Genomic DNA, 72,089 nt, shown 5'->3' with positions numbered 1-72,089 from the left:
ATAGGTCTTCAGTGAGGAAAATCTGAAAACTGCAGGAACGTGTAACAAAGAGTTGGTAAATCACTCTCAATCCCAACACAGAGGAATCGTTATGGTAAAAAGTGTTGAGCATTTCCTTTAGTGATTTTATAGCTATTATGTATAATATTTTAGTGTTTTTTTAAACAAATTTCAGACTATATGGGGTTTTGTACACTATTACTTTCTCTCCCTAATATTATTGTGTGACCATTTTTTCATACCATTATATTTACTGACCAGCTGCCCTCAAGTTGACTCTGACTCATGTCCACCCATATGTGTCAGAGTAAAACTTTGCTCCGTAGGGTTTTTAGCAGCTGATTTTTCAGAAGTAGATTGCCAGGCCTTTCTTCCAAAGCTTCTCTGGATGGGCTTGAACCTCCAACTTTTATATTAGCAGCAAAACACATTAACTGTTTCTACCACCTGGAGAGCCCTTCCATGCTATTGCTGTACTAAATTTAATTAAGCATTTCATTATTAAATATTTGAATTATTTATTATTTTTTCTATCAAAATTTTTCTTTCATTAATATCCTTATCCATTCTGTTTATAACACCGATCCTTTCCTCTCTTCAGATAACTGGAAGTAGGATCAAAGTTTATGGGGTCAAAAGGCATGGGCAATTTTAATTATGTTGATAAATCCTGGGACAAATCATCTCCAGAACGTTTGTTCTGAATTTTACTTCCATCAGGGAGTGGACCGTCGCTCTGTAAGCCCTCATTACTGTATGTACTCGTCACCCCAGCAGGACAGGGAGAATGCTGTCTTCTGGTGTTTGGTCTTGAATTCGCATTAACTTCGTTAGTAGTGATTTCATAATCACAATTTTTTTTAATGTTTTTGGTCAATTATTTTCTCATCCTGTGATTATTCATTCACCTCCTTGCCCATTTTCGGTGAGGGTTTTACTGTTTATTTTACTGAATTTCAAGGCACTTTTTAACACTAAATATTTGAGCCCATTTTCAGTCATAGTTTGCAAACATTTTTTCAAGTTAGTATTATTCTTTAGATTTTATTTTATGGTACAGAGTTGGTATTATCTTTCTTCCTTTTTATTGAAAAATAAAACACAAAGCAAAATCTTTTGATACTTAAACCTTATGTGGGAAATGATATAAAGTTTTAGCACCCTGTACACTGACTTCTCACCTCACTCCTCAGAGGTAAATGTTATTAAAGAATAAATTCTGGCTTGTATACTTCCAGGAGTTTCCCATATAAGTATTTTCTAAAGTATATATCACTTTTTTTGTTATCCTTTAGTTTTTAGCATTATTAATGTTACTAGAAAGGAGTACACCCTACTCCTTCCCTCCCCCCTTAAAGTGTGTATGTCATCCCATTAATACTGAGTAGGAGTTTCTTCATGGTCACTGACCTTTTATTATTTAAAAATTTCTCATAGATTCTGGCCTACTGGCAATAATTCAGTTGTGTTCAAAGTGACTAGTTGGAAAGGCTACTTTCATTTGAATATAGAAGCTTGACTTTGTTTAAAAAACACAATAGAATGCATATAAAATTATTTTGATAATAACTAAATCAGTGCAACTGTATTCCAAAAATATGTGTCTCTCTGCATAAACCCTTTCCTTTTAGATATAAAAATTTAGGAAAATGAAAATTGGCATGAACTGTTGATTAAATATAGATCAGGGGTTCTTAACTTGGGGTCCATGGCCCCTAACGAGTTATCTTCAACTGCATCAGAATCGTTTAGGTAACTTTTTAGAAAGAGAGGTGATAGGGTGCAGTAGGTCTTGGTGGGACCCTATAATTTATCACTTTTGCTTATAAATGTTTGTATTAAGATCAGCATTGACAGAACTTGACCCATTCTTGAGTTTTTTTTTTTTTAATTTCCAGTTTTCATGAATTTCATTGTTTTATTTAACCATGTATATCAGAAGTATATGATATGAGGCCAAGGTTTAACTTGATGTATATTCCACATGTTTACCCATATTTTCCCATTGTTTACTTTGAAACACTATTTTTTCAATTTTCTGTACTATAGTAAAAATGGTATTTCTACAATAGAGTTGAAAAATGACATATAAACCCAGCAAGAACTGGTTCTCTGTACCTTAATGTAGCATGTTCTTCCTCCAGTCCTCAGTACAGGCCATTTCCTCTCCCTAAAATAATTTTTGTCTTCCATCTTTCTTCTACCTAAATAACACCAATTCATCTTTCAATATCAGCTTAAGTACTAAATTCCTCTGAAAGCCTTTTCTGACAGTTGTAATTTGTACTATGATACAAGTTCACTGTACTTATGTCAATTAATTATGCAACTGTGTTCTTGCTTTTTCTCTCTCCCTTATCTCATTCATTTATCTATCTTTTCCTTGTTTTACCTTAATACTTGTGGGGAGTTTTGAGGGCCTCTTCATAGTACACCTATCCTTTCTTCTGCAGTTCAGAGCTGAGACATGCAGGAGGAAGGAAGTTGATGCAAAATATCAACAATTTTATGACATACATCTGGGAGAATAAAGCTTTACATGTTTCTTTCGTAGACAAATGCAAGCCTCTCCACGAGGTGCTGGCCTCTAATGGCGTGAATGTGGGAAGATCAGAATGTGTGGCTTGTTCAGACAGGGAGATTGACTGGTGCGAGGGGCAGTGTTCCAACTGAAGATAAGAAACATCTCTCCTATTCAGTGGAACGAGGGTTAGGATGAGCAGCTAAGGATGTTAATCTAAATGAAGTCCCTATACTTGAAGTAATAAGAAGAGAAGAATAATTTTACCCCTCCCCCAACATCTCCCCTTTTCCTTCCCTTAAAATTATTATTTCTTCTTTCTCATAGATACCATGATCTGGACAAAGTAGAACTGCCCCATAGGGTTTCCAAAGCTGTAGTCTTTATGGATGCAAACTGCCTGCTCAATTTTCTGGTTTCTGCAGAGATTAATCATTCCAAAGGAATCAGGGGGAAATCTCAGATGTCAAAAAGAAAAATTGATCAATGAATCAATTAAAGTTAACAGGATGTATTGAGTGAGGAACTGTTTCCAACAGGGTGCAACCAAACTGAAAATAATGACAGGCTTGAGTTTATGCTATTACAATGCCCTTTAAAAGCTTAGATAAGTGTCTTGCTCTTTGCTTTGATTGTTTAATAACATCTAATTTTCCTTTTGTTTTGTGGAAGTTGTTCACTGAATGCTAAACTGACTTGTCTTGGTTGGATGAATGTTGCCAGCTCCTACTGATAATATGGCTAACTGGCTAACTCATGCTGATATGAAAAACTTGTCTAGTTTCAGTTCTTCAAATAGTTCTCGTTTCTTGTAATGGCCTTGGGACTAATTTTTGTTTAGATCTTGACCCATGGGAGCTATTTAAACTCTTGTCTCTATAAAAATTTTTAACACAGACCAATATCAAACGTCTTTTCTCTTCAGTAAAATACTTGTGACTTCTTATGTCAAATGAGTTGTTGTTAGGTGCTGTCCAGTTGATTCAGATTCATAACAACCCTATATACCACAGAATGAAACACTGGCCGGTCCTGTGTCATGGTCATTATCATTGTTATGCTTGACCGCACTGGTGCAGCCACTGTGTCAATCCATCTCTTTGAGGGTCTTCCTCTTTTTCACAGACCCTCCACTTTACCAAGCATGATGTCCTTCTCCAGGGACTGGTCCCTCCTGATAACATGTCCAAAGTATGTGAGATGAAGTCTGGTGATCCTCACTTCTAAGGAGCATTCTGGCAGCACTTCTTCCAAGACAGATTTGTTCTTTCTTTTGGCAGTCCCTGGTATATTCAATATTTTGCACCAACACAACTCAGTGGCATCAACTCTTCTTCATTCTTCCTTATTCATTGTCCAGCTTTCACATGCATATGAGGCAATTGAAAACACCATGGCTTGAGTCAGGCCCACCTTAGTCCTTAAAGTGCCATCTTTGCTTTTTAACACTTTAAAGGGGATCCTCTTCAGCAGATTTGCCCAATGCAATGCATCATTTGATTTCCTGGCAGCTGCTTCCATGGTTGTTGATTGTGGATCCAAGTGAAATGAAATACTTGATGACTTCAATCTTTTCTCCATTTATCCTCATGTGGCTGATTTGTTCTTTATGTTGAGCTGGATTCCATGCTGAAGGCTATAGTCTTTGATCTTCATCAGTAAGTGCTTCAAGTCCTCTTCATTTTCAGCAAGCAAAGTTGTGTCACCTGCATAATATGGGTTGTTAATGAGTCTTCTTCCAATCCTGATGTCTTGTTCTTCTTCGTATAATCTAGCTTCTCAGATTATTTGCTCAGCATCGTGATTGAATAAATATTGTGAAAGGATACAACCCTGACACACACCTTTCCCGACTTTAAACCCCATTGTATTCTCTCGCTCTGTTTGAACTACTGCCTCTTGATCTATGCATAGGTTCCTCATGAGTACAATTGAGTGTTCTGGAATTCCCATTCTTTACAATATTATCCATAATTTGTTATGGTCCACACAGTCAAATGCCTTTGCATGGTCAATAAAACACAGGTAAACATCTTCCTGGTATTCTCTACTTTCAGCCAGTATTCATCTAGCATCAGCAATGATATCCCTTGTTCCACGTGTTCTTCTGAATCTGGCTTCAATTTCTGGCAGTTCCCTGTCAGTGTACTGCTGCAATCACTTTTGAATGATCTTCAGAAAAATTTTACTTTCATGTCATATTAATGATATTTCCCAATAATTTCTACATTTCCTTGGATCACCTTTCTTGGGAATAAGCATAAATATGATCTCTTCCAGTCGGTTGGCCAAGTAGCTCTCTTCCAAGTATCTTGTCATATCAAGTGAGCACTTCCAGTGCTTTATCCCTTTATTGAAACATCTCAGTTGGTAGTCCATCAATTCCTGAAGGTTCGTTTTTCACCAGTGTCTTCAGAGCAGCTTGGACTTCTTCCTTCAGTACCATCAGTTCTTGATCATATGCTACCTCTTTAAATGACTTAATGTCTGCCAATTCTTTTTAGTACAGTGACTCTGTGTATTCCTTCCATCTTCTTTTGATGCTTCCTGCATCTTCCAGTATTTTGCACATTGATTACTTCACTATTGGAGCTCAGGGCTTGAATTTTTTCTTCAGTTCTTTCAGCTTGAGAAATGCCAAGTGTGTTCTTCCCTTTTGGTTTCCTAATTCCAACTCTTTGGACATGTCATTATAATACTTAACTTCTGCTAGAGCTGCCTTTTGAAATCTTCTGTTCAGCTCTTTTAAGTCATCGTTTCTCCCATTTGATTTAACTACTTGACATTCAAGAGTAAGTTTCAGATTCTCTTCTGACATCCCTTTTTGTCTTTTCTTCCATTCTTGTCTTTCCAATGATCTTTTGCTTTCTTCATGTATGATGTCCTTGATGTCATCCCACATGTCTGGTCTTCAGTCTTTAGTGTTCAAAGGTTCAAATCTATTCTTGAAATGGTCTCTAAATTCAGGTAGGATATACTCAAGGTCATACTTTTACTCTAGTGGACTGATTCTAGTTTCTTCAGCTTCAACTTGAACTTTCATATGAGAAATTGATGATCTGTTCCACAAGTGGCCGTTGACATTGTTCTGACTGATGATATTGAGCTTTCCATAGTCTCGTTCCACAAAGGTAGTCTATTTGGTTCCTGTGTATTCCATCTGGTGAGATCGACATGTATAGTCGCTGTTCATGTTGTTGAAAAAAGGTATTTGCAAAAAAGCCGTTGGTCTTGCAAAATTCTATCACGTGATCTCCAGCTTTGTTTTTATCAGCAAGGCCATATTTTCCAACTACTGATTGTTCTTCAAATATATGCCAGATATAAAAGTCTTAAATTCAAACTTCTCATCTTTAGTCATTCCACAAAATAATTAAGCCATTTTTTTGTGCAGTATTGATCGTTTTTCAGTTTTTCTATAAAACAGCTTGCAAATTAGCTTTAAGCTTTCTTTAGAGATAGTCCACATCTATGATGCTTTTTCACGCAAGGAAAATTAAATTTTTCATTTATTGATACTGAGAAGCAGAAATCAGGGAAAAAGATAAGATTTCACTTTTAATTTTGCCTGAACATTGCTAGTTCAGTAAAACATAAAACATAACTCTCAGTAGACACTGTTGTTGCACCTGCTGCCCCCAATTCCCACCTAATTACATATTGTTATTTTTTATTAATATTCAATCTTAATGTTCTGAGATTTACCTAGTCTTACTGTTCATATGGAAACCCTGGTGGCATAGTGGTTAAGTGCTATGGCTGCTAATCAAAGGGTTGGCAGTTCGAATCCACCAGGCGCTCCTTGGAAACTCTATGGGGTAGTTCTACTCTGTCCTACAGAGTCGCTATGACTCAGAATCGACTCGACGGCACTGGGTTTGGTTTGGTTTTTTGGGTTTCCTGTTCGTATAGCTCATATTCCTCTTCTATAAAATGGAGATAATTAAACTTATCCCATAGTTCTGATGTAAAATTTCAATGAAATAAAATATATAAAACATTATAGCTCCTGACAAATTCTAAATGTTTAATAAATGACATTTTAGGAAAAGTAATTCCTTAATCACTTTGATACTCTTTTGGTATGGTTGCAATGAAAATACTCTGATGAACAAAATTTCCAAAACCAAAGACATAATCCCAAGATATAATAAATTTATTAATGGCAAGCTACTCAGCACCTCACAATTTATGTCAGATGTGGGCACTTTCATAATGGTAGAATTTTTTTAAATCTCAGATTTTGCTTCCAAATATGTGAAAATTACACTGTAAAAATACGTAATGGATTAATATATTTCACAGTTATCTCACCCTATATACATAATATCAAAATATACCCTTTACATTAAAAGATGAGAGATTTAACTTTTACCAATATAATTAATCTCTCTCTCTGTGCATCTATTTGCATCCTGTTCCTGTTCCCATTCTATTTATTACTCCAGTTACCTCTCGGGCTAGGCTCTTTTTCTTTCTCATTTTCCATTCAACCTTACTATTTCTGAATACCACATTTGTCATTCCACCTCCCTTTTCTTATTCCTCAGCTAGTTCCAGAAATCTAAATCAGCTACTCCTTTCTCCATCACCCCTCTACAAAAAAATATAGGTAAAGCAGTGAAGTCAAAACATTCTTGCTTGGCAAGTTACATAGATTTTCTTTAGTCTCCTTTCAACTACTTATATACGCTGTCCTCAAACAGCTGGCAGATGGTACCCACTTTTTTTGAAAATTCTGCCTCATATTAATTCCAAGGAGTACTTTCCAGATTGTGTTGAACTCCATTGACCCGTGCCCTACCTACTCAAGTTTCATTTCTGTACACACTGGTATAGCCCTATGAGTTGAAATAGTGAGGCACCAGGATATCAGAGATAAATGTTCAGGCAAGGGGATTTTTTTCAGTAAAGTTATACAGGGTCGTTATGAGTTGGAGTTGACTTGATGGCAGTGGGGCTCAACGGGGATACAAGCCATATATAAATATGGAATAGGAAGGATGTCTTAACATCCTGAAATTTAGCACAGGCACTCTTTGGAAGAGTTTCATGCTTCCTTGCAGTGAATAGAACAATTTACTTATGACCTTTCAACAACTTTCTGGAACCTTTCTAGGCTATCTGACATTCTTTATCCTTTCCTATATACTTACCCACAGTACCTAGACCAAAGTGCATTAATCACCAAGAGTTTTACTTGAAGTCGAATATCCTATTTCATCCTGTGTGTTTGTTCCACAAATTCTCACTAAAGTTAATTTATGTGTGAAAAGTGTACTTTTTCTTCTCTATTTCATGTTTTTTCTATCAAATCAGAGGTCTTAGATTAAAATTACTGAGATTATTTAGTGCATTTAATGGCAGAAAATTCAGATATTTTATTCTGTAGAGAGATCATTTTTGTTGAATTTTGCATTTGCTGTCTTCATTTATAACTTTTTTCTTTATCTTCATGCTAAATGCAGAATTCTATATCATATATTTATCTCACAGCCAAAATATCTTTCTCTCTAAAGAACAGTTTGATCACTCCTTCACGGATCTGCTTTGTCTTCACTCCATAGACAACTGGATTCAAGGTGGGAGGCAGCAATAGATAGAGGCCGGCAATAAAGATGTGGATATGGTGAGGTATGGTGCCTCCCCCAAAGCGGTGAGAGAAGAAGTTAAAGAAAGCTGGAACATAGGTAATGACAATAGCACATATGTGTGATGTACAGGTGCTGAAGGCTTTGTGGCGAGCATCTGCAGATGACAGATTCAGTACAGCACGAATGATCATGATGTAAGACAGAGAGATACAGAACATGTCAAATCCCCCAATCAATATGGCAGCTATGAGACCCTAGATAGCATTAATCTTAACATTGCCACAGGGTAATTTGGCCACAGACATATGGTCACAGTAAGTGTGATGGATAAGGTTGCCCTTGCAGTAGGGAAGACACTTGATCAGAAGAGTGAATGGGATCATGAGCAACACACTTCACATGAAGGTGGCAAGCCCAACCTTGATAGTTATAGTGTGGGTGAGGATGGTGGAATAGCGTAGAGGGTAGCAAATGGCCACATAGCGGTCCAGAGCCATGAGCATAAGCACCCCAGACTCCATGCCTGTCAGCATATGTATGAAAAACATCTGTACAAGGCAAGCATTAAAGTCAGTCTCTTTGAGACTGAACCAAAAGATGCATAACATATTGGGGACAAAGGAAGTGCACCCACTAACATCTGTAAAGGACAACAGGGCTAGAAAGTAATACATGGGCCGATGCAGGGGCTCCTCATGGCTGATGAGGTAGATGAGCCCACAGTTTCCCACTACAGCAATGATGTACATGAAGCAGAATGGCAGGGAGATCCAGATGTGTGCAGCTTCCAGCCCAGGAATTCCATTGAGAATGAAGTACTTTGGTGTCATACTGGAGGTTTTGGCTCCATGCATGGTGATCAACTGGAGGGCACACTACTCTCTGCACTGTTTTATAGAAGAAGAGAGCAACTTTGTTATTTTCAGCCAGAGACAAAAGATGAACAAGTATTTTGCACAATATAAATAATGGATTTAAGAACAAAATTCATCTCTTTGTATCCAGACTAATATTCTTTGATTCTACTGAGTGTCCTGATCCTGTTACCGAATCAAGAGAATAAAAAAACCAATTACCATGCAGCCAATTCCAACTCACGCTGGCCCCACATGTTACAGATTAGAATTGCTTCATAGTGTTTTCCTGACTGTGGTCTTTATGAAAGCAGGTTTTCCAGCGTTTCTTCAGTGGCACTGCTGGGTGGGTTTGAACCCTCAACCCCCTGGGTCAGCAGATGAGCACAAGCTGTTTGTGCCACCGAAGGATCTAACAGAATGAAAGCATAGTAACAAAGCCTTAGCCTGGCTTGATTTTATACTGTGAACTCTGTCTACACGTATGTCTAAAAAAAGAACAAAAAACAAGCAAAAAAAAAAAAAAGGCAACGTCTAAAAACAACAACAAAAAAAACCCCAACAAACCCATTGCTATTGAGTCCATTCTGACGTATGTAATCATGTGATACAAAGTAGAACTGCTTCGTAGGGTTTTCTTGGTTTTAATTTTTGGTGAAGCAGTTCACCAGGCCTTTCTTCCTCAGAGCCTCTAAAGTGAGTTGAAACCACCAAACTTCAGGTTAATAGCTGTTGACAAACAGCATGTGCCACCCAGTTTCTTTTGTCTATATGCACCTGCTCTTATTCCCAGCCCAGTGACTAATACTTGCTTTTTTTCCCCTCAACAATTTCCAAATTATCAACCCTGTTTAAATAATAGTGATTCTCTTCTCCCCTCCCACCGCACACATATAATTTTCCTTCTTCCAAGAAGTTTTTTATATGTGCCCAATGGACTATAGTCAATGAAGTATTTGAGCACCTACGTATTACACAAATATATTATGGGACTCAGCCTAATCTACCTACAAGTCTAAAACCTGGCAAGTCTAGATTTTTCACGTCAGAACTATCAAAAACAGAAGACCAGATAGTTATATACTAAGATACAACTTATAAAGTGTTGCTAGTGCATTTGCATTCAATCTTGAATTGTTCATTGCTGGTAAACATGAAAAATTTTTGTAGTATTTACATTTAACCAATAACATTGTTAAACTCTTAATTAATTCTCATGCTTTCTAATGATTCTTATCAAATTTCTATGTAGACCAGTACAAAATCTATAATTATATTTTATGTTTTCTTTTGGTGTATTATTTCTAGCCCCCAAATGACTATGACAAATTATATTGGAAAAGATACAACCCTTATTAATTTCTTGGTTTGTTTTTTGAGAACTGTTAGCTTTCCACCCTTCTTCTATGTTTTGGAACACGGATCTAAATTGAAAAATCATTACTGATTAAAATCATAAGACTCTAGGGACTTATATTTATTTTTGTAGAAAATTCTTTACTTTATGTTTTTTAAATTTCTTCCTTAGTTATTGCTGGTTTTAGACTATTAACTTGAGTTATTCATTTTCCCAAAGCACTGTACATTTTATTACGTTTTCACAAATTATTATAAATCACCTTCTGTTATATTTTAATATAAGCCATAAGCAGTCTGTACTGCAGTTTTCATTTTGGTGCTTCTATTTTCTCTTTTTTGAAAGGATTTATCCTAGAGTTTTCTATAGGTTTTATTTTTTAACCATTGGTTTTAATCATAAAAGATTTTTAAAATGACGTCATATAAACATTCTCAATGTATAAAAAAGACAAAAGCAAATACTTCTAGTTGAAGCATGGAGAGGTTCTGAAAAGTGCCAACTTTGCCTCTGCTTGATAGCCAAAGGTTGAATACCATTGGCCTGCATTTTATCTTGAGTTTTGCCCTTTTTCATGCCAAAAATTGCTTTAAAAAATCATCGGCTCTCGTCTTTTCCTCTTTTTTAGGTATTTAGTAAACATTTTGCTGACACAATTTTCTTTTTCCTTTCCATTATTTCTTCATTATTGTTTTGTAGAACATCTTGGGCTAAATAATTGACTTACTTTCATTTCAAAAACATGACCATGATTGTAAGTTTATTTTACCTCTGAAAAGAGCCTTGCATCTATGCCATATCCAGTCTTGGTAGTCTTATTTTTACGGTTTCTAAAATGATAATTTTCTTTCTTTCTTTTCTTTCTTTCTCTCTCTGTCTCTTTCATTCTCTCTATCTCTCTTTCTTTCTTTCCCCCTCCCCTTTTAATCAGGAGCTCTTTATGATGATGCGTTAACCAAATAGAACATGTTTGTGAGGTTCCACAGAGCACAGATTTATGTGGTATTTTGGGAAGGCCAGCCTCTTCCTCTCCTAAGATGTGATGCTGCTCATAAAGCTATCATTTTCTCTACTCAGAGGACATAAGAGAATCAGGGCAAGAAAAAGAGACAAAGACAGAAAGGACACAGGAACACAGCACATGCTGTATCCCCTCTAACAACCTCCTAAGGAAATACCTCCCTCTTTTCCATAGATTTCAGTGGGGGAAACTTTTGTGCTGAACTAGCTGTACCTCAGGGAGAAGGGAAATGTTGTAATTCCAGATACAGAAATTTTGAGCAGACAGCATTCTTTTCACCTGGAATAAGGAATAAAAATTCGGGTGTCTCTATAAGTTGGAAATGACTTGACAGCAATGGGTTAGTTTTGTGTTTTGTTTGGAATGAAACACGCTGAGGTTAAATTCTTGGTCAATTACCAGCCCTGTGAGCGCAGTAGCTCTAAACTTCAATTTGCTTCGCTCTAAAATACTTTAACCATTAACTTGAGTAAACCATGGAAATTTTCGGCACAGCCTGGAATGTAATAATCAACATATATAATACTATCACAATTAATTTTGGTAGCTTTTATTTTCATAATTTTGCTAATAAAATACATGTAATTTAATTAAAAACATGTCTAGCCGTTCCTCAAAACCTCTAGTGTTCTTTCATCTCAGAGCAAAAACCAAAGTCCTTATTATTGTTGGCAAAACCTTATATGATTAGGACGCTTTTTTATCTCTGATTATGTGTCCTGCTACTCTAACTCTGACTCTCTTAGCCTATCCATACCTACCCGAGGTTTCTCAAACTCAACAAGGATGTGTACAACTTAGGGCCTTTGCACTAGCCTTTGTACTTCATTGTCTGGTAAGTTCATCCCCAGGCATTACCATGATGCGTGTTTTGATGACTTCAGGTCTCTCTATTCAGTGTCAAGATAAAAGTGAAGTTTTTCTTTGCCTCCAAATTTAAAAGTGCACCACTCTTGCCAATATTGACATTGCACATCTTACTTTCCAGTTTTTCTTTACTCCACAGCAATTAGTATTGTCTGTTGTTCCCTATGAATGTAAAATTTATATGCACAGTGATTTTTGTCTATTTTCTTCACTGGTGTATTTCTTGCACATAAAGTAGTTACTGGCACAATAAAAATGTGTAGAATGAATGAATGATTAAAGAGATGAATACATTTCAGACCATTTTTTTTGTTCTGTTTGTTCATAAATATGTTAATAAGTTAATGTACATATTAAAAACTAAGAGTGCATCTGGAAGAAGGCAAACATGATTTTATGACATCTGGGGCTTAAATATAGCTTTGAATGAACTTGTAGATTATACAATTGGCTAGAGTATATGGGGAGCCCTGGTAACACAGTGGTTAAGCGCTCAGCTGCTAACAGAAGGGTCAGCAGTTCCAACCCACCAGCAGCTTCTTAGGAGAGGTGTGGCAATCCGCTTCCATAAAGATTACAGCCTAGGAAACCATATGGAACAGCTCCACTCGGTCGTGTGTAGTCACTATGAGTCAGAATTGACTCAACAGCACAAACCAGCAGAATATATGGAGTAGATGTAAGCAATTGCCTCTTGTGTCATTTTGCATGCCCTAAGGGCAAGTATATGATGAAGGCAAAAAGTAGATTCAGTTTCAAGTAATATTGAATCTATTCATGCAGTTAGAAATTCCTAGTAAGATAATGAGATTACTGTCATCAGATGTATCCAAGCAATGGGAGAATGGCATGTGTCATGAGCTTTCTTGTCAGGAAGTAGGGCTACACTGGAATTCCTTCGAATTCTTTCACTAATTAATTTTCAGCAACAGAGATCTTACTACTTTCTAAGGAAACATTCTCCATCTATGGAGAGTAGAAACATTTACTTTAATATTGTACAGCAAAGTGCTTGTCTGTAAAATTATCTCTTTGGTCCCTGTTGTCACGTTAACATCATGGAGTCTCCTTCCTCCAGTGGCTAAAACCCATTGCCATCAAGTCAATTCCAACTCATAAAAAAAAAAAAAAACTCATAGTAACCCTATAAAATAGAGTAGAACTGCCCCGTAGGATCTCCAAGGATGTAATCTTTACTGAAGTAGACTGCTACATCTTTGTCCCATGGAGTGAATGGTGGGTTTGAACCACCAACCTGTTGGTTACCAGCCAAGCAGTTAACCACTGTGCCACCAAGGCTCCTTCCAGTGCCTAAACAATGTTTAATTTTTCCCACTTATTTTTCCCTTTCCTAAAGGCAGTTTGAAATTCTCTTTGGTTTCAGAAGTCTAAAAAGCAAGATTATTCAGAGTGTTCCTTATTCAACCATGTTGATTCAAATCCTCCCTATTTAGTAGCAGGATTGCTTATTCATCTTATGAATTTTTTTTTCCCTTTCTTTTTCCTTCTATATCATCCAAACTCACCGTGTTGCCAGATATCACCACGTTCATGACTGATCTTAGCCAGAGACAATTGCAATGCATTAGTTACCTTAAATAACAACAATTACCCGGTTCTCTGGGTAGTTTCCAAGCAAAAGGAGAAAAAATTGTTTGGGGCTTCACAGACAAATGTCTCATAGGTCTCTGTTAGGAGAGGAGTTCAATTTTAGTTTTGTCCATGTTTAGATTATATTTGAGCAGGAGGAAAATATAGATATAAACCTCAAACTTTAAAATCTTTTCCCTGTAGGGAAGAGGCATCTACTGAATTATAAACATGGGATTATATCTAACTTCCCAGAGGACTTCAATTCCAGCTTTATAACTTTTGACCTAGCATTATCCACATGGCATGAATGGGTTTCAAAGCTTTCTGAAAAATATTAAGAATAAACAGTTTCAGAATCTTCTACCATGGAAATTCATTCAAATATATTTTGTGTAATAAAGCAGGGTTTTATTGTTCATGTGAAATAATGCAGTATTAAATGCCTTGTTTATCCCTTCCTGCTCACCTCTGTCTCAGAAGAAATCTAACATTCTTTAAGTGACATTACTTTACTAGCTCCTAATCAAATGTCAGGAAACATCGTTGTTGTCAGGTGTCATTGAGTCAGTTCTAACGCATAGCGACACTACGCACAACACAGTGAAGTAATGCCTAATCCTGCAGCATCCTCACAATCGTTGCTATGCTTGAGCCCGTTGTTGTAGCCACTGCGTCAATCCATCTTGTTGAGGATCTTCCTCTTTTTCACTGACCGTCTACTTTACCAAGCATGATGCCCTTCTCCAAGGACTGGTCCCTCCTGATAACATGTCCAAAGTACTTGAGACAAAATCTCCCCATCCTCCCTTCTAAGGAACCTTCTGGCTGTACATCTTCCAAAACAGATTTGTTCATTCTTCTGCCAAGAAACATGGAAGGATGAAATGAAACTGTCCCAATATGAAAAGATTTCTTGGAAGGAAACAGAAAACATTGTGACCAGAATTACTAACACTCACTAGTTTGTTGGCTCCAGAAGTGTGCTCCAATGGGCTTTCAAGGCTGTGACCTTTCAGGAGCAAATTTCCAGGTCTTTCTTTTGAGACATCTTTCAGTGGGTTTGAACTGCTAACCTTCCAGTAAGTTGTCAAGCACTTAACCGTTTGTGCCCCCAGGTACTCCTCCATGATATTTAGGGGTTACCATAAGAATGACTCTACTACAACTGTTAGCAGTAGGTAGTTGGTGGAAGTGAATGCAGTCTATGGGAAAGTGAAAACAGTAAGGAGAAATCTGGGGCAGTAGCCCATCTTTCTCCTAGAACAGGCAGCTACAGTGAGCAGAAACCCAGAAAATCTGGATTTTTTTCTTGTGGTGAGCCAATCCACTTGCCAAAGCACACCACACAAAACAAAACAAGCTCTACACCACAGGAAAGGTGAGAATCACCAATAATGAGAAATCTCACTTGAGAGCAGACAGCTACATACATAAATGAAAAACCCAGGTAATAGCATTGGGTAAAGTAATATCTAAATAAAATAAATAGTAAACTTGCAAAGAGAAGATATGTGCTCCAAGACCTAGGCTATGCTAGAAATTTCCCTAAGTTATGAAAATTTGAATGGCAATATACTTGCCTGAAGTTTTTTTTTTTTTTGCATCTTTGTGTTTCTAATTAAAAACTATAGTAAGTAAATAAAAAGAGATCTACATAAACGGAAGAACAAATCGTGATCATGGATAAGTAGACTCAACATTGTGAAAATGTCAATTCTACCCCAAGCAATCTACAAACACAAAGCAATTCCAATCCAAATACCAACAGCATTCTTCAAGGAGACGGAAAAACTAATCATTAACTTTTTATGAAAAGGAAGAAGGCCCTGGATAAGTAAAGCATTATTGAAGAAGAATAGCCTCTCGAAACCTGACCTCAGAACCTACTATACAGCTATGGTAGTCAAAACAGCCTAGTGCTGATACAATGACAGATATATTGGCCAATGGAACAGAATTGAGAACCCAGATGTAAACTCATCTACCTATGGCCACCTGATCTTTGACAATGGTGCAAAGTCCATTAAATAGGGAAAAGACAGTCTTTTTAACAAATGCTGTTGGAAAAACCAGATGTTCATTTCCAAAAAAATGAAGCAGGGCCCATACCTCATGCCATACACAAAAACTAATACAAAATGGATCAAAGGCCTAAATATAAAACCAGAAACTACGAAAATCATGGAAGAAAATAATAAGGTCAACACTAGGGCCCGTATATATTCCAGAAACAAGATACATATCATAATTAATTATACAGAAACACCAGAAGATAAGCAATATAAATGGGTTTGTCTAAAAATTAAGCACTTATGCTCATCAAAAGACTTCTTCAAAAGAGTAAATAGAGAACCTACAGACGAGGAAAAAATTTTTGTCTATGACATGACTGACAAAGTTCTTATCTCTAAAATCTATGTAAAAATCCAACACCTCTACAACAAAAAGACAGATAATCCCAATTAAAAAATGGGCAAAACATATGAACAGGCACTTCATCAAAGATGACATTCAGGCAGCTAACAGACACATAAGGAAGTGTTCGTGATCACTAGCAATTAGAGAAATGCAAATCAAAACTATGGTGAGATGTCATCTCACCCCAACAAGGCTGGCATGAATCAAAGAAACAGAAAATAACAAATGTTGCGGAGGTTGCAGGAACATTGGAACTCTTATGCACTGCTGGTGGGAATGCAAAATGTTAAAACAATTTTGGAAAACGATATGGAACGTCCTTAAAAAACTAGAAAAGAAATACCATATGACTGAGCAATTCCACTCCTAGGAATGTGTCCTAGAGAAATAAGGGCTGTCACACAAATGTAAATATGCACACCCATGTTCAGTGCAGCATTATTCACAAGAGCAAAAGGATGGAAACAACCTAAGTGCCCATGAACAGATAAATGGATAAACAAAGTATGGTATATACACACGATGGAATACTAGGCAATGATAAAGCACAATGATGAATCTGTGAAACATCTCACAAAATGGATAAATCTGGAAAGCATTATGCTGAGTGAAATGAGTCAATCAGAAAAGGAAAAATACTGTATAATACCACTACACATGAAAATGTTTCCACACAGAAAGATAAAATTGTTGATGGTTATGGGAGGGGGGCAGGTAGGGAGGGAAAAATACTCACTAGATAGTGAACAAGTGGTAACTTTGGTAAAGGGTAAGACAGTACACAATACAGAGAAGTCAGCACAACTTGACCAGAGCAGAGTCACAGAAGCTTCTCAGACACATCCAAATGTTCTAAGGTATGGAGCTACTGGGTTGAGGGCTGGGGACCATGGTCTCAGAAGACATCTTGCTCGGTTGGCATAACATTGTCTACAACCAACTGTGATGAGTATCATCTGGGGTCTTAAAAGCTTCCAAGCTGTCATCTAAAATACATCTACTAGTCCCACCCTGGCTGGAGCAAAGGAGAATGAAGAAAACCAAAGACACAAGGGAAAAAGGACTAATGGGCCAAACTGCCACAGTCTCCAACAGACTGAACCCAGAACAACCCGATGGTGTCTGGTTCCCACTATTGACTACTCTTGCAGGGATCACAATAGAGGGCCCTGGACAGAGCAGGAGAACATTGTAGAACAAAATTCAAATTCACACGCACACGCACACACACACACACACAAAAGACCAGGCGTGCTGGTCTGACAGAGACTGGGGAAACCCTGAGAGTTTAGTCCCCGGACACCCTTTTAATTCAGTACTGAAGTCACTCCTGAGGTTCATCATTCAGTCAAAAACTAGGCCGGCCTAAAGGGCCAAAAATAACACACATGAGGAACGTGCTTCATAGTTCAATCATGCATATGAGATTAATCGGCAAACCAGCCTGAAGTCAAAGACAAGAAGGCAGGAAGGCACAGAAAAACAGGCCAAATGGAAACAGGGAATCCTGGAAGAATGAGGGGAGAGTGTTGATACATTGTGGGGTTGGCAACCAATGTCAAAAACAATTTGTGTATGAACTGTTCTATAAAACTTTCACCTAAAGTACAAAAAAAAAAAAAGACTATATTAATCAAACACACTTGCTTATAAATTTGTTGTTAACTTGCTGTCCAGTCCTATTCATGGAGACACCTGTGTGCAGAGTAGAACAACCCCACAGGGTTTTCAAGGCCGTGATCTTTTGGAAGCAGATCACCAGGCCTGTATTTCGAGGAACCTCTGAGTAGGTTGGAGCCCTAGTGGAACAGTGGTTAAGAGCTCAGCTGCTAACCAAAACAAACAAACAAAAAAAGTAAAGAGACTCCAGGGCTCACATACCTAATAGCAGCTCTAATCACATGGTGACGGGATGTTAGAGCTTCAAAGATGCCAATAATCAAAGTAGCTCACATGACCAGCCTATTTGGGCATATCAAAACAAGAAGCTAGAATATAGTAAGCAAACATATAAATAAATATAATAAATTATTGACGGCTTGGAGACAACGGTCAATAGCAAATCACATAAAGAAGCAGATCATGATGGCTTCAGCAAGCAACCAAAACAAAGAACCAGGAAACCTCCTGGAGGAAAATAAGATCTTGCAATTACTGGAGGTAAAATTCAAAAGATTAATATACAGAGCTCTTCAAAAGATCAGGCAAAACACAGACCAACCCAAAGAACACACAGGTAGAGCAACAGAGGAATTTAAGAAGGTTATACCAGAGCAAAATCACAAATTTAACAGGCTGCAAGAATCCATAGAGAGAGAGCAAATAGAAATCCAAAAGATTAAAAATACAATTTCAGAATTAGACAAGTCAATAGAAAGTCATATGAGCAGAATTGAGGAAATGGAAGTGAGAATTAGTGAGATGGAAGATAAAGCACTTGACACCAATTTATTTGAGGGAAAATAAGATAAAAAAATTTAAAAAAATGTAGAACCCCTAATAATTATGTGCGACTCTATCAAGAGGAATAACCTACAAGGTATTGGAGTACTAGAGCAGGGGTGGGAGGGATAACGGAAAATATCATGGCTTGCACCAGGTGTACCTCAGATCACAAAGTGACATCTTTGCTTTTTTTTTTTTTAACACTTTAAAGTGGTTTTTTTGCGGCAGATTTGCCCAATGCAATACATCATTGGATTTCCCGACTGCTGCTTCCATGGATGTTGATTGTGGATCCAAGTAAAATGAAGCCCTTAACAATTCCAATCTTTTCTCTGTTTTTCATGATGTTGCTTATTGGTCCAGTTATGAGGAGTTTCGTTTTCTTAGGTGAATAATAAATAAGCAAGAGTTCCAATTGACAGAATGGTATTAGAAATTTCTCTGTTTATCCAATTATATGAATAGCAACAGTTCCAGTATTAAGTAGATGGGATAAAATGAGTATATAAGTGCTTGGGAATTTATGTTAATATTGCTTTCTTTGAGAAAGCCTCTCTAAGTCAAATTTGGCGTAAATTATTTCCTGATGACTTTGTCTGAGATATGTCAAATATCCAAAAGAGTTTCCTAAAATTCTGTAGGCCAAAAGTGCCCTGAAATATGACTCCAGAGCCATGGTTTGCAGGCTTGATGATGAGTGTTCAGTATTAGTTATAACACATTTGGCTTCGGCAGGCAGAAAGTCGGTGTGTAAAGGCTATGCATTGCAGGATGTGTATAACACAGTCTTTAGCAAAAGATAGACCTGAATTTGAAACATTTTATTCTACTCAGTGTTCCTGGAGTAGCACAAATGGTTTGCGCTCAGCTACTAACCTAAAGGGTGGTAGTTCAAATCCATCCAGCAGCGCCACAAGAAAAAGGCTGGGCATAAAGATTATAACCAATCTTCTGTAAGATTACCTTATGGAGAAGTTCTACTCTGTATCAAGGGGTCATCATGAATCATAATGGACTCAATTACAATGAGTTTTTAAAAATTCTCCTCAATGCCTGTATGGACTCATTTAGGTTTCTTATCATCTGCAGGCTTCAATAGAGACTAATCCATTAACATCTCTGTAGGACTATAATGATGGTATCAATCTCAAAATAAAAGTGAAAAGGGCACCTTGAAGACTAAGGTGTGCCTGACCCAAGCCATGGTGTTTTCATTTGCTTCATATGCATGCAGAAGCTGAATGATGAATAAGGAAGATGGAAGAAGAATTGACACCTTGAAATGGTGGTGTTGGTGCAGAATATTGAATATGCCGTGGACTCTCAAAGGAACAAACAAGGCCTTCTTGGAAGAAATACAGCCAGGATGCTCCTTAGAAGCAAAGATGGCATGACTACATCTCACATACTTTGGACGTGTTATCAGGAGAGATCATTTTCCAGAGAAGGACATCAGGCTTGGTAAAGTAGAGGGCTAGTGGAAAACAGGAAGAACCTCAACAATATGTATTGTCACAGTGGCTGCAACAATGGGTTCAAGCATAACAACAATTGTGAGGATGGCACAGGACCAGGCAGTATTTCGTTTTGTTGTATGTAGGGTCGCTACGATTTGGAACCAACTTGATGGCACCTAACAACAACAACATCTCAAAGATGTGTTTCGAGTTTTAAAGGATACATGTATGGCTTTCCTCTTTACTCCTGTTAATATAGAAAAAAAAACAATTGATGTTTTGATATTATCCATCCTTACATTTCTGTAATAAACCCCAAATAATTATGAGAAATGATCATTTTAATATATTTCTAGAATTAATTTTTAATATTCACACTTTGGAATTTTTTTGTATCAGTACTTAAAAGACATTTTGGCCTGTAAATTTTTTTTCTTGTAGTGTCTTTGTAAGGTTTTCATATTGAAGTCATATGGCCTCAGTAAACAAGATGTAAGTGTTTCATCTTTCTCTAATCTTTGAAATTGTTTGTTATTTCTTCTTCATATTCTAAGTCCCTTGAGTAAATGGGAAAGTCATGGCCCTTTCAAGAAAGACACTGTTAAATAGCCAAGAAATTCCACTATATAATTTTCTTCCAGTGTTCCCAATAAGGAGCCCTGTTGGCATAGTGGTTAAGAGCTTGGCTGCAAACCAAAAGGCTGGCAGTTTGAATCTGCTAGCCACTCCTTGGAAACCCTATAGGGCCTTTCTACTCTGTCCTATAGGGTCGTTATGAGTCAGAATCGACTGGATGGCAACAGGTTTGGTTTTGCTTCCTCCTAAGGACCTGGAACCATTTATCAGGTGAATGAATGTGCATCGGGGAAAAGAAAATAAGCAGGATTTGGGGGATTTCTGGATATTGGCTCTTCCTGGAGATCTGATATACCATTGCCATCTAATGTTAGATAATCCAAAATAACCTGTAGAAAAATTGTTATAATCTATAAGTAAATTTATCAGATTTGATGAATATAAGATCACAGATAAAAGTGGATTGTTTTTATACCAGTATTATTTAGTTTTTCTCCAAAAAAAAGTATTTTTCAATACCCATTTTGCATATGACTCTGTGCTGAGCTTTGAAAAAGGTAGAAGATAGGTCTGTGTTCCAAAAGGATCTAATTCTGAAATTCCAAAAATGGTTTCAGGCCCACATCTTCTCTGTTGTACCTATAAAATATTACGTCCTTAGAAATTCTAGACTAGAATGTGGGACTAGACTATGTCATTCCTAGGTAGGAATCCTAGACTATGATGTTTTAGCTCCTAAGGCAATTCCCAATGGCTCAGCCAACGATCTTAGGGCACAGATATATCTGATTCCCCACTCTCTCTCTCTTTTCCGTATTATAAAAAAATAACACTTGGGAAATATTTCTCCTTTGAGACTAGAGTAGATGAGACAGTAACGACTAAGCTTTCCTGACTCCACTTCAGAATATATATTCATTCACACACAAACATCACAGGCACACACTCATAGTGGAAATGTCCCCCATTCCACCTTCACCCCGTGGTCTCAATACAGGTCTTGAATCCCTCCTTCAGGACCAAGAGCATTCCATAGGTGTGAATATGACTTACCTCATGAATACGGCTTTACAGTTTCTGAAGGAACTCCAGGAGCTTTCAGGGTGAGCACATTTCTAAATTGGGCTGCATTCTTAATATAAAGGGATGAGTGCAGATGTTAATAGCTGAGGGGGTGGTGGAGAATGAATATGAGAGTTGTCAGATAGAGTTATTCTGTAAACTTTGGAAAAGGTGCAATGACAGTACTATATGGCTGCTTTAAATGCTGGTTTCTTTGACCCATTTTCAATTTGGATAAAACGTTCTTGTTTCAACGCCGGCAGTACAAACTTGTGGGCATGTTCTTATGAGAGGTAATCAGTTCCACTGACTGTGAAAGCTAAAAACAGGATTTTAGAGAAAAAGGAATTTCTCCTGCGGTGGGAAACAAGATCAGAGTGATGACTGCTTTTTCCATAATTTCTCTGTTACTTGTCTACTATTCCTGCTGTTACCTGCATTTTGCATTATAGTTATGATACTTGAGTTACTTGTCAATTCGTATGACCCTGAAGCTCATCTACTCGGTTCACACCCTTAAAATAAATAAATACACAAAGAATTAAAATTTTTTTAAAGACGCATGTGAAGAAAGAAGAACCAACTCCACCCAACCTTTAATTTCCAACAGAGACACTTCTGAAACAATAGGCAGCCCACCTCCCATGTGCCCAGAAAGCACTATGAAATTTGATATTTTGTATTTAAAGAGCCTATTTATCTTCCCTCCAATAGCTCCCTCCCTAGGGCTGCACTCCTTGTCATTCTCCTTGTACATGTTTTCCTAAAGCAGCACATGCCAGCACAACATAGGCTGCTCTTCAGACTTCTGCATCATAGGTGCTTCCATCCTTCGGTCACCACTTTGTCCTCAGCTCCTCTTTTTTCCTCACAACATATCATCACACCAAGTCTTCTTTGCCTCACTGCTTGTGTTTGTCCTTCTTTGTTTTCCCAGACCCTCTTTTGCTGTGGACTGAAAAAATATATATTGAGCATTTCTTTCTTTGCTAGAATAAATTATCTTTGCATATTATGTAACCTGAGAATATTTGACTGAGAAATATTCGACTCTATGGCTCTTTAGATTTTTGATATGAGTAAAAAATACAGACCATGTTCTAAATAGAATTTCAATCGATTTACTTTGAAATGATAAATATTATTCTTATTGGATTACATATATGTCTCTAACTTCAGAAAAACATTAGCATCTCATGATTTATTGCATTTCCAGTGATTCTTCACAATCTATTTACTGTAATACTGATTTAAAAATCAAAGGGACTAATGGATAACCTTTCTTTTTTTATGTGTTTTAAATTTGTTTTATTTATCTTTTGTCGTTGAGAATATATACATAGGAAAACATACAAATTCAACAGTTTCTACATGTAGAATTCAGTGACATTAATTACATTCTTCTAGCTGTGCAGTCATTCTCACCTTCCTTTTTTGTGTTGTTTCTCCTCCATTAACCTAAATTCACTGTTCCTGAAGGTTCCTGTCTAATCTTTTGAGTTGCTTTTCTGAGTTCTATCCAATACAGACAGTTCTTAAAAGTGCGTAATGCTCAACTGTTCTTTACCAGTTAAGCTAAACTATTCTTTGGTTTATACTACACCATGATTCTTCGAGCTTGTTGTTGTTGTGGTTAGGTCCTGTTCGGTGGATTCTGACTCCTAGTGACCCCATTCAACAGAGCAGAACTGCCCCACAGGGTTCCCTAGGCTGCAATCCCCATTGTGCCACCAGGGCTCCTTAAAAAGTATTTACCTAATTAATAATAATTTAATTAATAATAATAATAGTAATAACCAACTGCCTGCGAGTCACACCTGTCTCCAGTGCTGAAGTTCAGGCTATGGTGCAAGAATGCCAATAGACGGCCTTTTGACGATACTGGGAAGGTGATTATTTTTTCACATTTAGGATAATTCTATGATTCTGCTTAAAGAAAGGTATTGGCACAAAGGAACTAATTCCTAATTTTCTGGATGCCAGAAGGTAGACACTTGGGCTAAAATGTCATAGTCAGCCTGTCTACGACGTAAGACTGATTAAATGTGAAAGGCATACAATGAAGAATGTTAACATTTCAGAATAAAATAGACATCTCTATGGTGGTGAGCACCCGGAAGACAGTAAATATTTAATCAATCCTTGGTCATCCAGTTGTTCAGGTGGTGGCCAACTTCAGCCTGGGGAATGAACTACATTGTAAGAAAAGGCCCTATCCAGGCACATCAGCTGGACTCAAGTTAATTCATCTTGTGAAAATCTAATGCCAAAGACATGGACCCAAACATAGTATATGCCACGTATTCAACATAGGAGAGCATGTATGGTTATTGATCTATAAGAAAGTTAAGTTCGGTATCATGGGGAAAATTTTGCTTGTCAGTTACTCTGATCTATTTTATTTTATTTTCTGCTTACAGATGCAATTCTGTAACTTTTGTACTATGAACTTCCAACAGTTGTTATGTCATTTCTAAATGATACCAGCCTAATCCCAGCTTCGTTCATCCTTAATGGCATCCCTGGGCTGGAAGAAGTGCATTTGTGGATCTCCTTCCCCCTGTGTACCATGTACAGCATTGCCATTACAGGGAACTTTGGACTTATGTACCTCATCTACTCTGAAGAGGCCTTACACAGACCTATGTACATCTTCCTAGCCCTTCTGTCCTTCACAGATGTGCTCATGTGCACCAGCACACTTCCCAACACCCTCTGCATATTGTGGTTCAACCTCAAGGAGATTGATTTTAATGCCTGCCTGTCCCAGATGTTCTTTGTCCACACGTTCACTGGGATGGAGTCTGGGGTGCTCATGCTCATGGCCCTGGACCGCTTTGTGGCCATCTGCTACCCCCTGCACTATGCCACTATTCTCACTAATTCAGTCATTGCCAAGGCTGGGCTCATCACTTTTCTTAGAGGTGTAGTGCTTGTTATCCCTTTCACTTTCCTCACTAAGCGCCTACCATACTGCGGAGGCAATGTCATACCCCACACCTACTGTGACCACATGTCTGTGGCGAAGATATCCTGTGGTAATGTCAAGGTCAATGCTGTCTATGGTCTGATGGTTGCCCTTCTGATTGGGGGTTTTGATATCTTGTGCATCACAATTTCCTACACCATGATTCTTCGAGCAGTGGTGAGTCTGTCATCAGCAGATGCTCGACAGAAGGCCTTTAGCACCTGCACTGCCCACATTTGTGCCATCGTCATCACCTATGTTCCAGCCTTCTTCACCTTCTTTACACACCTTTTTGGGGGGCATACCATTCCACCCCACATACACATTATCATGGCTAATCTCTATCTGCTCATGCCTCCCACAATGAACCCTATTGTGTACGGAGTGAAAACCAAGCAGATACGTGAATGTGTCATTAGGTTTAAGGGAAAGGACATTTCTTCTCATAACATTTAGAGAACCTTCTGTGAAGTTGGAGATTTCTTAGCCAGGTTGAGATCACCAAGTCAATAAGGAACCAAGCAAAGGAAACGAGGTACTTAGTCACTCAAAATATTTTCACATGACTCAGATAATTCAACTTCTTTTAAAAGGGTATCACCATGGTCATGTAGGCAAAGATCCACTCTTCTGAAACCCCATGTTCTCCAAAGTCTCTTTATTTGTAGGGGACTTCAAAGTTCATTGCATTTAATTATCGAGGACAGAGAACTCTACCTTCAATGACAACCTGTATGAGTTTGCAGCCCAATGGCTGGATCACTAGGACTGGAGCTGAACCTTTTTTTTTTTTTAATTTCCTAGCAAAATTAACCCATTTTCATCAATGTCTGTGCTAATATATTTCAGCAATCTCCTGCCAAAACCATTTTCAGTTCATTCTTATTTCTGAAGTTCTGATCTGCTTTCTCTAACAGTCTCTCCAGCTATGTACCCAGTAGCAAATCATACATGTGTTCACCAAAAAGTCTTGTAAAAGATGTTAATAGCAGAATATTTGGAATACCTAGAACATAAAATTAACTGAAATGTTCAACAGCAGCAAAGTGTATAAAATAATTGTGGTATAATCAAATATAACATCGAGCCAAATATGTATACTATATGATTCCATCTGTATAAAGTTCAAAATCAGGCAAAAGTAACATAGGGTGTTAAAAATTAGAATAATGTTTACCTTTCAGAATGAGAGAACAGGTAGTGATTGGACAGAATATGAGGTGTGCCTCTGCGGGCCTGCCAATGCTTTAGTCCTTCACCTGTATGGCAGTTCAGGGTGTGTCCAGTTGGTGATATTTCGTCAAGCTGTAGTTGTATGATGGGCTCACTTTTCTGCATGGATTCTGTACTCCAATAAAATACTTCTTTCAAAGAATATGTCTGGAGCACATACTCGGACCTCTGTAAATTGTGAAACATGATTCTTCCCTGCCTCCTATACTGCCTGTCTCTGGTTTACAAAATATGTGTATTTTAGTTTCCGTGAGAGGTAAACAATTTAGTGCAAATAATATGTGAATATTTGTAAATATTTATGATAACACAATACAATTGTATATATTAAAAAAAAAAGCCTCCATCTTTAAAATGTTTCTGTCTAGTTCCTTTTGAGAGACAGACTCTTAAAATATTGACTGGGTGTGTGTGTGTGCCTGTGTATGTGTGTGTGTGTGTGCGCGTTGATGCTGTTCTTCTGGTGACTACTCCTTTTACTTCAAGCTGTGTTTGAACTTCAGTTAGTTTACCTACCTCTCTGTTTTAGACAAGAAGGATTTAACTTAATTACATTATCTGTCAATTACTCATGCCTACAAAATATTATATAAAGTTTCCTTTACCTAAAACTTCCAACCTCAGTATTAGTCAGCTATGCCTTTGATTTTTGGTTGTTAAGATTACACCCAAGAACAAAGTTTAATTACAGGATATCAAATGTATTAGGATTACCCTAAAATGAGAGACGTACTGAACAAAGTGGATAGTTTACTCAATTATAAAATAATATTTCCTAGAACTAAATTCAAATTTTTTAATTGAAGTAACCCACAAAATACCCAGATAAATTATTTACAAAAGACTCAAACCTGGACCCACCCCTGCGAAATTGATAAAGGTGGAGGTTCAAGTATGAAAAAAAAGCAAAGCACGTTTAAGCATATGAAAAAAGATATCTACCAGCATCTGCTAAGTATTAATGCTGGAATACAAAGGAGCAGTGTTTTTTACTTACAATAATAAACATCATTAGACCAACATTCTGTACCCAACTTAATAATCAATCAACTATGAAAGCAGTAAAGATATTCAGATTTGAAAAAAATTGACATGGATAGCAACTTTTCTTAGCAAGTTATGCGAGGATGCACTCAGGAGAAATTAGGGAATGAAGCAAAGTAGACAGAAATATGGGATTCAAGAGTTAGTGGCATCAGTCTAGGAAAAGAAAGAAAGAATGCCCACAGCTCTGAAGATACTGCAAGAGTACAATAAGCCTGATCAGCGAAGGCTAAGAACAGGAAAAAAGAGAAGCACCACCTGTCAGTTTGTCATACTGTGGTGGTTTGCACCTTGCTCGGAACCCTGGTGGCACAGTGGTTAAGGCCTCAGCTGCTAACCAAAAAGATCTGCAGTTTGAATCCATTGGCTATTCCTTGGAAACCCCGAAGGCCAGTTCTATATTGTCCTATAGGGTCGCTATGAGTCGGAATCTACTCAACGGCGAGTTTTTTATGATGCTAAAAACTATGCCACTAGTATTTCAAATACCAGCAGGGTCACCCATGGTGGACAGGATTTAGTGGAATTTCGAGATTAAGACAGACTGGGAAGAAAAGCCTAGTGATCTACTTCCAACAATTAGCCAACGAAAAAGTATATGTATCACAATAGGATATTGTCCAATGTAGTGCTGGAAGACCAGCCCCCTGGATCAAAAGGGACTCAAAATACACTGTGGTCAAAACAATGAACTCAAGGATACCAACAATTGTGAGAACTGTGCAGGACCAGGTAAGAATTTGTTCTGTTGTACATGTCACCATGAACTGTAGCCAATTCAATGACAACAAACAATAACAATTTGGTAAAAACAATTTTTAGGAAATTCTAAAATAACATGAAAGCAATGCACGAAAAATACTCCCAGAGGTAGAGGAGACCAGTTACGCTTAGGAAACCTGAGTGAAAGAGGTGAAATATACAATTGCCCTTGTTTAAGGGCATGGAGTAGAAAGTTTTGGTGTAAAATTCCTGGAGGAAAATTTTGCAGTAGAAATCCTTTAAAATGAGTTAATTTTTGTTGCAGCATTTCCTTATGGAATTAATTATGAATATGTTTCTATTTATTATAATATTATTGTTAAATAACATGTTGAAATTGAACTCAATGTCCTAACTATTATGCTAACTTTGGAATTCATACTGAGGAATTCATGTTGAGGAAGAGTTACTGTTGAAATATTCATGATGTATAATTAGTGGAAGCAAACAGTTATGAAATAGTCTGTAAATTATGACCCTGTTTTTTTTTTTTAATGTATACAACAGAGGTAACAAAATCCTAATAGCAGGTATTTCTGAGTGTAAAGTAGTACATGTTATTTTAATCAATGACCATTTACTATTTCAGAAGGTCAGAATAATAAGCAACTAAAAACTTCTTTTTTTTTTTAATCCTACACATCTATGTATCTTTGCTTTATTTTTAATTGCATAAGGACAAAATTCCAATTTCTACTCCAAATGGCTGTCTGGCATGGGAGTTCCTTTCTGGATTGCCATCTTTTGGAGCCCAACTATGGTAGACACATCTCCGCCTGCCCCCAAATCTATGAAACTTGGCATCCTGCATTCTTTTAGGGCTGTGTGCTCTCTGGGGGCACCTAAACTCTGTTCACACTGAGAGAACTCAGGACTCCTGAGGATTTCAGAGGTTATGCCTATTTCCTGTGGGAAGACAGCTGGGCTAAACACTTCTGATCCAAGGTCTATAAGGTGAAGCCAGGGTGCACCTGGCATAGCATGAATTCTGGGCCCTAGCTCTGGCATGACCACTCTTCACATTCTTTCTTCTTTGGAGCTCCATTGTGGGTAAGGAATATTTTCTACCTTCCTGACATTTATTGTATGACAAAGTTTAGAATTGTCCCAAAACCCAAAACCAAACCCATTTCTGTCAAGTCATTTCTGACTCATAGCAACCCTATAGGACTGAGAAGAACTGCCCCATAGGGTTTCCAAGGAGCAGCTGGTAGATATGAACTGCTGACATTTTGATTAGCAGCAATAGCTTGCCATAGGTCTTAATCACTGCACCACCAGTGGTCCTAGAATTGTCCCAGTCTGTCGGTATTATCACAGAGATTAGAAGGACTGCTGTACAGAGGATTTTGCATTTCATGTCTCACTAGTCTCTGTGTGTGAACAATTAAGAAAATCATGATCACTTCACATTAAAAGCAAAGATAGGACTGGCAACAGATGTGTGTTCTTGTGTGGGCAAGGGACAAGTCAGATGCACAAAAAATTTCCTTCAGAGTATACAGAACTCTTCGTTTTTATTCATTGTTTTTCAAATACAGGGTGCAATGCCAGAGACAGAGAATTAGGTAGTAAAAATTTTGAGCACCCCCAAATCAAGGAAGGGTGAATACATACATTGTCTTCTCTCCAAGTCACTAGCCCACCCTTCCCCACATCTTTTTACTTCTTCAATTAGATCACACAACTTGCAGTCAGCTGATCCAACTCCAACTTACCAAATGTGCTTGTTTGTTTGTTTTGTTTTTTATTCAGGTACTTCCCTCATTCTTGGAGTAAAACAGGAGAAAGATTTTTTGAACCATACACTAAAACAGTTCACAAGTCAGTAAAGAGACATGATAAACACCCAAATAGTTCTGGCCCAGGCCACCAACTTACAATCATCATGAAAGAAGGAGAAAGAATGAGGGCAACATAGAGAAGAAAGGTGACTTTCAAATAGAGAGACGGGCAAGTGTTTCACCAGTGTTTTGTGTAAAGATCACAAATATTGTGTACCTTTGGACAAACCATCGAACGTACTGAGTCTCAGATAAATGGTTATGAATTGGTAGACTCATTATAAGAATATGAGTGAGTTCATAAACTAAATAGTAACTAGGAAGTACAGATACTCAGATGGTACTATTGGTGGCTTTCCCCTAGGCATGTGGGTAAATATATGAATTTGTATGCAGGTTGATTATTTATATTCAAGATAAATCTAAAAGTACTAGAGTGGAGGCACAAGAAGGCTTCTGCTAAGTGCCAAAAGTGCATTTCCTGGAAAATGCAGATGCTTAATGGGATTTCGTTTAACTTAATGTAGAGACCATACACTTAAGACATTCAGGCTCAGTGATTGCACTTCATGTTATTAAAGGGTTGGATATAATATTTCTGAAAAAAGATGAAGATGAAGCAGTAGCAGGGAATCTAGAACCCTCTTTTCGGTATTCAGCTCTTTCCTGACATTCCTCTCTAGGGAATTCAGGAAGATTGTTCAGATAGGTGGTAGGATTTTATTTCGTGGTCCTGTTCCTGACTTATTCTTAAAAAAAAAAAAAAAAAAAAAATGCTAATCTCGGTCATCACTAGAGAAGCACAACATGGAAATGAAAGAAGTTAAAAAGCAAGACTCCTAGGCTTTCCTAGCTCTTAAGCAGTGCCTGATTCATCCTGATTTTTCTGAAGACTGAGATTAAGTGATAATCCAAAAGGACCTCTTTTCTGTTTTCAACAGCCAAAGGCAACCATGGGTGCGGCACACCCTTTGTGTCAAATGGATGCCTAGTGTGGGATGAGGAAACAGCAAAAGAAGCAGCAGAGATAGTATCAAACTCTATCCCTTCCATCAGGTCCTGGGGGGTTAGACACCTGGATCAGGTAACGGAACCTACTGTCATTGAGGAGGGAAGGGAAATTGTGTTTGATATGTACTGGGATGATGCATCATGTCTAGATGTGGTGTGCTGTTTTCTAGTTACAGCATGTTGTTTGTCTATTTTATTGAAAATGTCTTGATGTAAGACTAAGGCAAGACCTTCAGTCGGAAGGGATTTCTTTCCCCGTGGTTTTGTTGTAACTTTACATTCATCATTCTTCCTAGACTTTGTCTCTTTTGTACTTCCCCAGAACCACAGGCAAAAAAGGTGCAGGGGCTCAGGGTAAGTGTAAATGGTACTTGTAACCAAATCTTCAATCCTTTGGAAGAGAAAGTATGAATCATCTAACACTATCCCCTTGTTCTTTTCCCATAGTGCTGCTCAGGGGAGAAACTGTAAGCGGCAGGAGCCATAGAGGCCCCAAGTTAGAAACATGAAGCCCCTAATTCCTCCACAGAAATCAACCAACCAAACATAAAAGCAAATAAACTACAAATGATTGATCCGCTGCTTGATAGCTCAAAATTTCTCCATTAATTGCCTTTATGAAGGACTTGGTTTAGGGTAACAGATGAGGAAATCTAGGAAAACCTGGATTTGACTCTCAATCACTAATAACTTTGGGAAAGTGAATTAAACATCCTGTACCTGGGTCAGGGAAGCTCACCTTGGACTCTAATATACAGTTATCCTCATAGGAAGTGACTTTATATCTTAGTGTTTGAGGTGAATAGCAGTTTATCTGGATGTGTATATGGCAGGGAGATTTGCAAATAAGGGAAAGAAATTGAGCAAGATCAACATAGGCTTGAAATAAGGAAAAGTATATGTAAAGTGTATGTCTATACAATATTTGAATTTGCAACTAGTCATCAAGGTTTAAACATGAAATGCTAAGATACAGTGACCACATAATTTATCCCCAAACCAGGACACTTTTGAAAGTTTAAGGAAATGGCAAGAAATAGAGTTGGAGAGGAAAGATAAAATCTAAAACTTACTCTATTGTATACCAAGCCAATGAAATTGAGCCCTACCCTTAAAGTAAAGAGATGTTGAATATTATTAAGCAGTAGATTAATAAGTCTTCGCAATTATGTTGTAGGACAAATTAGATCTGAAAAATTCAAGAAGGAAAGAAAAGAAATAGGCGGATGTCACTAGGTGGTCTTTAAAAGAGATACGTGAGTATAGGAAGAAAGGGCTAATATTAGAAATATTCCTGGATTAGAAATACAAGTTCTTATTCCCTGAGTATTTACTACAGATAACAGACATGCTGAGGTGGTCTGGATGAAGTAACAATGAAGAAATTTTGAGCTATAAAGAAATTACTCCCAAGATAAAGTGAAGGAACGTCAGAGAAGATTAAAAAATTTGAATTTGGATAATGTGGTGGGTGATGGCACTATTACCAAAGGACAGAACTTGGAGGTGGAATATATTTTTGGTGGAAGGTAAAGTTGAAATGATGAGTTCAGTTTTAGGCAAGGTAAATTGAAAGTTTCCTTGGAAATTTATGGAAACACTGGTTGGATAGTGGTTAAGTGCTACGGCTGCTAACCAAGACGTCAGCAGTTCAAATCTGCCAGGCGCTCCTTAGAAACTCTATGGAGCAGTTCTACTCTGTCCTGTAGGGTCACTATGAGTCGGAATCGACTCGATGGTAGTGGGTTTAGGTTTTTTTGGTGTATGGAAATTTATGGTAGAAATATCCAGCATGCCTTAGAAAGAGGACTCATCAGTTGTGACATAGCTTACTTACAGAATTAGTGACCTGAAAATTATCAGTATGTTTGTTATACTCGAGGTCATGAGAGTGGAAATATTTCCCAGAGAGAGAACAAAGGGAAAGTCCAGAGAATCTGCTTCTCAAGAATTATGTAAAAACAGAAGACAAAGAATGGTAATAGGGAGATTTCTTGTTTTACTTCTTGGGGCAACCAAGTAAGCTCTAGCTTCATGGCCATTGTCTCGACTTATCTACATGTGTATCTGCATTTCTAAGGATTATTATATCCAATATCCTGGAATATTCCAATGTCCTGGAATATTGGATATAATAATCCTTAGAAATGCAGATACACATGTAGATATGTCGACGGCAGTGGGTTATTCCAGGATACAATCCTAGGAGTGAAATAGACTTCTGATTATGTTTCAGGAATCTTTGAGGTGGATATTGTTAGCCTTGCTTTATAGATGAACAACTGAGGCTTCAACATCAAAGTAAATATCACCAAGTCACACAACTGGTATAGAAGGAGCTGAAATTTAAATGAGATTCTATTTGGCAGAAACACCCATAGTCTCCCATTGCATATTGCTGCAACAACAACAACAAAAACTAGTGCAATAAACAAATCTCAGAGGATCCTTCACATGCAGTCATAACTTTCTATTACTGAATATGTGCTCTGTCCAGTCAGGACAGACAGTTAAATATACTGCATGCATTTTGTGTCATATATGAATACCATTTCTAGCCCCAAATCTAGTTTTGTGACATTTGACATTTATGCAATCTCTCTGGGTCTCAGTTTCTTCTTCTATTTGATGGCAGAAAACAATAACAACTTTGTAAATGGGCTTTAAAAATTATCCTTACACTGCAAATCTTTTAAAATATTGAGATACACAATTATTGAATAGTTTATTTTTATATGCATTATTATTTGAATTTTTGTACTATTATGAACGTAATTTTATTCAAAATTTAAGTTTGGATTCACAAAGAAGCTCTGAATCAAGCTTTCTATGTCTTAATTCCTTCTCAGGGAAGAGGCTTCAGGAAAAATAAAGAGATCTTCTGTGTATTTAGTTATGCTGATTTCTAACAATTCATATGTGGCACCAGAATCTTTTATTCTTAATGGCATTCCTGGTCTGGAAAAAGTACACAAATGGATCTCCCTTCCTCTCTGTGCAATGTATATTATATCCCTTGTGGGTAACCTTGGCCTTGTGTACCTCATACGCTCTGAGGAATCCTTACATCATCCCATGTACTGTTTCCTGGCCATGCTCTCCCTCATTGACTTCTTCACCTGCACCACCACTCTACCCAATGCACTCTGTATCTTCTGGTTCAATCTCAAGGAAATTAACTTCAATGGCTGCTTAGTCCAGATGTTCTTTGTCCATGGGTTCACAGGTGTGGAGTCTGGTGTCCTCATGCTCATGGCTCTGGACCGCTATGTGGCCATTTGCTACCCATTGCGTTATGTTAATATATTCACTAACCCTGTCATTGCCAAAGCTGGGCTTGCCACCTTCCTAAGGGGTGTGATGTTGATGATTCCTTTCCCATTCTTGGTCAAACGTTTGCCCTTCTGCCAAAGCAATATTATCTCCCATACATATTGTGACCACATGTCTGTGGTAAAGTTATCCTGTGCCAGCATCAAGGTCAATGTCATCTATGGCCTGATGGTTGCTCTTTTGATTGGAGTATTTGACATCTGCTGTATCTCTGTGTCTTACACTATGATCCTCCGGGCTGTGGTCAGCCTCTCATCAGCAGAGGCTCGTCAGAAGGCCTTCAGCACCTGCACTGCTCATATATCTGCCATCATTATCACCTATGTTCCAGCATTCTTCACTTTCTTTACTCATCGTTTTGGGGGACACACTGTTCCTCCTTCTCTCCACATCATTGTGGCTAATCTATATTTGCTTCTCCCCCCAACTCTGAACCCTATTGTTTATGGATTAAAAACAAAACAGAATCGAGACAGTGTCATACATCTCTTCCATGGAAAGAAATGTCCAAGCTGATCCAGGACAACTGAAATTAGATAGAGGAAATACAAACAAAAAACAGGAAAGAAGAAACTGGTTGCTCACTAATGTTCAGTATTAGTATTTCTCATTATCTAGACCAGAGTATGTTTTCTGCAAAGATAGTGGAGAAATTTATATCTAATTCTGAGTTTTTACTTAGCTTGGTGCCTTCTGTTATTTTTTATCCATCACTTGTTTTAATCAAGTCTTTGATTTGGGCTAATTACTACTTTCCTCTTAAATATCTGTCTAAGATATTTTTCTAATTATGTCAGAGCATCTGCAAGTTTCTTGTCTATAGTGGTAATCATCTAATACATAATAAATAACATTTTCTAGCCTGGGGTGTTCCTAAAGGTAAAATTTGGTTTATAGATTAATTTCAGATTTTCCTTTGTGTATCCAGTGCCACCACATTTTCTAGCACTGACACACAGGGCTCGAATACTCTAGGAATCACAATACAGCTGCTATTTGATATACAGAGTGGGTTTCTCAACTGAATGTTAGCCAATTGGTGAGATAATTGATTGATTCATTACTTTTTCATTATTTTATTTTTCATAGCAGTGACATATTTCTATCAGCCAAACTAAAACTTAAAATAGAACTAATCTCTCCCTATTCCTTGAACCACATTCACTGTATTATCATAACACACATAATTATGTGTTTATTTATTTAGATGTTTGTGTAGCTAATACTAGAACGTGTTGTGTTTGAAAGCACTAGATATATATTTATCTTTGTATTTCTAAGTCCAACATATTGTGAGGCACAAGGCATGACTAAAAAAAACTAGTATATATTAAGTGGCTAAATGAATGAGTCTGTATTTGCCAGGAACTATGCTCTTGTTATTATTGTTAGTTCCCACTGAGTTGGCTCCAAGTCTTGGCAGCCTTATGTATAAAAGAACGAAGTGGTGCCCAGCCCTGTGCTGTCTCCATGACCTTTGATATATTTGGGCCCTTTGTTGAGGCTATTGTGTCAGTTCATGTCATTGAGCTCTTTCCTTGTTTTCACTGATCCTCTACTTTACCAAACATGATGTCCTTCTCTGGCAATTGGTTTTTCCTGATGACATGTCCAAAAGTAAGTGAGCTCTATGTTTATACCTTCAAGGGAGCTAAAGGTAATAAATTGGAACTCTGTTCATGCCAGTGTGTATTATGCCATACCTGCTCCATAGTTTTGTTCAGAATTGCATAAGCCTGAGTTGAAGAGAGGCAGCAGGCTCAGTGAGGTGGTCATAGCAGACAGCCAGGCTAGCTGGGTGCTGAACCTCCTTAGCTTTGTGTACATGTATGTAAAAAGGCTGAGCTTGGAGAGAAGACTTATCTACAACTGAACACTCCTTGAGTAGGACTTTGGGGTTTAAAACATTGTACATCTGTCAGTCAGGATAATATTAATCTTTACTACACATATTTTGATTGGGTTATCATCTATCTCTTTTACAAAAATAAAATTTAAATATATGTATGTATGTATACCAAAAAAAAAAAAAAAAAAACCAGCACCGTTGAGTCAATTCTGACTCATAGCGACACTATAGGACAGAGTTGAACTGCCTCATAGAGTTTCCAAGGAGTGCCTGGTGGACTCAAACTGCCGACCCTTTGGTTAGCAGCTATAGCACTTAACCACTACACCACCAGGGTTTTCATATGTATGTACATATGTGTGTAAATATATAAATCCGTATATTAGAATGTTATTGGGACTCTATGATCTGTGCATTTATTGACGTAATTAGAAAAATACCTTAATGTAAAAAATTTAGGTAAAATAAGAAAATAAACCAGGAGCTAAGAAAAAGCTTTAGTATGGATTTGGAATAGAAGTTCAACGAAACTAGAGCATGTGAAGCTCTAATAACCAGAAAAACAGTAGATTGTGAAAGCCATGGGAGGTAATTTATTGAATCAAACATCTGCAAAAAAAGAAAAAGCTAATATACTTGCTAGTACTTGACTACAAAATAATCCATTCTCCATACACTAGGGCACAGGGTTATGATAAACCTGAACACTTTTGCCAGTCAGTTGTCCTAGACTTAGATCAATAAATTGAATCGAGGCCTTTAATTTGCCCACAGCACAGTATTCCTCTCTCTGAATTTATATGAGTAATATTTTTCATATACAAGGCCATAGCACGACTCCCTCCTGTATTTGATCTGATTGAGAGAATTGTTCACCCTTTTCCAGAGGTTATGATGCGTGAAGAGATTAGGCCTTTGTTCTTCCCTTGAATGCTCCTTTTAATTGAATCTTTAATCTTCTAACGGAATCTCTGTCTCTTTCTCTGTCTCATCTTCCTTCTTTTTTCTTTTTATCTTTTTGTATATTATACTTGCTTTTCTTTCAAAGTAGAGGAGCACTAATACATTATCTCTCTCAGTCTAAATTGTATTTGATTTTTCTCTTTTAATTTAAATTAATCTGTTCTAGAAGGCAGCCATATGTCATGCCCATTTGGCCAATTATGTGTATGTAATTGAAGACAGTTTTAGAATTAATTGAATTACATTCTTTCCATTGTACCTTTTCAAAATTTTGATTGCAATTTGGAATCTTCAAATGAACCATGTTGGAGGCTTATATAAAAGCTTAGGGGCACCTTGGGTGTTTGAGACATTGTCTTCTCATTTGTAAGTATGGTGTGCTTCTCCACATATGTGACTTTTTTTCACAGTTCATTATGAAGTCTTTTAGTAGTTTGTATTTAAGTACTCTGTTTGTTAAATTTACTTTTGGTTATTTTATGATTTCTGCATATATTAAAAATGATATGAATTTCCAAGGTATTTTTAAAAACTTCTTCTCAAAGATAAAAAGGAAAGTGACTCAATTTTCCTTTTTATTTTGCAACCAGCTATCTTATTGACCTCTCATATCAGTTCTAATGATTTGGTTGCCATTATTATCATTTTGTGGTTGTTGTTCAAGTCTCTTGGGTTATGGGGTCAAGCAATAATATTATCCACAAGCAATTTAACTTTTCATTCACTGAATTTGTCATATTGAATAGTCTGAAAATATTAAAAATATTACTGATAATAGCCATCTTTATCTTATTACTAACTTTAAGGAGGATGTATTTGATACTTGAATGTTGTATAGATAATGGAGAGACCAGTGGACCATCTTAGATGGCCGCTCACAAGCTTTTCAGACCCCAGGCTCTACTCACTAAAGTGGAACATAGACCATTTTCTTTATAAGCTGTGTTATGCCAACTGAGGTAGATGTCCCCTGAGACCATGGTCCCTGCAGTCCCCAGCCCAGTAATTTAGTCCCTTAGGGTATTTGGATGTGTCTATGGAGCTTCCATGACCTTGCCTTAGACAAGTTGTGCTGGCTTTACCAGTACAAAATCTAAAGTTTTAACAGAGCCAAGAAGAAAGTATTTTCCTGCTCAGACAAGAATGAATAATCAAGTTAGGCTGAAATCTAAGACGGACCCTTATTCTCCCTTGGTGTCTCCTGAATAAATATGTTGTTGTTGTTAGGTGTCATGGAGTCAGCCCTCAAGTCATGGGGAGCCTATGAGTAACTGAATCTGAATGTTGTGCTCCATAGGATTTTCATTAGCTGATTTTCAAAAGTAGATCACCAGGCCTTTCTTCCTAGTCAGTCTTAGTCTGGGAGCTCTGTGAAAACTGTTTAGCATCATAAGAACACTCAAGCCTCCCCTGAGGGACGGTGTCTACACACGAGTTGTGCTGCCGAAGAATCAAACCCTGGTCTCCTGCATGGAAGATGAGAATTCTACCACTGAGCCACCAATGCCCTGAATAAAACCACACAGAACTAAATCTGCACCCAACTTTCTTTCCTTCTATTACAATGAAAAAGTGATTCTTGTTTACTCATTAAGGCTCTCTACTCATACACTGGACTACATCACTCCCACTTTTTGAGAGATCTCACCATATTCGTTAATCTCCCTACCTATTTTTCAACTTGTTCCTTCTAAATAACATCTAAATATGTTCAATTCTCTACTATTTGAAAAATACTCTTCTAACCTCACAACCATATTTAATTGCTGCCCTAACTTACTATAGAAGATCAGCTTGATTTAGTTTTAAATTCATAGGTTTTGGTGCCTGAGGAAAAAAGGAGAGGAAGTCGCTTTGGTAGAGCATGTGACCATTGTTTAAAGAGTGATAACATGAAGAATTCATATGAATTCATTTATTTTCAAAATAGTTTTCAAGGAAACCCTTTTAAACAATACAGATCAATTTGTTGCAGTCTACTCCACCTAACTCAGAATAAAAGCCAAAGTCCTCGCAATAGCTCTTAAAACTCCTTTGCTATCGACTCATGGTGACCCTATAGGACAGAGTAGAACTGCCTCATAGGGTTTTCCAAGGGGTGGCTGGAAGATTCAAACTGCTGACCTTTCGGTTGGCAGCCAAGCCCTTAACCACTATACCACCAGGGCTGCAACAGCTACAGCTTTCAAGGATCCATAAAATCCTGGTATCCTACTGCTATCTGACCTCATCTCCTATAATCTTCCCCCTTCTCATGCCCTGTAGGCATACTGGCCTTCTGATTGCTTCTCATTCTATCCAGGCACATTCTGCCCTTAGGATTTTTTTTTCCTTTTCCTGGAATATTCATTTGCCAGAGAGCCTAAGGACTTGTTCCTTCCTTTCCTTCAGGCTTAGCTCAAATATCACACCTATAAATGGTTTCCTGACACTCGTATTTTAAATTATCCTTTGCACCTTTACCTCTTTCCCTCCTTTGTCCTTTACCATAGAACTTATTAGCATCTGACAGGTAGTATACGTTTTCCTAATTTCTTTTGTGTACTTACCTTCCAAAAAGAACTCATTCAGGTCAAGGATTTTTGCCTGTTTCTCATTTTCATTTTTATGTGTTTGCTGCTATATATACTAAGCTGAAACAGCCCTTAACATATATATGTATATATATACACACACATATGTAATATGTTAAATACATGAATAAATGCGTGAACCATTATAAAGTATCACAAAAATCGATTGCAATAGCGTTAATTCTGAGTCGGAAGGAGTAGAACTGCCCCATATGTTTCCAAGGCTGTAACCTTTACAGAAGCTGACTGTCACATCTACGTCCCTCAGAGCGAGCATCTGGTGGGTTCAAACTGCAGACCTTTCAGTTAGCAGCTGAGTTCTTAACCACTGTACCACCAGGGCCCCTTAAAAGTACCATAGCTAAACTTATTCTCAGCAAATTAATTATGCGGTTGAGGAAATGGCTAGGACACTTCAAATAGTTGTTTCAGTCTTGGTGGCAGAAAAAGAAAAAGAGAACTAAAGATGTCCAAGTTCTTGACTATCTCAAGCCAGTAATATTCACAGCAACTCCAGTGCAATCAACTTGCCGCCTTCACAATGGTGTTACCTCTGAAATCTTAAACACTTAATACCGGTTTCTGAACAGAGCGTCTAAGAATGTGTCTGAAACTTAATAGGCATTCAATACATATTTATTGCATGAAAGATTGAATACATTCCTGTGGCTTATTTATTGCAAGCAATAAACATGTTAAAGTTTCTTTCAGTTTTCCCTTGCTTACATACTCTCTCACATTCCCCCAGAATATTCCCTCAACACATCTGTGTCCATCATTTAAAAACAAACTTTTGCACAAGGAACAATATTTTCTACCTTCCCTTCCCTTGCCCACAATTATTGCTAAGTTCAATGGAATGAGAACTTGCTCTTAGTAATGTTGGCAGTAATACTATAAATCCAGGAGGTACTACTTAGCCTCATTTCATTTATTTACTCTACAGAGTTGGACACTATTGAGCACAGTCTACTTTTTGAAAAGTTATTCTTTTCTTATTTTTTCATATTTCCTACTGGTTTGTTTATCCTCTCTGAGGATAATTCCTTAATTTAATCCATGAGAATTTTCTGTCCTCGTTTCCGTATTTTATTTTTTTTTATGGAGATAGTAAGCCATGAATTTATCTTTTTCATAGACAGCTTATCAGTTCATGGCATCTACTTTCTCCCTATATTTGGAAATGAGGGCAGCATTTGCCTATCCACAGTCCTTTAGCTCTTCACATGTTCTTCAATATTTTTTTTCAGAATTTCTTTAGAGTAATTCAGTGTCATACCTGCAAAACATTTAAGTAGCTACATTTGATTTCACAGAGGTTATTAAGCCTGTGAGGTCTGTCACCGCAGGGCTTTGTCTAGGACCTTTCTTCACAATATCCATTTCCAGGTCCGATGACCTTTTTGTTTACACCTACAACGAGCCACTTGTGGAATTTTGTCAGAGGTTGGGATTAACAGAGGAGCCTGAGATGGTGCAGGATCTGGATCAGGGCGTGTAATCTAAAATATGAAAAGGTGGAGGGGGAAAAAGCAAGCAGGGATTCCCCAAGGCTGCACTTCTGAAGTATCAAGTAAATCTTGTGTTTACTCATGTTTGTGTTTGGGGGCAGGGGCATGAACAAAGCTGAGAGATGTACTCACCATCAGTGTCCCTACCTAAAGAATATAGAAAATTCCATAATTCACATAAATATCTACCTTGATTTGTAAAACAGAGGGTTGGAAAATAGCTAAAAATACAGCTGCGGCAAAACATAATGGAGTAAGTTGGTGCTCAAGACTCCTCTGTGATTTCTTTGAAGGACAAAATTGCCTGTATCTGTGACTCAGATTCCTGGTTTCTCCACCTCGAAATTTCAGGATCCTCTGTGCTCAGGTATTCTAATTCTAGAAGTCTAGAACACTTGCCAGTCATAAGCTCTTGCTGAACCATTTTGATTTTGTTTCAGGGAAAGACATATTCTTTTCTACCTGAACTTCAGGGCCTTGCTTTGTTATTTCCCTTCATTTGCAAATTTAGGCACATTTTACCTGTGATATGTACATTTATATGTACATTACTTTCGTGTACATTTCTTTTTAAAAGGATTTCCTCCTCCCTTTTGGAAAAATGTTATGTTTTATAAGTTTCTATATTTTAAATATAGTTAGTGTTGTCTAGCAAGAAGATAACTGTAGTGGTGATGTTGCAATCCCTGCGTTCTCTAATGTAATCGTCACAGGCATCTTATAAATTATTCACATGTTTAAAAGAAACTAAGTATTTTTTGTCAAAGTCAAATAAATCATAAGAGATTTCTGCTTCTAGATACAAGAGAGTAACTGGGACTAAACTTGTACTATCAATGTAAACAACTAGAAAATTGGACAGAATATATGAAAGAAATTTATTAGGACATTGGACAACTTGCAGTGAAGGAATATAATCCCTAAAAGAAAGAAAGGAAAAAAAAAAAAAATGAAGTGAGATCTATTATTGCTATGGCTTTCTGCCTTGAAGGGCTTTCTAAGCCACAGTATACGGAAGGGAAGCCCAAACAGAGCATGACATTATCACTGAGTAGAGAAGAGAGACTTGGAATTCAGGAAGACTGAGGAGGCTGGAAGTTTGGGAAGAGAATACTGGAGAGGAAAGAGCTATGCAGAGAAAATTCCATAAATCTTCATAAGTGAATGTTTAAGTCTGTTGCTGAATACTAACCATAGGTGAAACTCTGTGAGTGAGACTGGATAAAGAACAACTGGAAAGCTGTAGACTGGACAGTTGTCATAGCAAGAGGAACTGAGCTCTGACTCAGAATTAGGAGACCTTGTTGAAGGTGCAGAGCATTCTCTGCAGACCCCAACAAGGACACATCCTAGCTGTAGGGCAAAATGAGCCCTCGCATAAGTGCTACTCTAGGCTTTCCCAACGAATAATAAAAACAAACTTCAGAATGATGAAGCTTATCCACAAATAACTCAACTGCTGGCCAGAACACTCTTTAAGGAAAACATTGAGTGCATAAAAATTAGAAGGTCTGGAATGCAATACAAATTTTTACTTGATATATTAAGAGGTAAAAAACATGAGCAATGACTTGTTTAAATACCTACCTATAGAATCAGATCCAGAATTATATGATGATGAAATTAGCATATAAGAACTTTAAAACAACTATTATAAGTATAGAACCCTGCTGGCACAGTAGTTAAGAGCTGGCTGTCAACAAATAGGTTTGCAGTTTGAATCCACCAGCCACTCCTTGAATACCCTATGGGCAGTTCTCTTTCCTATAGGGTTGCTTGAGTTGGAATTGACTCGAAGCCAATTTTTTTTTTAAATAAATACTCTTAATTATTCAAAGGGAGATATTAATATAATGAGATAAATAATTATTTGAAATGCCAATCTTATTGGATGTGATTAATGGCAGATTAAGCTATTAAAGGTGAAAAAATCAGGGAATTTGAGACAGCAATAGACAGCACAGAAAAAAAAATGATGGGGGAGGAGGGAAGAGGGCAGCCAGTCAGGGACGTATTTTAACAATATGAGGTTTAAACTTCTTTGGTTTGACCTTGATTATCCACCACATTTCCAGACAGCAATCTGATTTAAATAAAGTGCATGAAAACATCAAATCTATATCCTCTTTGTGTATTATTTCCCTTGTTACTCAGTCCCTCAATTTGCTTTGAGAAAGGACACTATTGCTTAAAATACTGGTTTATGTAACCCACACAAACAAGTATTCTGTCAGCCACAAACTGGCAAACTGGATTATTGCCTGTAAATCAATCACAAAGAAATACCTTCCTTGGTAAATAGCACCAATTCACCTGCGAAGGGGGTCATTTTATAATCCAAAATCTTTTTAGAAAGTTTTGTCATTACTGAATTGAGTTGAATGTGTATGCGTATATATAAAAAGACAAACCAAATTAAAATGACATATACATACAATTCTTTTTCTTGGAATTGAAAGGCACAACATAAACTGAACATGGGTCATGGTATACTACTATTAGCCAGTGAAAAGCTACTCCATTGCTTCATATTATTCTTACTTTTTTTTTTAACTTTAATTCCCTATTCTGAGTCATTTCTTTTTCTTCTAAAAGTATCTATTCTAATTGCTTTCATGCATTGCCTTAAAATGTATTCCTCCTTCAAAATACAAAGTTTTGTATGTATGATTTTTATGGTTTGTTGCCCATGTTTATTCTGATTTTGTTCTTTTTTTAATAATTTTTATTGTGCTTTAAGTGAAAGTTTACAAATCAAGTCAGTCTTTCACACAAAAACCCATATACACCTTGCTACACACTCCCAATTACTCTCCCCCTAAAGAGACAGTCTGCTCTCTCCCTTCGCTCTCTCTTTTCGTGTCCATTTCACCAGCTTCTAACCCCCTCTACCCTCTCATCTCCCCTCCAGACAGGAGATGCCAACATAGTCTCAAGTGTCCACCTGATCCAAGAATCTCACTCCTCACCAGCATCCCTCTCCAACCCATTGTCCAGTCCAATCCATGTCTGAAGAGTTGGCTTTGGGAATGCTTCCTGTCCTGGGCCAACAGAAGGTCTGGGGGCCATGACCACCAGGGTCCTTCTAGTCTCAGTCAGACCATTAAATCTGCTCTTTTTACAAGAACTTGGGGTCTGCATCCCACTGCTCTCCTGCTCCCTCAGGGGTCCTCTGTTGTGTTCCCTGTCAGGGCAGTCATTGGTTGTAGCTGGGCACCATCTCATTCTTCTGGTCTCAGGATGATGTAGTCGCTGGTTCATGTGGCCCTTTCTGTCTCTTGGGCTTGTAATTGACTGTGTCCTTGGTGTTCATTCTCCTTTGATCCAGGTGGGTTGAGACCAATTGATGCATCCTAGATGGCCAATTGCTCGTGTTTAAGACCCCAGACACCACTCTTCAAAGTGGGATGCAGAATGTTTTCTTAATAGATTTTATTATGCCAATTGACTTAGATGTTCCCTGAAACCATGGTCTCTAGACCCCTGCCCCTGCTACACTGGCCTTCAAAGCATTCAGCTTATTCAGGAAACTTCTTTGCTTTTGGTTTAGACCCATTGTGCTGACCTCTCCTGTACAGTGTGCTGTCTTTCCCTTGGATTTTTTTCTTATTCTTACTCTTCTACCCACGTTGATCTAGACATTATGTTACATCATGAGTATTTTCAGGATTAAGAAAACAATAATAGCATGCCTCATTCTATTAGGATTAGTAAATATTTAAAGAAAAGATGTCTAACTAATGGTAAATTAACTATCATTGATGTTTTTTTTAAATGGATTCAAAATATTGCCCCTCAGCTATTTTGAGTCAAAACAATGTACTGGGTATCTACCAATTGTCATGTACACTATATGATAAAATAATAGCAAATATCCAATTGTATTTATTGTAGAAATGCTACTGGGAATGCCATAAATTATACCACTAGTATCTTGATTTAAAAAAAAAAAATAATAACCTGTTGCCGTGGAGTCAATTCCAACTCATTAGGACATTATAAGACAGAGTAACACTGCCCCATAGGGTTTTATAAGGAGCAGCTGTTGGATCCAATCTACTGCCTTTTTGGTTAGCAGCCAAGCTCTTAACAACTGCACCTCCAGGGCACCAATTGGGTCTGGATTAAAACCAAAAAAAAAAAAAAAAAGTTAAAAAAAATTGCTGAGAAGACAATTCCCACTCATAGTGACCCTATAACCTGTCAATCAAAACCAAACCCATGGCCTTCGAGTCAATTCAGACTCCGAGCAATACTATAACTGAGTAAAGCTGCCTCATAGGGTTTCCAAGGAGAAGCTGACTGCTGGCCTTTTGGTCAGCAGCTGAACCCTTAACAACTGCACCGCCACGGCTCTGGATCTTGATTCGATACCATTTAAAATATACCACTCTGGGGCAGAGCCAAGAAGGTGGAATAGGGACACTTCTGGGGAGCCCTCTTACAATAAAGACCTGACAAAACAAGTGAAACAAGCATATTTATGACAAGCTAGGAGCCCTGAACATCAAAGCAGGCTTAGAAAATGAACTGAGGGATAGGGAAAGGAAGAGATGGTTCAGAAATGGAGAGTTACCAGACCTGAAACATGGGCAGCCCTCAGGCACCATTCCCTGGAGCAGCAGTGGCAGGCTGGTGCTAGTGTTCAGCCACAGTTTCCTTAGGCAGAAGCAGCCAGCCAAACAGCCTGCTCATACCTCTGGAACCAGAAGAGAATGGCACTTTTAGCAAGAATTAAATATTTGTGTATATTTTCTGTGTCCTCTCCCCCAAGCTGGCTTTGTGGCTGATTTCCCTGGGCCTGAGATAGGCCCTATTGAGTGCCTACAGCCATCCTCCCGGACTTGGGGGAATAAATTTGCAACCGGGGGAAAGGATAATTTACCAGCTCCACTAACCAGGGGAGCTCAGGACAGAAGCGACTCCTATCCAGGCATAAACAGTCCATGGTCTTTGAGAACCTTTTCCCTCTACATGGACCTGTGTGGGCCTATTTCAGGAGAATAGGCCCTTTGTGGGCAGACCACAACTGTTTCAGCTGTGCAGTGGAGAGGTGGGTGTATGATTTTTGCCATTTCTTTGCCTATTAAACAGGGTTCTCACCTACCCACATCAGTGGCCTAAGGACTGGTGGCTCCACTCAGGTCACCCAGCCACCCATAACAGGGGTGCAAGGATAACTGGTTCTTCCTAGTCCTTACAACCAAAAACTTTGAGTGCCCATGGTCCATCTGCAGAACCCACCCACTTGTACACTCTAGGGAACATGGACATGCTTTCCTCAGAGTCATGTGGGGGATGACTCTCAGCCCCCTGCCCTGTTCAGAGTGTGACCCCTTGCTGCAATCAGATACCGGTACCTACACCAACCACCCCTGCCCCTCTAAGACTGTAGGACAGAGTCTGTACTGCACACTTGAAGTTCAGCTACCTGGACACCTGAACTGAATTCATACAAGAAAAGTGAATGGACTGCTAGACTGATATACCTGATAACACCTCTAGCTGTCTGGACATCAGATCTCCAAAGGTGAAAATAATCAAGCTAACTCACTCAAGCAACCCATCTGGGCATATCAAAACAAAACAAAGCAAGAAGCTATGACACAGTAAGCAAACATAAAATAAATTAATACAATAACTTATAGATGGCTCGAAGACAACAATCAATACCTAGTCAGATAAAGAAACTGACCACGATCACATCAACAAGCTCTCAAAACAAAGAATCAAGGAATCTTCTAGATGAAAGTTCATTCCTGGAGTTACCAGATGCAGAATACAAAAGTTTAATATACAGAACCCTTCAAGACATCAGGAAGGAAATGAGGCAATATGCAGAACAAGCCAAGGAACACACAGATAAAGAATCTTATATCCAGCAAAGCTGTCTCTCAAACATGAAGGTGAAATTAGGACGTATCCAGATAAACAGAAGGTTAGGGAATTTGTACAAACAAACAAACAAAAAAAAACTACAGGAAATACTAAAGGGAGTTCTTTGGTTAGAAAATCAATAATATCAGGCATCAATCCAAGACTAGAACACTGGGCAGAGCAATCAGAAGTCAACCCAGAAAGGGAAATCACAAAAATAACTGAAGATAAAAAAACACTCAAGACAGGGAAAAAGTGATGTTACTATGTAAAAGAAGAGAACATGAAAACAATAAAGAGGGACTAAATGTAGTCATAGATCTTTCATACGGAGAGGAAGACAAGGCGATACAAAGAAATAAAAGTTAGGTTTAAATTTACTAAAATAGGGATAAATAATAAGGTAACCAAAAAGGAGACTAAATATCCTACACATCAAAAGAAAAGAAAAGAAAAAGATAGAGACTCAGCAGAAACAAAACTAACAACAAGGAATATGAGGAAAGGACAATATATAATCTACTGAGTGCATAAACTTAAGTGGGATAAAGAAAGTGTCAACAACACACGAAAAAAGCTGTCAAAATGATAGCACTAAATTCATACCTATCCATAATTATGTTGAATGTAAATGGACTAAATGCACCAATAAAGAGACAGAGAGTGACAGAATGGATTAAAAAGCACGATCCATCTATATGCTGCCTATAAGAGTCACAACTCAGACTTAGAGACACAAACTGTCCAAAACACAAAGGATGGGGGGAAAAAAAGTAACAAGCGAACAACAATCAAAAATGAGCAGGAGTGGCAATATTAATTTCTGACAAAATAGACTTTAAAGTTAAATCCAACATAAAGGATAAGGAAGGACACTATATAATGATTAAAGGGACAATACACCAAGAAGATATAACCATATTAAATATTTATGCACACAATGACAGGGAGGCAAGATACATAAAACAAACTCTATCAGCACTGAAACGTGAGATAGACAGCTCCACAATAATAGTAGGAGACTTCAACACACCACTTTCGGTGAAGGACAGGACATCCAGAAAGAAGCTCAATAAAAGACACGGAAGATCTAAATGCCACAGTCAACCAACTTGACCTCATAGACATATACAGAACACTCCACCCAAGAGCAACCAAGTATACTTTCTTTTCTAGTACATATGGAACATTCTCTAGAATAGACCACATATTAGGTCATAAAGCAAGCCTTAGCAGAATCCAAAACATTGAAATATTCCAAAGCATCTTCTCTGACCATAAGGCCATAAAAGGGGAAATCTATAACAGGAAAAGCAGGGAAAAGAAATCAAACACTTGGAAACTGAACAATACCCTGCTCAAAAAAGACTGGATTATAGAAGACATTAAGGATGGAATAAAGAAATTCATAGACTCCAATGAGAATGAAAACACTCCCTATCAGTACCTTTGGGACACAGTGAAAGCAGTGCTCAGAGGTCAATTTATATCAATAAATGCACACATACAAAAAGAAGAAAGGGCCAAAATCAAAGAATTATCCCTACAACTTGAACAAATAGAAAGAGAGCAACAAAAGAAATCTACAGGCACCAGAAGAAAACAAATAATGAAACTTAGAGCAGAACTAAATGAAATAGAAAACTGAAAAACAGTTGAAAGAATTAAGAAGACCAAAAAAGCTTTTTCTCTGAAAAAATCAACAAAATTGATAAACCATTGGCCAAACTGACAAAAGAAAAACAGGAGAGGAAGCAAATAACCCAAATAAGAAATGAGGTGGGTGATATTACAACGGGCCCAACTGAAATTAAAAGAATCATATCAGATTACTATCAAAAATTCTACTGTAACAAATTTGAAAACCTAGAAAAAATGGATGCATTCCTAGAAACACACTACCTACCTAAACTAACGCAAACAGAGGTGGAACGGCTAAATGGACCCATAAGAAGAGAAGAGGGTAAAAAGGAAATCAAAAAACTCCCAACAAAAAAAAGCCCTGACCCGGCCAGCTTCACTGCAGAGTTCTACCATCATTCAGAGAAGAGTTACCACCACTACTACTAAAGGTATTTCAGAGCATAGAAAAGGACAGAATACTGCCAAACTCATTCTAGGAAGCCAGCATAGCCCTGATGCCAAAACCTAGTAAAAAATAAAAAAAAAAAAAACCTAGTAAAGACACTACAAAAAAAGAAAATTACAGACCTATATCCATCATGAACTCATATGCAAAAATCCTCAACAAAATTCTAGCCAATAGAATTCAACAATATATCCAAAAAATAAATCACCATGACCAAGTGAGATTCATACCAGGTATGCAGGGATGGCTCAACATTAGAAAAACAATTAATGTAATCCATCATATGGGTTTTATCATATAAATAAAAGAGAATCCCATGATTTTATTCAATTGATGCGGAACAGACATTGGACAAATTTCAACACAAATTCATGATAAAAAACACTCAGCAAAATAGGAATAGAAGGAAAATTCCTCAACATAATAAAGGGCATTTATATAAAGCCAATAGCCAACATCATCCTAAATGGAGAGAGCCTGAAAGCATTCCCCTTGAGATCAGGAACCAAACAAGGATGCCCTTTATCACTGCCCTTATTCAACATTGTGTTGGAGGTCCTAGCCAGGGAAATTACGGTAGATAAAAAAATAAAGAGCACCCAGATTGGCAAGGAAGAAGTAAAAGTATCTCTATTTGCAGATGACATGAACTTATACACAGAGAACCCTACAGAATCACCAAGAAAACTACTGAAACCAATAGAAGAGGTCAGCAGAGTATTGGGATACAAGATAACCATACAAAAATCAGTTGGATTGCTCTACACCAACAAAAAGAACATCGAAGAGGAAATCACCAAATCAATACCATTTACAGTAGCCTCCAAGAAGATAAAATACTTAGGAATAAATCTTACTAGAGATGTAAAAGACTTATATAAAGAAAACTACAGAACACTTCTGCAAGAAAACAAGAGACCTACATAAGTGAAAAAATATACCATGCTCATGGATAGGAAGATTTAACATTATACAAAAGCCTATTCCACCAAAACACATCTACGTATTTAACAGAATTCTGATCCAAATTCAAACAACATTTTTTTAATGAGATGGAGAAACAAATCAACAACTTCACATGGAAGGGAAAGAGGCCCCGGAGAGCTAAAGTATTCCTGAAAAACAAGAACAAAGTGGGAGGCCTCACTCTAACTGATTTGAGAACCTATGATACCTCCACAGAAGTCAAAACAGCGTGGTATTGGCACAACAACAGATACATAGACCAATGGAACAGAATTGAGAATCCAGACGTATATCCACCTACATATGAGCAGTTCGTATTTGACAAAGGCCCCAAAGCAGTTAAACATGGAAAAGACAGTCTTTTTAACTAATGGTGCTGGCATAACTGGATATCTACCTGGAAAAATATGAAACAAGACCCATACCTCACTCCATGTACAAAAACAAGCTCAAAATGGATCAAAGACCTAAATATAAAATCTAAAACAGTAAAGATCCTGGAAGAAAAAATAGGGGCAATGTTAGGAGCCCTAAGACATGGCATAAACTGTATACAAAACATTACTAACAATGCAGAAGAAAAACTAGAAAACTGGGAGCTCCTAAAAATCAAACACCTATGCTCATCTAAAGACTTCACCAAAAGAGTAAAAAGATTACCAACGGACTGGGAAAAAGTTTTTAGCTATGATATTTCCAATCAGTGCCTGACCTCTAAAATCTAAACGATACTGCAAAAACTCAACTACAAAGAGACAAATAAACCAATTAAAAAATGGGCAAAGGATATGAACAAACACTTCACTAAAGAAGACATTCAAGTAGCTAACAGATGCATGAGGAAATGCTCGTGATCATTAGCAATTAGAGAAATGCAAATCAAAACTACAATGAGATTCCTCTCACTCCAGCAAGGCAGGCATTAAACCAAAAAACACAAAATAATAAATGTTGGAGAGGCTATGGAGAGATTGGAACACTTCTACACTGCTGGTGGGAAAGTAAAATAATACAACCACTTTGGAAATCCATTTGTCACTTCCTTAAAAAGCTAGAAGTAGAACCAGCATACCATTCAGCAATCTCACTCCTTGGAATATATCCTAGAGAAATAAGAGCCTTTACATGAATAGATATATGCACACCCATGTTCATTGAAGCACTATTTACAGTAGCAAAAAGATGGAAGCAACCAAGGTGCCCATCAAAGGATGAATGGATAAATAAATTATGGTATATTCACACAATGGAATACTTCCCATCGATAAAGAACTGTGATGAATCTGTGAAATGTTTCATAACATGGAGGAATCTGGAAGGCATTATGCTGAGTGAAATTAGTCCGTTGCAAAAGGGCAAATATTGTATAAGACCACTATTATAAGAACTTAAGAAATAGTTTAAACAGAGAAGAAAATATTCTGTGATGATTACAAGAAGGGGGAGGGAGGGAGGGAGGGGGAGAGAGGGATATTCATTAATAAGATAATAGGTAACTATTTTAGGGGACGCGAAAGGCAGCACACAATACAGGCGAGGTCAGCACAACTGGACTAAACCAAAAGCAAAGAAGTTTCCTGAATAAACTGAATGCTTCGAAGACCAGTGTAGCAAGTTTGGGGACCATGGTTTCAGGGGACATGTAAGTTAATTGGCACAGTAAAATCTATTAAGAAAACATTCTGCATCCCACTTGGAAGAGTGGTGTCTGGGGTCTTAAATGCTAGGAATCAGCCATCTAGGATGCATCAATTGGTCTCAACCCACCTGCATCATTGTAGAATGAAGAACACGGAGAACACAAGGTAATTACGAGCCCAAGAGACAGAAAAGGCTACATAAACCAGAGACTACATCAACCTGAGACCAGAAGAACTAGATGGTGTCCAGCTATAACCGATGACTGCCCTGACAGGGAACACAACAGGGAACCCCTGAGGAAGCAGGAGAGCAGTGGGATGCAGACCCCAAATTCTTGTAAAAAGACCAGACTTAATGTTCTGACTGAAACTAGAAGGACCCTGGTGGCCATGGCCCCCAGACCTTCTGTTGGCCCAGCACAGGAAGAATCCCAAAGCCAACCCTTCAGACATGGATTGGACTGGACAATGGGTTGGAGAGGGATGCTGTTGAGGAGTGAGCTTCTTGGATCAGGTGGACACTTGAGACTATGTTGGCATCTCCTGTCTGGAGGGGAGACGAGAGGGTAGAGGGGGTTAGAAGCTGGCAAAATGGGTGCGAAAAGAGAGAGTGGAGAGAGGGAGTGGGCTGTCTTATTAGGGGGAGAGCAACTGGGAGTATGTAGGAAGGTGTACATGAGTTTTTGTGTGAGAGACTGACTTGATTTGTAAACTTTAACTTAAAGCGCAATAATAATTAAAATAAATAAATAAAATAATACCACTCCCATCTCAGAATTAGAAATGTTGGGGCTCCCCAGAACGACTGGTTTTAATTTGGCTTTTACAAATTTTTAATTTACCAGAATTCTTGGTTTTTAAAGCCAACATGTGTAAAGGCATAATAATGGTGTAACTGGACTATATTTTCCTGTTCCTATATCTGTTAGGTCCTATTTCATTAATTTCAATTTTGTTGCTTTTTATCACATGCAGTTTGTAATCCATGTCAATTCACAGTTAAATAAACTACATTGTATATATAAGTAATAAACTTTAAATAAAACACAGGATGATTTGATTTAGCACTTAGGTGACTTAAAGGAGACCCCCAAATAAGCTTGAGTTAAATAGAGGGATGGCTTTGAGTAAATGAAGCATACATGACATAATGGATGATCTGAGATAGAAGAATAAATGAAAAATGAAAAAAATTATCTTGAACAAGGCCGTGGTCTTTTGGTTATAATCATCTGTGAAGTATTTTAAGGATAATGAAACCATGGCACTGGCAGTATGAAATCCAGTTCTGATGCCTTTTCATTTTTAATGTTCCCCAAGTATTTTGTAAACAGTGAAATTATGAGAATGTTTCCCCACCGCAAAATAAATTATATCAAGTGTTGTTTGTTTTATTTATTTATATTTTTGCTTGCTTGCTTAGTAACATTCCTCGTCTCTCTGGCATTGCCCTTTCATCTCTGGCCAATCTATCAACATGAAACCTTGGGAGCCATTTTGCAGTACAATAAGCCACAATATATTTATTAAGTTTAGAAGCCCTGACTCTTCAAAATATGAAAATATGAGAGTGCTTAAACCATATAAATTTTTTAAGTTCTATCAAAGTATAAAAAAATACATTTTTTTTTCTTCTAGACTTTCAGGTTGTAATAGTTTTTATAAGTTCAATGAAAGGATACTATGCTCATGATTTTAGAAATTCTTGTTTCGTGGGTACTGTAAGGACTATTTAGTCACTCTGTTCAGTGATCCATCAAACATATGACTCTTGGACCATAATCAATTATTCCAGAATGGATTACCCAAACCAAACTGGGACAATGAGAATGCTCCCCTGGATAACTGACATAGGAATAGTATATTCCAACTGATTCTGAAATTTCTTGAACTAATGAATATGATCCGTTTTGGCAATAAGTATTTTTTTTTTCCTTGTGAACTCAGAAACGAAGAAAGATATTCTGCAGCAAGAATGAAGAATGCATAGGAAGCAATATGAGAGAGGCCTGAGGAACTTTGGGCCACATATTCCAATTTTTCTTTTCTTAGATTCCTCAAGACAATCAAGATCATTATCTTCCTCTATTTTATTAAGATTTTTGCTTGACTTACAAAGATTTCAAATATTAGTGATCCCTTCCCCCTTTTTTAAATTTCAGTAGTTGCCACTGATTCCTTATATTAATGAAAATCTGGAATATTGTCCGTTTTCCTTATCTCTTCTGCCATTTGGAAATCTTCAGAGAATATATTGGCAAGTATATGGAGAAATTAACAACCATGAGCACCATCATCAAATTAGCTGTTCTTGATGCCCAGTCTAAGTACCTTGCCCAAGCCCTGCCTGAGCTCCTTGTTCTTGAGTGCATAGACCATAGGGTTGAGGGCGGGAGGAATGACGTTGTGTAACACATTGAGTAGAACTGGGAAGAGGGGAACTGTCATTGCTGCACTGTGAGTGATGGAAATGACAACAACAGTCGTGTAGAAGAAAAGAATTAGAATGAGATGGGAAGTGCAGGTGCTCAGGGCCTTAGAGGTAGCTTCTGCTGAATTCAACCTTAGCACAGACTGCAGTATCAAAGCATATGATAAAATAATCATACCCAGATCACTTCCCATGAGTGTCCAAGCCAGAAGTAGCTGGTAGATGCTGTTGATTGTCCTGTCATCACAGGAGAGGCTAGTCACTCCAAGGTTAGAGCACAGACAATGCTCAATTTGATTCTGAGAGCAGTAGTATCTCTGAGCAGCCAACACTGGCACTGGAATGGTTAACAGGCTATTTCTCAGTACCATTAATACAGTTGCTTTGATCACAAAAGATTCAGTAATTATTGATGGATATCGTAAAGGTTGGCAAATGGCTACATATCTATCAATAGCCATACACAGGAAGATGCCTGACTCCATGCCCACAAAACAATGTATGACATACATCTGAGAAAAGCACTCAGGGAGACTGATGGCCTTAGCATTGAACCACAAGATGGCCAAAGTCTTGGGCATGATGGTGGTAGCCAAGCCCATGTCCACCACAGCCAAGACACAAAGAAAATAGTACATAGGCTGGTGCAGTGTATTCTCTTGGTTGATGGTGATCAGAATAAGGATATTGGCACCAAGAGCTAAGAGGTAGATCAGAGCCAAGGGCAGGGAGAGCCAGTGCTGCCACTCATGAATACCTGGGAATCCCATCAGGATGAACTCAGAGAGCTGGAACTTAGAGCTGTTAGAATTTCTGAGAGACTGGAACATCCTTCCCTAAAAGGAAAATTATTCAAGTTATTATTCTTGATTATCTCTATCGTAGTCTTTTTTTTAAAAAAACTGTTATTCCCAATCATGACATTAAAAGAGAGATCACCATCATCTTCATTATGCTCATCATCCCACTAAACATTTGTTGGGCATTTTTTACAAAACAAGAACTGTGATAATACATTCTATGAGCTAATTCAGTTAATCATCACAAAAACTCTGTAAGACAGGTCATATCATTTCTACCTTCTTATAACAGAAAATAGAACTTTGGAGAAAACCAAGTCCTTCCTCATGATCTTCCATGTAGTAAGTCCCAGAAACAGGACAAGATGAAAGTGAGCTGATACCACAGCTTGGACCCCTCCATTTGGGTTTGTTAATGGGTTGGTTTAATTTTAGAGTGAATACATAGACTCACAGTAGAAGTACACATGCATGGGGACTTCCAGACACACATAAGAATAGAGAATAGCATAAAAATCTTTTTGTTATTTGAATACTTGAGAGTTTGTGAAACACTAATGAGTATTATTTGATTTTCAGTTAAAATATATGAAGTAGCTTAGTATACCAATATTGTAGCGTGAAAACTGATATACAGAAATGTTGAAGACATGTCTAAAGTCAAGCAACTATAAAAGAGAGAAATATAGACTGGAAATCCCAGTATTTAACATTCCTCTAAAAAAAAACAAACCAAACCCATTCCTGTTGAGTAGATTCTGACTCATAGTCACCCTATAGGACGGAGTAGAACTGCCCCATAACATAGCTGATATAAATGAAACAAAATAAATGCATAACATTTGGGAAAAAAATGAACAATACTATGAAATAATAAACGACTCCATATTAAAGTAATAATGGAAATCACAAAAAGTAAAGAACAATGAGAATTTTAAAACTTTAGGAATATGGTTAAAATTTTATTTGATAAATCTATAACTTCAAATGTACATAGTACAAACCAAAAATTGTTTTAGAAATTAGTGGACTAATCGGTTAACTCAAGGAATTGTAATAACTAATTACTGAGTAAACATAAAGAAACCAAAAAAAAAGACACTACTGAATTGGAAAAAATTTAATTAGAATTCTCTAAAAATGAAAGCTTTATTATTTAAAGACAATTGTAACATAGAAAAACTCTCAATAATTGTGTAAGGGAAAACAAAGGTAAGACACAAAAACACTATAATTAAGACAGAAATACACAATAACTAAAACTCAGGTAACGTCAAGCAGAAAAATTAATTTAAAAAATACTAAGGAATATATTAAGAGCTCGGCTGCTAACCAAAAGGTCAGCAGCTTGAATGCACCAGCCACTCCTTGGAAACGCTATGGAGCAGTTCTACTCTGTCCTAGAGGGTTGCTATGAGTCAGAATCAACTGGATGGCAACAGTTTTGGTTTAAAGAATACAGCACATTACTTTATCATTAAAAATGAAAAATTCCTGTATAATTTTCAAAGAATAAATAATTCAGTAAAACTGACTGAAAATAATAGATGAAACTAAAACATAAATTGGAAATTTAAAAACACCAGAAAAATATGCCAAAGAATTTTCATAAATCATCTTCGATTATATAATTACTACAGTGTGTATGTTGTCAAGGAGTCGTGAGAATAAGCTAACTAAGTTCCACTGGAAAAGACATTTTAAAAGAAAAAAATATTAGGCTATTTCAACTATGAACATCCAATATTAGCAAATCTAATTATGCAACATATAAAACACATTTCATGCATGATGAAGTAAGGTTTAACATGGGAAATATTTTAATTGTAATTAACTATGTTAAGAAATTAAATAGAAACAGTAACAACAGCTGAGATATATCAGAGAAGCATTTGATTATATCCACTTATAACTTTTTAAATTAAGTTAAACCAGGAAAAAAGAGGACATTTATAATGTAAATATATATCATCTAGTGAAAATTCAAAGATAACTGCTTATTGAATGAACAAGTCAGGGGCACCCACAATCTCAATTTCTACTCATTGATGTAGCCCACTATGCTATATTACATTACTGCAAAATGCTAGTGGATTAGTAAGGAAGAAGTACAGCTGGCATCTATCTTAGAAAACATAACGATCTAGACTGAAACACCAAGAAATTCTGTACAGAACCCTTTAGAAGAGTGAAAAATTGTGTCATTTTTACAAATGTTCAAATGTTTTAGAGAAAAATGTGACTACATGTAGCCCTATGAACTTGAAATTTTTCCTTAGCCCCTAGAATCCTTTGTTATAATCCATAAGATCTTGTTTTTAGGTGCCAACCAGTTGGTTCCAACTCATAGTGACCCTGTGTACTACAGAACAAAACCCTGCCCAGTCCTGCGACATGGTCACAATCATTGCTATGTTTGAGCCCATTGTTGCAACCACTGTGTTAATCCATCTCATTGAGGGTCTTCCTCTTTTTTGCTGACGTGATGTCCCTCTCCAGTGACTGGTCCCTCCTGATAACATATTCAAAGTGTGTGAGATGAACTCTCACCATCCTTGCTTCTAAGGAGCGCTCTGGCTGTGCTTCTTCCAAGACAGTTTTATTCATTCTTCTGGCAGTCCATGGTATATTCAATATTCTCTGATTCGTAGGGACCCTATAGGACAGAGTAGAAGTGCCCCATAGGGTTTCCAAGGAGTGCCTGGTGGATTCAAACTGCTGACCTTTTGGTTAGCAGCCATAGCTCTTAACCACTTTGAAACCAGGGCTCTACTACCCTAACTCAAAGGCATCACTTCTATGAATATGATCACTCATTTCATATGAATTGTGAAAGTTCCTAATTAAAATCCTTTCAAGATAGAAAGAGAATTAATATTTGTGTGTTCAATTTAATGAGTCTGGATGACTATTCCCTCCGCCAGGACAGTAGCCATCAAGACCTGACACCAGGGACCTGTTTATTAGGAGCCAGAGAGCTAAGAAAAAACTAGCAAGAACATTTGAACCAACTATAAGGCCAGCTGAGCACTGGGATAGGAAAACTTTCTGAAGAATTATAAAGATTAAAAAAAAAAAAAAACTAATAAAATCTCACACCACAATGAGAATGATTCCGAAAAATGCTGGTGCTAATATACTTCACCATAATTTAATATTTTTATATATTGGGACATAGTGGATATGGAACATTTAATATTATGTCATGTCAAGTTTCTATAAAATTTTCAGTACTCAGGTTAATTTGGCTCAGAGTGTGCTTCACTCGAAAGAGTCATTGGAGCTTTATTCTGTCCCTCTAGTATTATTCCATCACTGTCCTAGTGGAGCTCCTAAAAAGGCAGAGAACAAGGAAATCCACCATTTAAAGACTAGGTCTTATGAACCTGTGTCTGCTTGCTAATAAGCGTTTGTACCTGAACCAGAATTAGCTCTGAAACTGTTTTTGTTTTAAATATCACCAGCTGGCTTAGTTTTGCAGGAGGATTCTTAAAGCATTATCCAGGATCAATCAATCGGAGGCTACAGGTATTTAAAAAAAACACAAGAGGTGACAATTGTGAAAAAAAGGCTGCTTTAGTAGGAGCAATGACTAGTGCACATGCTCTTATCATAGCTGAGTCCTAATCTTCTTTCCAAAAAAAAAAAAAATCTGTTTCTATCAAGTCAGTTCGCACTCATAACGACCATGTAGGACCGAGTAGAGCTGCCACATAGGGTTTCCAAGGAGCAGCTGGTGGATTCAAACTGCAGACCTTTACATTAGCAGCAGAGCTCTGTAAGGCTTCTCCAAATCTCTGCAGAAGGTTGAAAAGGCTGGCCTCAGCCCGACTGTGTACTTACTGCTGCAGGCTGTCAGGGAGTAAGCTCATCCAGTCTTGAGTAGTGATCTGTGTATACCAAGAGCTGGTTGACAGCTACTGCAGATGGACTCTAGCATTTTATGACCAGCGCAGAGAAATCCAGGGATCAGCTGTGCTGGAGATAAAGCCAACTCCCCAAAGCCATAAAACCCTTGTCAGCTTGAGGCCAGGCAAACCCAGGGGGTGGGTATAATTAGAGACAAATACTCAGATCATATTATTAAGCAAATATCCTAATTTGACAATGGTTAAGCTAGATTTTATTAAATGTAGGTATACATGGGCTCAAATGTGTGAGTTTTAAGTAGCCTTCTCTTTAAGAAGAGTCTTTTGGAAAAACATTTTGAAGGAAAAAACCAAAACAAAACAATATATGACTTCTCCCTCTCTATAAGTATAATCAGTTTTGCAAATGCAGAAATTTCATAGTCATTTTCTCTTAACTTGTATCTCTAGTACCTGCCTAGTTTTGAGCAAAGGAAGACACTTAGCAAGTAACTGGTTTAGTGAGCTCTAGATAGCAAGTGATATTAAGTGATTGATAAACCATCGGAGGACAGAAACTTGTAATTCTTGCATCATGTTGCATTTCGTTTGGGTAGACAGAGCCCCGTTACAGAAAGGGAAGAAAAGATGCTCTTAGCTCTGTGGTAGGCTTCAGGGTGACTTGATTCTTTGTGAGTAACCCCAAGAATGGTCTTTAGGAAGAATTTCATCAACCATCCTAGTCTTATCCTCCACCTCACACAAATAAATACCAAGCCAGAAAAGCAAGTGATTTTATATTATTTCATTTTGTAAACTTATCACTACATATACATATCTTAGCAGCATAAAGTGTCCACAACCCACTTTTCCAGACCACTTGCCACAAATGACAGATAAACTCACTTTATGAAAATGAGACTTAGAAGTACTTCCCCACCCATTCCATAATAAAAAAAATAGCAAAAACTTATACAGTACTTCCTACATGCCACAAGTTATTCTAAGCGTGTTACATATTTCAAAAAATTTATCCTCATAATAACTTCCTTTGAGTTAGGCTTCATTATTTATTCTATTTTATAGATGAGGAAAGTGAGGCACAACAAGAAACATGTGTGATGTCACAGAGTTAGTATGTGGTAGAACTTCGTTTTTAATTCATGAGCTCACTCTTTCCCATGGACTCCATCTATACCAACAACAATCCCAAGGTTTTGTGATTTCTCTGACTAGACTAAAATCTCTACTGGCCATATTTTGCCTTATTTTGAGGCCAATCCCAAACTCCATTTCTATAACAAATCTTTTCTTTATACATTTCCTACTGCTAACAATACTTATACTACTGAGTTATTTAAGCCTTTTCCCTTTTTCACTTCAGCTCTTCTCTCCCCCCACACCCTGCACAGTTGTAAAATCTCTGAGTACCAGGTTTGCTTTTTTCAAATCAGCAAAATATTCCATAATTCATAAAAAAAAAGATGTCAATAAATAATTTGATGTTAAGTGGTGCCAAGTCAGCTCTGACTCATAACGACCTGTGAACAACAGAAGGAAACACTGCCCAGTCCTGCACCATCCTCACAATTCTTGCTCTGCTTGAGCCCATTGTTGCAGCCACTGTGTCAATCCATCTCCTTGATGGTCTTCCTCTTTTTCAATAACCCTCCACTTTTACCAAGCATGATGTCCTTGTCCAAGAACTGATCCCTCCTGATAACATGTGCAAAGTATGTGAGACGAAGCCTCTAAGGAACATTCTGAATTTACTTCTTTCAAGACAAATTTATTCGTTTTTTTTGGCAATCCGTTCAATATTCTTTGCCAACAACGAAATTCAAAGGTGTTGATTCCTCTTTGGACTTCTTCATTCATCGTTCAGCTTTCTCATGCATATAAGGCAATTGAAAATACCATGGCTTAGGTCAGGTGCCCCTTAGTCCTCAAAGTGACATCCTTACCTTTCAACACTTTAAAGAGGTCTTTTTCAGCAGATTTTCCCAGTGCAATATATCGTCCGATCTCTTTATTGCTACTTCCATGGTCATTGATTGTGGGTCCAAGTAAAATGAAACCCTTGACAACTTCAGTCATTTCTGCATTTATCAAAGACTCCATACTGAAGGTTGCAGTCTTTGATCTTTGCTAGCAAATACAGGCTTTCAAAAAACTTAAAATATGTTCTTCGCAAACAATGAACTTTCTACTCTTTTGATTAGTTTTACTCACATATAAAAGGTCAATATAAAAGGCCCATCCATTTAGTCACACAAAAACACAAAATCAATGATTATTTGGTGAACATTTAACTATGTTCAAACTTTTTCATTTGCTGGAAATTTTAAACAAGGAAACAACAATCTTAATATTCATAGGAAACAATTTTGTAGTGTTCTATTATAACTATTTACAATTAAAAAACACTCATAAAACAAAGAATGAATATTTTTAATTTGATAAAACACATATGCCAAAAAAAAAAGCTTGCATAATACCCAATGAAGATAGTTTAAACTCAATCTTTTAACATCAACAGCAAAACAAGTATGTTCATCATCACCATATACTAGTGGTTTTAACCAAGTCAAAAAGAGAAAAAAAAAAAAAAACTCAAGAGGTACAGCATTATAAAAGTGAGAGATAAAACTGTCATTATTTTCTAATAATATATGATCTGTAAATAACACTGAGACAGACAGTTGGAATAAAAAAGGGGGACAGAGTAGTTGGATAGCACATCAATTTAGAATAAGCAATAATGTTACTCTCCTCTAGCACTGATGTAATAGAAGGGATAATAAGAAAAAAAAATCACAGTTACAATAGCAAAAAAAAAGTATATAGTATATGAAATGAATCAAAAGATGACTATAAATATATTTATCTATAAAGTTTTAAAAGCTTTTGAAAAACATAGGAAGACATGAATCAATATAGAAATAGTACAGTAGACTACTGAGCACTCACTATTTCAGGCACCAAAATTTTTATCTGTCTATCAACATCCACATTCACGGCTACATCTATCAGATAACAACTGCTTGTGGGAGGTACCATAATGGCCTCCATTATATAGATGAAAAAACTACAGATAATTTAAGCATAGGTAATTTAAGTACTTTGTCCAAAGTCAATTAAGAAGTAACAATCTGCTACTAGAGGGCTTGCTCTGAACTCCCATGACACAGTGCCTGTCAACATGTATTCATGGGTAAGATTATAACATTACATAGATGTCAGATTTCCACAAATTATGGTGAATTCATAAATTCAGATAAATATCAACCTTATCTTATCTTTCTGTAAGATTTATTTGGAATAGAAAAGATGTAAAAAAAGCCTAGTCAATATAGAAAACATAGAAACGTACATAAAAAAATAGCTATCAATAATAGGTAAAATATATATAGCTATGCAGATACAGGTATAGATTAATACAAACCCATATTAGTAAACAAGATGTAATAATAGAAAAGGAACAGACAATTAGAGATTCGAAACAGAAATATGGAAACCCGGTGAAGAGCAGAAGTTTGATAAAACAGTTGACAATTGAAGATTGATTAATAAATGATATTTGGAAAAACTGGCTCAATATACAGAGAAAAATAAGGTTATATCTCTGGCTCAAACCACAAACAAAATGGAAATCTTATTCTATTAAAACCTAGTTTTGAAACATAAGTATGTAAATCTAATATGAGAACATCTGGAAGAATACCATTTCATTGTCTTAGGGTGTCAGGCAGTGTCATAAATAAGATCCACATGTAATTTTCAAAATGATAGAATCAGCCACATTAAAATTTTGAGATTTTTGCAAAAATAAGTTATATATATATATACATATGGCAGAAAAAAGAGAAACTATGAAATGAGGTCATAAAGAGCATTCAACAAGAGTGTAGAAAAACAAAATGTGTAGTGTTTCTGAAATAAGAATTGAGAGAATTTCAAGAAATCAGGAATAAATGAATTACACTCATATTCATGAGAGTTAGTGTTACATGAGGTTAACGAATGATCTATTTGCTTTGTTAACATGGAAGGCACTGATGAAATTGTCCAAAGCAATTTCAGGCCATGGGCAGGGGAAGAAAAAGACAAACTATAGGGAAAGTGGTTTTGGGCTGAGGATGTAATGTTGACAATTAGTTATAGAAGGTTTGCTGTTAAAGTGAGTAGATAAATGGGTGACACATGAAGAACAAGTATACTTTGAGGAATGGGTACTGATTTTTGTAGAATTTCAAAATGAGAAAGTAGAGAGCAACTCGAAATAATGAAATGCCACTTAATGAGTACACATAAACTGAATTGGAGGAAGAACTATATATCCTTGTGAGCTGGACAGGGAGAGATTAAAGTAAAAAATTACATTTACTTTATACTCCTATTTAATTGTCATGGTTTCTGTGATGTTAATGTATCATAACCATTTTCTTCAGCCTCCCCTCATTATTAATTTTTAAGAATCTTTAGAATCAAAGAGAAAGTAAACTTAACTCCTTGAATTTCATTTGGAAACAAGAGAAGAAAAGTACTTTTGACCACCCCCTCATCCTCTGCTCATAAAACGTTTATCGTTATTGCTCCTTATACTTGATTAACAGATCTTTCTATTCCTCTAGGCTGTGTGTCTTTGAAGGCCATCTTGAAAGGAATGGCATATCCCACTAGTTTGTAGAGAAGCAGTTTCCTTTGGGCCAGGCTGGGAGAGACAGGATCAGCGAACTAACTTATTTCTAAATTTGAAAACCAGAGGCTGAAACTTCCTTTAACTAAGAACTTCAAGGGATACTTTTTAACTTCTCCATAAGGCAGATATCATTAAGAAAGAAGAATTTTAGTAATGATGAGGAAAATATTTTACAGAGAAAAATAATAACTGTCTTTCAATCTGAAAATTCCAATTGCTGTTTTTTGATAATTTATTTTATTGTCGTTTTTGAGAATACACAGCAAAACATACACCAATTCAACAGTTTCTTCATGTACAATTCAGTGACGTTGATTACATTCTTTGAGTTGTGCAGCCATTATCACCCCTGTTTTCTGAGTTGTTCCTCCCCCATTAACATAAACTCACTGCCTCTTAAGGTTCCTGTCTGATCGCTTGAGTTACTGTCGTTAATTTCAGCCCATATACGTATTTTACACAAATAACGCATGCCTACTATGTTTCTTTGCCAACCGCTCCCTCCTCCCTCAAGATATTTTTCTAAGCTCTCTATGCTAACTTTTTTGCAGCAACTTGTAAAAAATTGACCTAGTGGCACTTACAAAAATAGCTTGTAGGGGGAGGGTAGATAGATCTTAAAAGGTCATAATTCTCAAGCCAGACATTCTCTAATTGTTAAGCTAAACTATTGTTTGGCTTTTAGGAAACCCTGGTGGTGTAATGGTTAAGAGCTATTGCTGCTAACCAAAAGGGAGGCAGTTCGAATCTAACAGGAGCTCCTTGGAAACCCTACAGAGCAGTCCTACTCTGTCCTATAGGGTTGCTATGAGTTGGAATCGACTTGATGGCAATGGATTATTGTTTTTCTTTTTTTTTATTGTTTGATTTTAAGAAGACTTTAGGGGATATTTTTGGTATCAGGTTTAAAGAATATTTCAGAACAATGGTTTCAGGGGTTCATCCAACCTCCAAAGCTCCAGAAAATCTGAATTCCATAAGAATTTGAAATTCTATTCTGAATTTTCTCTGATCAGGATTCATGTATAGAATCTCTGATCAAAGTGTTCAGTAATGATATCTGGGCACCATCCAGTTCTTCTGGCCTCATGGCAGAGGAGGCACTTGTTCATGGAAGCAATTAGCCACACGTCCATATCCTCCTCCTATTCCTGACTTCCTTTATTCCTCTGTTGTTTCAGGTGAACAGAGAACAATTGTTGTGCCTTCATGGCCACTTTCCAACTTTTAAGCTGCCGTCACTATTTGAAAACAAAACAAGCTGGCATCTGGCTGCAGATTAATTATATCTTACTTTATTCATTTCTCTCCATAATTGCCTCAGCTTCTCATTAGGTTTTTGATCATGGAAACTAGGGTTAGTAATGAGATCAGTCCTTCACAGGAGTGAGGAGGTAAACCTGCGTAGTGAGAGTGGTGGACATTCCATCAATGGTGGAATTCTGAAGACACTTAAGAAAAATGCACCACTCAACACTTTCCATTGTCAAGGCCAAACTGTACTCTTGAAAATGCATCATTGACGCTTGGCTAAACAGCAGGCAGAAGCATTGCTTTCATTCTATTTCCTTCCCTTGCCTTCCCTCGCCTCCCCTCGCCTCCCATCCCCTCCCCTCCCCTCCCCTCCCCTCCCCTTGCCTCCCCTCCCCTCGCCTCCCCTCCCCTCCCCTTCCCTCCCCTCCCCTCCCCTCCCCTCCCCTCCCCTCCCCTCCCCTCCCCTCGTCTCCCCTCCCCTCGTCTCCCCTCCCCTCGCCTCCCCTCCCCTCGCCTCCCCTCTCCTCGTCTCCCCTCCCCTCGCCTCCCCTCCCCTCGCCTCCCCTCTCCTCGCCTCCCATCCTCTCCCTTCCCCTCCCCTCCCCTCCCCTCCCCTCCCCTCCCCGCCCCTCGCCTCCCCTCCCCTCCCCTCCCCTCCCCTCCCCTCCCCTCCCCTTGCCTCCCCTCCCCTCGCCTCCCCTCTCCTCGCCTCCCTTCCTCTCCCTTCCCCTCCCCTCCCCTCCCCTCGCCTCCGCTCCCCTCCTCTTCCCTCCCCTCCCCTCCCCTCCCCTCCCCTCCCCTCCCCTCTCCTCCCCTCCCCTCCCCTCCCCTCCCCTCCCCTCCCCTCCCCTCCCCTTGTCTCCCCTCCCCTCGCCTCCCCTCTCCTCGCCTCCCTTCCTCTCCCTTCCCTTCCCCTCCCCTCCCCTCCCCTCGCCTCCTCTCCCCTCCCCTCCCCTCCCCTCCCCTCCCCTCCCCTCCCCTCCCCTCCCCTCCCCTTCCCTCCCCTCCCCTTCCCTTCCCTTTTCTTCTTTTCCCTGAAAAATATCTCTTGCATGCACTTATGGGTTTGGTGTCCTTAGAACCTGAAAGAATATGACACTGTCTTGTATCTGCTCGTTTTCACCCCATAGACAATAGGGTTCATAGTGGGAGGCAGGAGAAGATACAGATTGACCACAATGATGTGGCAAGATGGAGGGATTCTGTGGCTTCCAAAGTGGTTAAAAAAGAAGCAGAAGAAAGCTGGACTGTAGGAGAAAACAATAGCACAGATGTGGGCAGTGCAGGTGCTAAAGGCCTTCTGCCAAGCATCTGCTGATGAGAGGCTGACCACCACCCAGAGGATCATGGTGTAGGAAATTGTGATGCACAAAATATCAAAACCTCTAATCAGGAAAGCAGCCATTAAGCCATAGACAACATTGGCCTTGATATTTCCACAGGATAACTTGGCTACAGACAACTGGTCACGGTAGGTATGGTGTATTATGTTGCCTCTGCAATAGGGTAGGCACTTAGTGAGGAAAATCAAAGGAATGATGAGAAACACTGCTCTCAGAAAAGTGGCAAGCCCACCCTTTACAATGACAGGAATGGTGGGGGTGGTTGCAGAGCGCAGTGGGTAGCAGATGGCCACATAGCAGACCAAGGCCGTAAGCATGAGCACCCCAGATTCCGTCCCTGTGAAGGTGTGAATGAAGAACATTTGAACCAGTCATTCATTAAAGCTGATTTTCTACAGATGGAACCAGAAAATGCAGGGAGCTTTAGGGATTGTACTAGTGCACATGACAATGTCGGTGAGGGAAAGCACGGCCAGGAAGTAGTAAATAGACCTGTGCAGGGAGTCCTCACAGCGAACAACGTAGAGGAGTCCACAATTCCCTACAATAGCCACAACATACATGGAGCAGAATGGGAAGGAAATCCAGATGTGCATGTCCTCTAGTCCTGGGATCCCTCTGAAAATGAATGAAGTTGGGGTCACGTCTGTTTGCTTCAGCATTAACATGATCAGGCTGGTATGATTATTAAGCAGCTTATCAGTTTTTGTTTTTGTATTTTTAATCCTCTAGATTAGGAAAAGAAGAAATAAAAAGATCCATCGTAGTCTCTCTCCCCACCTGTTTCCGTCTCTCTGTCAAATGTTGCATTTTAATATCAAAATAACCATTTTTTTAACGTCAGGGAATATTTACTGAAACATAGTTTTTTTTTTAGTTTAAACGAACTCTGTATTGTTTGTTAGTTCATTAATTCATCAATTTATTCCACAAATCGACTCAACGGCAATGGGTTTTTATGTCACAGGAATCGATTCAAGGGAATTAGGCTTAGTTGTTGGTGGTTATGTCACAGATAAAGAGCCCTGGTGACACAACAGTTAAGTGTTCTGCTGCTAATCAAAAGGTTGTCTGTTCAAACCCATGCAGGGGCTCCTCAGGAAAAGATCTGATGATCTACTCTCAGAATTATTAAAAAGACATCAAACCCGTTGCTGTCCAACTGATTCCTACTCACAGCGACCCTAGAGTACAGAGTAGAACAGCCTCATAGGGTCCCAAGGTAGCAAATCTTCATGGAAGCACACTGCCACATGTTTCTCCCATGGAGCAATTTGTGGGTTGGAACCACCAACCTTTCAGTTAGCAGGAAATGCTTAGCCACTGTGCCACCGGGGTCCCATAACATAAAGAAAACAGCCTAGAAAACGCTATGGACAGTTCTACTCAGATACATGAGGTCACTATGAGTTGGAAATCAACTTGACAGCACCCAATAACAATGATAACAATGTCACAGATTCAATCATATTATGGCTAGATTATTTTAACACAAAAACATAGATGCAATCTTCATAGATTTGTAATCAAGTATAATTATGTTATGTTCTTTCTGAGGATGTTGTTATGATGTCTAATTGAAATGTTAATAAATAAACACTTCTCCCTTTGGTAGTTTTCTTGAGGAAAAACTCATTGATCACCTCATCAGTAATCCAACAGATATGATGGGGATATTTTTATAGTTGTTCTTAATGAATCATACTTAAAAAAAAAAAAAAAAAGTTACCACCAAGTCGATTCCAACTCACACTGACCCTACAGGACAGAGTAGAACTGTCCCATAAAGTTTCCAAGGAGCAGCTAGTGGATTTGAACTGCTGACCTTTTGGCTAGCAGCCTGAGCTCTAACCACAGCACTACGAGGGTTCCAATGGTTTGCATTTATGCTTAATATATAACAGGCACTAGCCTAAGAATTTTACAGACATTAATTATTTTAATCATCATTACAAGCCCAGGGAGTACTGTTATTAATCAGGCCCTTTACAACTGAGTAAATGGCATGGAAGAGGCTTCTTAATTTCTGAGTTGTGAATTCAACACAAAACTGCACCTTTTTAAAACTTTTTTTAATTATTATTTTTTTCATTCTTATCAAAGAAATGTGCATTTATTTTTAAAAGTCAAAAAGTTCCAGAAGGCTAATAATGAAAAACAAAAATCTCCTGCTCCAATACTCCAGCTTTTAAAGTCCAGCTCCCACAGTCACTTTCAGATATATTAGCTCCTTACTAGCTTTTGGAGTCTCTGGGTAGCACAAAGGGTTAATGAGCTCAGCTGCCAACTGAAAGGTTCCTGGTTCAAGTCCACCCAGGAGAGCCTCAGAAGAAAGTCCTAGAGATCACTTCAGGGAAAAAAACACAATCAGCCATTGAAAACCCTGTGAAGCCCAGGTCCACTCTCACATACGTGGGGTCACCCTTTATAATCGTGTAGGAATTATCTCTTCCTGAGTCACAAAATATTTTCTTCCTCATTCAATATATTTCATTTTGATTAATAATTTCTTTTATTTATGCTTAGTGTTTGGTGTACTTATCTCAAAATATTTTAACTCTCTGTCAAAATTGTGAAACATTTTCTTACTGTTATTTTCTTGACAGTTAAACGTATAGATTCTTGTCCTCCCCTATATCATCTACCTTCCTTCTGGGGAGCTTCTGTCCTCCTGCTTCTCTAAAAAACGCTACTCCCTCAGCTGCTGCACGATTCTGATGCAAAAATTCCCTCCCACCTAGCCTTTGTGTTAAATCACCTTTTGTGGATCTGGTGTCTTCCCTTTTCAATATTTCCATGAGTTCACGTGAAATATGTTTTTGAGGTAAAAGAAGACAAAGACAAGAAAGAAAACCACCCTCAAATGTTTTCTGGATAAACAGAAAGCACATCAAACACACCAAGAATATGCCTAAAATTTTGAGAGAAAATATTAATATAAGATTAGGCAGAAATCAAAGCAAGAAAACACTGATCAAGATCACTTTGAGAAACAGTACATAAAAGGTTTGACTCAGTGCAATTAAAACTGATTGTATCAAAACATTTTTTCTTCAGGTTTAATAAGGTTTCTCCACAATCAAAATAATAAAAAAACTACTGAAATGCTTTTTTCCCTCTTTGTTATGTATGATGTAGATGTTCTAAAAACTGGTATATTCATTTAAATCATATAGGAGCTTATTACCTGCTTATTAGTTTCCCTATTTATTGTGATCCAAAGCTAAGAATTGCAAGGCTAAAACAATTCTAGAAATTTGCATTATGGTTGAAAGAATGATATGGGTTTTCTATGTAAAAGTAGTGTTTCCTTGAAGGCCAGAATTGGCATCAAGGTTCTTTCTATCAGGTTCGTATGTGCATACTTCAAGTTTTCATACAACATCATATTTTTCCAACTGCTTTCAAAGATATCATTAAAAGAGATTTTAAAAGCTATGTATACATACACAACTGATTACTGAGAAAGTAAGATCAGCTTTTAAATTAATTTTTTGATAAATATTTGGTTAGTGTATGACAAATTGTCAAAACTTGCTGAAAAATAGGCTCACTACTCTATTTTCTTCTCAATACATCCAAACAATCAACTCTAAGCTCTGTGTATCCACGCAACAGAAGCAAGTAGAGAAATTAAGAGAAGCAACATTAAAAGAAAAGAAAAGAATTGCTATCAAGTCGATTCTGACTCATAGTGACCCAGTAGGACAGAACAGCCCACGAGGGTTTCCAAGGCTATAAGTCTTTACAGATGCAGAATGCCACACCTTTCTCTCATGGAGTGGCTGGTGGGATTGAACAGACAACCTTTCTGTGGGCAGCTGAGCACTTAACCACTGCACCACCAAGGCTCCTTAAGGGAAGCATGACCAGAACAAACCTGTTGTCACTGAGTCTATTCAGAAAAAGGAATATATTTCTGAGATTATTTATGCTTTATTCTGGAAAATGTCTTACCTAAATATGAGAAAAATATCCTATTTGTATTGACTGTATTTACTTTTTAGTTCTTATTGGCCATTGGAAATCATATATGGACAGCAGCAGAAGATTGTCTGATATAGTGCCAGAAGATGAGTCACTTAGATTGGAAGGCACTCAAAATACAACCGGGAAGAGCTGCCTCCTCAAAGTAGAATTGACCTTAATGACGTGGGTGGAGCAAAACGTTCGGGACCTATATCCCCTCATGTGGCATGAGTCAAAATAAGAAGAAACAGTTGCAAACATCCATTAATAATTGGGATGTGCAATGTAGGAAGTACAAATCAAGAAAAACTGGAAGTTGTCAAAATGAAATGGAATGCTTGAAGATCGACATTCTAGGCATTAGTAGGGACAAATGGACTGGTATCGGACATTTTGAATCAGATAATCATATAGTCTACTACACCAGGAATGACAAACTGAAGAGGAATGGTGTCACATTCATCATCAAAAAGCGAGTGTGGTGAGAATACGTCTCACATGATTTGGACATGTTATCAGGAGGGATCAGTCCCTGGAGAAGGACATCATGCTTGGTAAAGTAGAAAACAAAAAATCCAGTGCCGTCGAGTCGATTCCAGCTCATAGCGACCCTATAGGACAGGGTAGAACTGCCCCACAGAGTTTCCAAAGAGCTCCTGGCGGATTCGAACTGCCGACCCTTTGGTTAGGTAAAGTAGAGGGTCAGCAAAAAGGAGGAAGACCCTCACTGAGATGGATTGACACAGTGGCTACAACGGGCTCAAGCATAACAACGATTGTGTGGATGGCTCAGGACCAGGCATTGTTTCCTTCAGTTGTACATAGGGTTACTCTGAGTCTGAACCAACTTGATGGCACTTAACAACAACATACACTAGAAAACAAAGATTTAAAAATGTTAACCTTTTCAACTATATCAAATTCTTGGAATTAATTTAACCAAAGATGTGAGTCTCCACTGTAAACTTTCAAACTTTATACATTCTGGAATTGGAAGACTAAGCACAGTACAGAGAAAATTTTACACCAAAATGATTTTTAAATTCAGTGAAATAACCAAATTCCCAGAAATTACCAGTATTTTTTTCATTTTTAAAAATAAAAAGCTGATACGATAATCTATTTGAAAACGCAACACGCCACCAATAGCCTACACGATATTTTTATAGCAACACAAACACAAGATCGTGGCTGTAGGCCAGACAATTGCAGGAGACCCCCACAATTTAGCCATTCTTTCATGGATGAAAGTAATGGCTCTCTTGTTTCTGTGTTTTATTCCACATATTTTGGTGGTGTTTTTTGAACACGAAAAATAAGATTTGATAACTTTATAATATTAACATTCCTTATAAAATTATAGTGATAAAGACAGTATAACTCTGGAAGAAAATAGACCCCTGGAACAGGATGGAGTGACCAGACATAAATCCATGCAAGGTATGCAGAAGTGGCCCTGTTGTTTAGTGGAGAAATACCATTTATTTCATTAAGTGGTGTTGGGTCAATTGGATATCCATATGACAAAAATAAATTTTGACCCCTGACTCCTAACATACACAAGAATCAAAATAATGTATCTTGTAGCTTTTGATTACTATGAAAAAGCAACATATTTTAGGAGATATTGTATAAAATACATATTGAAGACTTCAGTACCAAAAAAGGCCTTAAAAAGACACAAAAGCTGAGAATGTCTATTTTTCTAATATTTTTCTTTGTTTCTACATTAACAAAATAGTATAAACATTTAGAAAACACCTTGTAATGTTAATGATACACATAGTATTTGTTACTTTCACTTGTCTGTCAGTTTGTCTTACTGTGGTGGCTTGTCCGTTGCTGTAATGCTGGAAGCTATGACACAGGTATTTCAAATACCAGCAGGGTCACCAATGGTGGACAGGTTTCAACAGAGCTTCCAGACTAAAACAGACGGGAATAAGCACCTGGAAATCTACTTCCAAAAAAAATTATCCAGTGAAAACCTTGTGAATAGCAGTGGAACATTGTTCCATACAGTGCCAGAAAATGAGCCCCTCAGGTTGTAAGGCACTCAAAATAGAGCAGGGAAAGCGCCATCTCCTCAGAGTAAGGTTGACCTTAATGACATGGATGGAGTAAAGCTTCCAGGACTTGCACTTGTTGACCTCACACAACTCCAAATGAGAAGAAACAGCTGAAACATTCAGAAAACATCTTGCAATCTTAATGATGCACATACTATTTGTTATGGATTGAATTGTGTACCTCGGATACATATGTCGAAGTCTTTACCCCGTACCTGTGAATATAACCGTGTCTGGAAATAAGAATTTTCTTTTGGTATGTTAATGAGGCCGTCTTGTTTTTGTTAGCTGCTGGAACCAAGTCG

The 72,089-nt window shown here is 37.7% G+C and overlaps 3 protein-coding genes and 2 pseudogenes across 3 annotated transcripts; 2 read left to right on the top strand and 3 right to left on the bottom strand.

Moving 5' to 3' along the window:
* Nucleotides 1-7,538: 7,538 nt before the first annotated feature.
* Nucleotides 7,539-8,969, bottom strand: LOC135231974 (olfactory receptor 52N2-like; annotated as a pseudogene).
* A 15,166-nt stretch (nt 8,970-24,135) lies between these two features.
* On the top strand, nt 24,136-25,189 carry LOC135231973 (olfactory receptor 52N1). Its single transcript, XM_064289217.1, has one exon. The coding sequence runs from the start codon at nt 24,230-24,232 to the stop codon at nt 25,187-25,189; it is 960 nt and encodes a 319-aa protein (XP_064145287.1). The 5' UTR covers nt 24,136-24,229.
* An 8,273-nt stretch (nt 25,190-33,462) lies between these two features.
* LOC135232161 (olfactory receptor 52N5-like) lies at nt 33,463-34,416 on the top strand. Its single transcript, XM_064289487.1, has one exon. The coding sequence runs from the start codon at nt 33,463-33,465 to the stop codon at nt 34,414-34,416; it is 954 nt and encodes a 317-aa protein (XP_064145557.1).
* An 18,674-nt stretch (nt 34,417-53,090) lies between these two features.
* Nucleotides 53,091-54,629, bottom strand: LOC135231972 (putative olfactory receptor 56B2). Its single transcript, XM_064289216.1, has one exon. It carries the CDS (start codon nt 54,627-54,629, stop codon nt 53,670-53,672), a length of 960 nt encoding a protein of 319 aa, XP_064145286.1. The 3' UTR covers nt 53,091-53,669.
* A 10,832-nt stretch (nt 54,630-65,461) lies between these two features.
* Nucleotides 65,462-67,092, bottom strand: LOC135232160 (olfactory receptor 52N4-like; annotated as a pseudogene).
* Between the last annotated feature and the right edge of the window lie 4,997 nt (nt 67,093-72,089).

This window comes from Loxodonta africana, chromosome 7 (assembly GCF_030014295.1).
Source record: "Loxodonta africana isolate mLoxAfr1 chromosome 7, mLoxAfr1.hap2, whole genome shotgun sequence".
In the NCBI taxonomy this organism is placed as follows: Eukaryota; Metazoa; Chordata; class Mammalia; order Proboscidea; family Elephantidae; genus Loxodonta; species Loxodonta africana.
Note: the sequence above shows the minus strand (reverse complement) of the source record. Positions and strands in the feature narration are given on the sequence as shown.

Bases quoted from the DNA above. Each gene is read 5' to 3' on its own strand.
- LOC135231973 (XM_064289217.1), top strand. From the start codon at position 24,230: ATGTCATTTCTAAATGATACCAGCCTAATCCCAGCTTCGTTCATCCTT.
- LOC135232161 (XM_064289487.1), top strand. From the start codon at position 33,463: ATGCTGATTTCTAACAATTCATATGTGGCACCAGAATCTTTTATTCTT.
- LOC135231972 (XM_064289216.1), bottom strand. From the start codon at position 54,629: ATGTTCCAGTCTCTCAGAAATTCTAACAGCTCTAAGTTCCAGCTCTCT.